The following is a 69,176-nucleotide window of genomic DNA, read 5'->3' on the forward strand; positions in this document are numbered from 1 at the left end:
CTAGCCAAACTTTGAGCAGAGTGCAGGGAATCTTATGAAAGAAGAGGGAGATAGAAAGACCTGGTGGGGACAGGAGCTCCACAAGACCAACAGAGCCAAAAAATAATCTGGGTTTAGGGGTCCTGCAGAGACTGATGCTCCAACCAAGGACCACACATGGAAAGGACCTGAACCCCTGTTCAAAGAAAGCCCATAGACTGCTCTGTCTCCAAGTAGGTTCCCTAGTAAGGGCAGCAGGGGCTGTCTCTGACATGCCTGCTCTTTGATCACTTCCCCCTGGTGATGCTGCATTGCCAGGCCACAGAGAGGATCCAGATAGTCAGAAGAGACCTGATAGGCTAGGGTCAGAGGGAAGGGGAGGAGGACCTCCCCTATCAGTGGACTAGGGTAGGGATGAAGTGGGGGGAGGTGCGGGGGGCAAGGGATTGTGAGAAGATGAGGGAAGGGGATACAAAGTGATTAAATTGTAATAAATAATAAAAGTGAAAAATAATAACACAAAAATGTGTAATTTATTTGTCCAGTCTTCACATAAACATTCTTGCTGTAAGTTTTTTCCTATAAATATAATAAATAGTAATGGCAAAACAGTGCTATTTGTTTGTAAATGTATTCTGCTGGGGAGCATGGGCTTGAAGAAAGGATGAAGGTTTTTTACATTTGTAATTGTGTCTATTGCTGAGAACGTATATGCATGTGAACAAGTGCCGTGAGTCTAAAAGAGGGTGTTCTCAACCCTGAAGCTGGAATTACGGGTCGGTACAATCTACTTGAAGTGCCTGCTAGGAACAGATCTCAGCCTCTGCAAGGGCATATTCACTCTTGACCACTGAGCCCTCTCCAGGCCCAAAAGGACAGAAGTTCTAACGTTGGGCTGGAGAGATGGCTCAGAGGTTAAGAGTACTTACTGACTGTTCTTCCAGAGGTCCCTAGTTCAATTCCCACACCCACATGGTGGCTCACAACCTTCTATAGTGAGATCTGGTGCCCTATTCTGACCTGCTAGCATACGTACATGCAGACTACTGTATAAATAATAAATAAATCTTTAAATTTTTTTAAGAGTTTCCTAACAACGGTTCCTAGCTAAAACTCAAAACTCCCTTTTTCTTGTAAATGATAATGGACTGTGTTTAGTAAGGTAAAGTTTTAAAGTAGGCCTAGCAAGATGGCTAAGCAGCTAAAGTGCTTGCCGTTCTTGTTGATGGAGGTCACTCTTCCCTTGTACACACACAAAATAAAATGTAAAATACAGAAGTCTCCCAATTAAGAATCTAGTATTCTCTGGTGAACTTCATTCTACCCTATTAACCATATATGCACAAGATGTTATAAAAGTGTGCTTATGTTTTAAAAAACAACTTAGGAGGGAACTGATGCCATATTCTGGGCTAGTGAGGTACTTAAATATAGGATATTAATTTCATCAGACTTAGAAGAAAACCAGGAAACTGAAATGTTTTTCCACATAAAATTTCAAGACTGCTCAGAAAACTAAGGACAATTCTGTAAGGCGCTGAGGGAACATTCATTTTTTTATCCTCATGTTTCTTAGACATAGTATGCTTAGTACAGAAGGAAATGAGCAGCCTGTACTGTACAGTTTGTACTGTAACGTGAGTAGCATGGTGCATGTAGACGCATGTTAAGATCGAGGAGTGGACCGGTTTCTTCCCTCATTAATGCAGGACTCAGGGAGCGAAGTCTGACCATTAGGCTTGATATTTTCTCATTTTTGTTTAAAATCAGAATATACTACTGAAGAAACAGGAGGAGGTTAATTAGGCTTATGTTAGGTTGTTTTATTAGGACCTACTAACCAAAGCCTATTTATTTGCCCTGTAAAAACATCTTAATGTCTTAGTGGTAAGGTCATGTAAGTTTTAAGGAAGGGGGTTTGAAAATCGTGGAAAGTGAAATCCATCTAGTGGGTTAAAATCTAACTGCAGGAGTTGGAACAATAGCTCAGTGGTTAAAAGCATTTGCTGTTTGATCCTGAAGAGTAGTGTTTGCACCCCAGCACCCGTGCTGGGTGACTCACAAACACTGTAACTGCCAGCTCCGAGGGACCCAACACCTTCTGGCTTGTTAGCACCTGGACACTCAGAGACATGCACATATACACACAAAATTTTTCAAAATCTTAGCATTTTGCATATTTTTTTTTCCTTTTGTTTCTTCTTCAAGGTGGTTCTCTGTGTAGCTCTGGCTGTTCTGGCCCTCCCTCTGTAGACCAGGCAGGCCACAAAGAGATCCACATGTTGTCTGTCTCCCGAGGGCTGGGATTAAAGCCATGTGCTACCACTGCCCAGGCCACACAATTTCTTAAAGCCTGTTCAGCACAAATACAGTTGAAATGCAAAAAAATTACTTCTCAGACCATGTTTTAACCAAAGAATCTTAGTGCTACCATTCAAAAGCCTTTTTAATGAGATAGATAGAAAAATGTTTTTAAAATGTCATCTCTGCAAATTTGTGGTTTGCCAAAATAGTCTGTCATGTTGTATTCACCCTTACCTCATCATGTAGTCTAATTAAATAGGGATATTGTGCTTCTTGCTGCCCATTGATCCATCTTTAAAATTTGGGAAGGTTTCTCTTCAAATACTGTTAGGGGTCTTCTGTTGTAGGTCTTTGTTATTTCAATCAACCTTAGTAGGAAATTTTATTTTAACCCAATACTGATGGTACTTGGTTAGCCATGGGTCATGTAGGCAGAGGCACCTTTCTACTTAAATCATCTCAGAAATAACTGCTAGGAAATCTCTACCAGACTTGAATGGAGATACTTGATTTTATTTTTAAAAGTCACAGTATATAGTTGTATCCATAAGCCACCATAGGACTTACAACTTGATTAATTTAGGTATCAAGATTAGAGGACTCATTGAATATGAAAGTGCAAATTGCTAAAAACTCCTTTAATGTGGCTACAAAAGTCCTCCAGGCAACAGCAGACAACAGAAATGTTTGTTTGTTCAGTGACCATTGCATTCTGGAAAGCTGCTTATCTTTACAATTTCTGGGATTAGAGTTGCAGGAGGTCAATCATTTCTCCCATTTTAAGGGAAGAAAGGTTAAGTGCAGGCAAATCTTAACCCTCTCGATTCAGTGCCTGTGGACTTGTCGTAGCTACTGATTCCTGCACCTTTGCGAGAAGCTCGTTCCAGTATTTACTGGGGGAGCTGTATCACAAGGATTGGCATTGCCCGAGGCGCTATTGTTTACTCTTGTCTACACATAACTCCCCGAGCATTGGAGTCCTTCACATTTCTGGCCTAGATCACTATGCTGAACTCTGCCAGGCCCTACTTGCACCCATGTAGAAATGTCACATTGGTCTCAACCTTGCTAACCTTCCCCTGAGTGTGTCACTTTTTAAAAAGTTTATCACTTTCACTCCTCCCATAACCGTTTGACTTCCACAGCTGAAAAGCACTATATTCTGTTATGTAACTCGGGTCTGAACCAGGAATAATACCCTGCACTGCAGGGAAAGTTGTGATCCACCATGCCTGGCTTGTGTAAAGGATGTTAAAATAGTTAAGTGGAATCGTGCTGAACTGTTTAATGAAACTGAATTGAAAATACAGAGAAAGAATGTGTTCTGTTCCTGTAAAACTGCTACCTAGATGACTGCTGTCTGCGGTGGGTGAGAAGGTGGGAGCTGCTGTGCTTCCCTAGCTGGATCGTATTTACACAGCAGCATGCACAATCTACACGATTCTCAAAGCACGTGATCGTAGAGAAACCAAGAACTAGAGGAAAATGACAACTCTGTCTGGTTTAATTACAAACAAGAAAAGGATCACCAAGTGGCTACATCTTTTCAAGAATCTCGCCAACTCCCAGGTCCTCTCGACCCTTATTAAGTATGAATACCCATAGTTGTTAGGTCAAAACCTGACCTTCATTTGGTCAAAACACCCTTTAAAGATGTTGATAATAATTCAAAGAGATACAAAACTTAGCACCTCTGTAATATGAAAATAAAAACAAAGGACAACCAAACAAGAACTTGATTTTGAAAAATCCAAAATATTCACAGCTGCCTGAGAGGAGATCTTGAGCATTCCACTTAAACAGATGCTCTCATATTCACAGGACGCCATTTGGACTAACGTCAAAATGAATCCATTACTCATTTCCTCTCCGGCTCTTCTTGTGGCTTTTCTTAGACCTGAAATGGAATACATATAACTCATGAAGACAGTGACACTATGTTGACGCTGATGAGGACAGAACATTAGGTGCACTGTGTGTGTGTGTGTGTTGCATGGCTGCATACTTGTGCAAATGCACTTGAGTGCATATGCATGTAAAGGCCGGAAGCTGTGACACTCCTGTCTTCATTTATTGAGGCAGGATGTACTTGCTGGTCAGCGTTTATTGTCAGGTTGACAAAACGGAGTCACTTGGGGAAAAGGAATCTCAGTTGAGGGTTTGTCTACAGCAGAGTAGCCTCTGGCCATGTCTGAGAGACTGTCTTGACTGATGTGGGATAGTCTAGCCCGTGGGGGCAGCACCATCCTGAGGTAGTTGGTTCTAGGCTGTGTGAAAAAGCTAGCCAGTGAGCACTTAGGGAGGGGGAGGCAGGTGGATAGCTCTGAGTTCACGGCCAGCCTGCTCTACCAAGCAAGTCCAGGATAGCCAGGGCTACACAAAAAAAAACTGTCTCAAAAACAAAATAAAACAAAACAAAAAAAAACTTAAAAAATAAAAAAATTGGGCCTTAAAGCCTAGAAGAGTATAGATCTTTCCCTGTCCAAGGCTTTAATTCTCTAAAGAAAACAATGTACAAAAGAAACTGAATTCTGGGATTTATGGAAAAAAAAAAAAAAGGCCTATTTGTCTTTTATCAAGGAACTACAAATACATCAAACCAAATTCCCCATCTTAACTGAAACTTTAACTATTGAATGAAGACTAAGTGTGCGTGCATGACTACGCGTGTGCATGCGTGAGTACGGGTGTGTGTGTACACACCCCTGCATATGCGTGCACACATGTGGAACAGACGTAAACACGGAAGTGTCTTCCTAAATCACTTGACGTTTTGAGACACGGTCTCTTACTGATTGGCTGGTCTGGCTGGCCAGCAAGTCAAGAGGTGTTCCTCGCCAGCACTAAGGTTTCCGGCGCGCCTGGCTGCTAACACAGCTGCTGTGGACTGAGTTCCAGTCCCCATGCTTCCACAAACACAGTGTTCAATTTGTACAGCAGAGCTTTAACCCTTACCTTTCTGGAGACTTTGAGTGGCTCCTATGTCTGTGACTACGGTGGTGCCCTGGAAGAAAAGGCCACTGGGTGAGTTTCTGCTCTCCCACTCTCAGGCCAGCATTGTCACCTCCCCCAGTACCTCTCAGTCTCCTATTACTGTTTTAGCCTGTTCTGGGGACACCACTCAGTACGACACCTCTCTAACCTGGTCGATAGTTGCAGGGAATGCAGAAACAATATCATATATCCAGAGTGTTATGGCTTATGTCACAAAACATTAGCTTAGGCTTTAACATTTATTATACTGGGCCTTACTTCTGTAATTTTGGATTAAAAAAAAAGAAATCCCATTGCCATAGAAAAGTCCTAATAGAAGCTCAGAAAATCCTAATGTAACCCCTACTTTTTAATTTGAGGTCCACCTTTTTCTGCTAGGTAGGCCACCTTGCCATTTCATGCTGCTGGAGTAAGAAGGAAAAGGCCCAAATACTACACCTGGGGACTTAGAGCGCGATCTGTGTCGTCTGTCTCTGGACCTGCTCCGATGGCGCCGTGGACTCTTGCTCCTGTGCCTTTCTCGGCGGGGAGAAGGGCTATAGAAAAGGAACAGCTCAGACATGCTTCGCAATAAACATTTACTTGCCCTCTCAAACCCTTGTCAGAACTGTCTAAGGACCCACCTTCTTCTTTTAGGGGATCTACTCCGCCTATGGAGAGAAGAGATGATTAGTGCGCTGAACATTACACTGCAAAGAGTAAACCCCCCCACACCCCCACTTTTTGTAAGAGAGAGGAATGCTGGGCACCAAACACTTCTGATTCTTAGTAGCTCATTTCTAACACTCTGACCTTGGAACTTTTTTTGACCCATAGGAATAATAGTAAATACAACAAATAGACAATGAAAAAAACACTTGAATGAAAGGACCTGTTTGGCTCTTAAATTATGCCACTATCTTCAGAACTTAACCAGTTTAACCTGCTCAAGGATGGGAGGTACAGAGAAGCTGCCCCAGTCATCCTAATTAATACTACTCTATACCACGGGAAATACATTATCACAACAGGCGAGCAGACATAACTGTATATCCAAGCCCTGCTTGACTCACTGACCACAAACGAAATGAACTGAGAATCTGCCTGCCTCTGTCTCCTGAGTGCTGGGATTAAAGGCATGCTACCAACCCCAGCACAAATGAGGTTTTTAAGGGTGATGGTTCAATAGTAACAGGCAAACAGATACCCTGGCAAACATTCTCTGTAGGCTAATAATTTTCCTTCCATGAAAGTCAAAGTTCCCGGCTGACATGCTGCAGCCCTACCTTCTGGGAGAGCGACTCCGGCTCCTCCTATACCGCAGTGCAGGCGAGCGCCTCGGCTTGTCCAAATCTCGGTAGCTTCTCCGTCGGTGGTCAGGTGAGGGCACTCGTTCCAGCTTGAAAAGAGATACTGGCTTTTAAAGGCCGGCACGCGGAGCAGTTACAGGCCCCCCCCCATTCTGCCCACTGTCCTCTACCAAGTGACTCCACAACAGTGACTTTACTACCTAGTGACGGAAAAGGGGAAGAATACACAGTTCTCAGGAACCTTTTCACTTTTATCAGCTGCCTCCAACTGTGAGTACAATAAGAATAATGTTTATTTCCTTAAGAATGCGAGAGGAAGAGTTAGAAGTAGGTCAGTAATGTTAAATGCAAAGTCAGTGGAATTTAATCTAGCTCTACAAAAAGTGTATGTAACAGCAGGAGTCGGGCACAGTGGCACACGCCTTTAATCCTAGCTCTGGGATGGCTGAGGCAGGTGGATCTCCGTGAGTTCCAGGCCATTCTGATATATACAGTTCCAGGACAGCCAGAGCCACATACGCTGTTTAAAAAAAAAAAAAAAACAACAACAAAAAGAGAAAGCGTAGCAATACCCAGATGGTTATCTACATATAACCTGCTGTTACTAGAAATAAGGACTTCTTGGACAAATGTCTACTTTCATGTTTGCAGCAGAAGTAGACAAGAGGAGTCTAGAACACACCACCATCATATTGCTTAAACTATGACAACAAAGCATCACCTTGGGCGGACACTAAAGAACCAACATGACTTTGTGTCTGTCTTACTGCATGAGAAATTCCAGGCAGACAGTGTCCTGGACTGTAGCCTTTTCATTATGAAAACATAAATGCTGATATAGAAAATTTCCCCCTTACTAAAATTCCAGGTAAAGGAAACGAAGATATAAAAGTTATAAGTAAGATATATCACCAGTATATAACCCACCTAAGCACTGACCTTCAGTGGACCCAAATATTACAGGGAGACAGGGCCAGGGGGATGGCTCAGTGCTCACACCACGAGAAAAAAGAGAACATGAGCATGAGAGAATGAGACTATGCCAGCCAAACATGGCGGCTCACACCTAGCACTTAGGAAGATGGAAGCAGGAAGAGCAGGAGACTGAGGTCACCTTAGGCTATGCAGCGTGTTCACGGTCTGCCTGGGTTACTCAAGACCCTATCTAAAAAGAGAAACAACTATAAAAAGCCTGTATTTGTTCATTTCCCAGAGAAGAGCACACCAATCCTGCACGACTTCTGGCCACAGAGGCTAGCCTCTCCTCTTGTATTCACTCTAAAGGGAACTGAGACACCTCATTTGCACTGTCCGGGACCCATGGCAACATCTGTACTTCCTCTCTTGCTTTTTAAGTGTTTTATACTTAAAGCATTCTTTTTTTAATAATTTAATTAATTTTATTTTACGTGCATTAGTGTGAAGGTGTCAGATCCGTTAGAATTGGTATTACAGACAGTTGTGAGCTGCCATGTGGTTGCTGGGAATTGAACCCAGGTCCTTTGGAAGAGCACACAGTGCTCTTAATCACTGAGCCATCTCTCCAGCCCCTGAAGCATTCTTATTCTGTGTATATGTGTTTTGCTCTGCATGTGTGTCTTGTACACTGTATATGTACAGTGCTTACAGAGGCCAGAAGACGAACTGGAGTTAGAAAAGATGCCATGTGGGCGCTGGGAATTAAACCTCTGTCCTCTGGAGGTGCAGCCAATGCTTTTAACTGCTGAGCCATCTCTCCAGCCTGTGTATATTTTTAATTCTCTGAGGCCACAACAGCAAAGTGCCTGTCCGAAATGTTTACCTTCCAAGACCAATTACCGATTTTGGTACCAATTTGCATAGACTGAAATGCACTGTTCTTTTTCTTCAAACCGTATTAACTTTAGGTTGCTGTTATAGGACACAAAGATTTCCCTACACAACACGTATGGCTATGAACACAGGTTTACTGCAGTAGCTCTTACCTATAAGCCTCTTGGTGTTTTTTTCCTGGAAACATATTTTAGATTTTTCCAGAGAGGACAGATACACTACTTAATCTGAGAAAGGGTTTACTATGCTCTCCACATACTAAATTACTATATGTTTTGGGATTTTGTTGTTTTAGTTTTCTGAGGCACGGTCTTGCTAAATATAGCATCAGGTGGTCTGCAGCCTGTGTAGCCCAGGCTAGACTTCAGACTCCTAATTTGTGTTTATCTCCTAGGTGCTGGGATTTCAGACAACCACACCCACTAGATTTAGGAAACTGTTTTCAGAAACTGTTATTGTAGTATGATTTGACTGCCCTTATTTTCTAAACAACATGAAAGCCATGATTTTTCTTTACTATTGTGTATGTGTACTAGAAATTGAACCTAGGGCCTGAAGCATGTTAGGTAAGTATGCTACTACTGAGCTGGAGCTTAGCTTCATAATACAATTTTTTTTTAAAGATTTATTTATTGTTTATACCGTTTTCTGCCTGCATGGCAGAAGAGGGTGTCAGATCTCATTATAGATGGTTGTAAGCCATCATGTGGTTCTGGGAATTGAACTTGGGACCTTTGGAAGAACAGTCAGGGCTCTTAATCACTGAGCCATCTCTCCAGCCCCCATAATACAATTTTTAACAATTTACTTCCCAAACTTTTCCATGATAGTGTTTAATTGGTTTGTTACATTCTGTAGCACATTCCTCTACAAGTAATTTATCATTTCCTTTACAATGTTTCTATTTTCATGATTTCTCTTAATTTTGTTTCATCTTAATGGTATTCAAAACCTGTGACATTACTCTGGATTAAAGGTGTATGTGGGGGACTAGGCCTGGAACAAATATTTCTAAAAAGTTTTTTATGCTTGGTGTACTAGACACAGGCCTTTAATCCCAGTACCCAAGTGGATTTCTGAGTTTGAGGCTAGCCTGCTCTACATCGTGAAACCCTGTCTCTTAAGAAACAAAACAAACAAACAAAAAAACAAACAAAAAAACAAAACACCCCATAAAACCATGTCTTTTATGTTAGCAACAAAAAACCAAAAGGGATTTAGGAATAACGTAACAGGAAGTCTAGAAGAACTGAGTGTAGGGAGCCCGCACAAGTCTGAGGTAAACCTCTAATAACCCGTTAAAGCCTTAGCCCATGTTTGTGGATGTTGATGCCATTGCCATCTCTGTTCCCAGGGATTCAGTTACAAACTAAACGGAATTTTTCTTCTTAAAAAAAGATAATAATTCCTGCTGAATGTGTGTATTTGTGAGAGTGCACAGACACACTTGCACGTAAGGGTCGGTGCCCTTAGGGGCTAGAGGGTGTTACACTCTCCTGGAGCTACAGTTGGAGGCTTGGTGAGCCATCTCACAGGGGTGCTGTGCAGACTCCACTGCTTTCGTGACTGAGCGGCTACTGCTCTTAGATGAGCTGGATCTCCAGCCCCTCGGCAATTGTACCCATAATCCCAATAGAGTTCATCGTTTGCATCAGAACAGTGGATCTCAGGCTACAGAGACAGCTTAGTGGTTAGAGCACTTGGCTCCCAGTAACCTGTAACTTCAGCTCTAGGGTCTCCACGCGCACCTGCACTCGTGCACATACCCACACACAGACAAACACAGAGACAACAGACGATGGAGCAAAAGAGCAAAGCTCCTACTGAAGAAGAGTAAAAGCAGCACGTGGTGTCCTACGTGTCAAGACTTACTATGCAGCTGCACAGTTGGGCAGGGTCCTACTTGCACACATTGGCCAGCAGAAGAAACTGATCACAGACAGAACATTTTCAACTGAGAATTTTTGTAAAGATGGCAAAGCAGAGAAGAGGAGGAAAAGAAAGAAGAAAAAAGGAAGACCACAGGGACAGGGATTCCATGTTGAAGAAAAATAATTAGATTACCTTTTCACCAACACAAAAACCTAACTTGAGGTTAGCTTTTTAGTTCTGGGGACAGGACCTCACTGTGCAACACTGGCTGGCTTTGCCTCGGGAGGGCTCCAAGTAAAGGTGTGTGCCACTCTGGCCATTTCTTTCTCATTTCTTGCATTTCCTTCTGGCCCTTTATTTAATCACAAATACTGTAGAAATACTTCATTATAAGCACTTCTACATCATCACTTTTACTATGAGCAGTTCCACGTTATCATTATTTTAATGACTGCTTAATAACCATGTTAATAATCACGGACTCCTCAGTTCTTGACAGCTAGGGAGCTTAGTTATCTTCAACTTTTCAGCATAATTATTAATTCTAACGAAACATGACCATGCAGCACGAAACTTCGCTCCTTAGAGTATGTTAAAGCATGACAAGAGTCTTATCCAAGGTTTTTATTACCTTTGCTTCACAGACAAGGTAAGTGAGTACTGCAGCACAGCAGGGTCTGGGTACTTCAGGGGCAGAACATGCATTTAGCACAGGCAAGACTGTGGATTCAACCCCAGCACAAAGGGAGAGAAATCAGGACTGTTAAGGTCACAGCACTGCTGTACTGACCTTATATAATGTTGACGTTTTCAAGCCAAGAGGGATTTGACTCTAATGCTCATCATTTTAGCAAGAATACAGTTCTTCATTTTTTAGGCATGGGCCTTTGATCCTAGCATTCCTTAGGCAGATATGAAATCTAGCCAGATCCACACAATATGGCCTTCAAAAAAAAAGGACCTCCAAAATCATTAATTAATTAATTCATTCATTCACAAAAAATGTAAAAAGAAAAGGTTATCATTAACTTAAAAACTAAAGCATTGGGTGGAAAGGCAGCCTTACCAGGCCACAGAGGAGGACAAAGCAGACAGTCCTGATGAGACCTGATAGGCTAGGGTCAGATGGAAGGGGAGGAGGTCCTCCCCTATCAGTGGGTTAGGGGAGGGGCATAGGGAGAGATGAGGGAGGGAGGGGAGGAGACAAGGGAGGGAGCTACAGCTGGGATACAAAGTGAATAAATTGTAATAAATAAAATAATTAAAACAGAACAAAAACAAACTAAAGCTTGAAAAATAAGGGCTACTTCCTTTCTTGCTAACCCTTACAGCTTTCATACATGCCTTACCTTCTCATCTTCCTCTTCCTCCTCTTCACTAGACTCCACGTCATCCATGTCCTCTTCCAGAGCACTAACTCGAGGCTCTAGTTGCTCGGCTTCCTCTAGCACATAACGTTTCTAAAGAAGACACAGTGAAAGTTAAAAGACACTGCCATTTCTTCCATGTTTGGATCCTAACACTGAGCTTCTGGGGTTGACAGAAAAGCCATGGAAGCACAGCTTGGATATGATATTACTTTCCTAAGTAGTCAATATACCTGGAATCCACGTGCTTTTTAAGTTCCCCTACAAGTAGAAACAGAATGCTTAAGAGAACAAGTTCATTTTCAATTGCTTCTATTTCCTGTGTTCTTATACTATAAGGTCAATGCATTGTCAATCAGTTTGTGTGTAGTCAAAAATGTTAACTTCAGGGCTGGAGAGATGATTCAGCAATTAAGAACACTTGTTGCACTTGAAGAGGATCTGAGTTCAGTCCCCAGGACCCACATGGTAACGCACCAGTTCCAAGGGAACCCAGGTCCTCTTCTGGCACTCTCTGGTGGAAGCTGAGAACTGATTCTCAAAGGTTGTCCTCTGGCCCTACACACAGCACGTGCGTACACGCACACATGTATGCACACACGCACACATGTATGCACACACACCAATGATTAATAAAAATAAAATCTAAAAAGCAAATGTTTTAATTTAATTAATTACACAGCATTCTGCCTGCACACCAGAAGAGGACACCAGATCTCATTATAGATGGCTGTGAGCTACCATGTGGTTGCTGGGAGCTGAACTCAGGACCTTTGGAAGAGCAGCCAGTGCTCTTAACCTCTGGGCGTCTCTCCAGCCCCCAAATGTTTTAATCTCTTAAAGACACATTTGTTAATTTGCGTGTGACACATGTACACGAGTGTGCAAATATATATGCCCATGCTTGCCCATGGAGGCCAGAGCAGGACCTTGGGTGTGCTTGGTCTCTACCTTACCATACTAAGGCGAGTCTTTGCCTAAACTGGAAGTATATCATCTTGGCTATGCTAAGGAAGTTTGGAGGATTTGTCTATCTCTGCCTGCCAAGCTGGGGTTACTCGCACTTAGAGCCATGCTTTGTAGATGGGTGCTGGGGACTTGAACTCAGGTCCTCATGTTTACAGAACAAACACTAACCCACTGAGCAATTTCCTCAGCACTGGGTGTCTTGTTTTTTGTTGTTGTTTATTTTGAGGGAGTTGGTAGGTTGTTTTTGAGACAGTGTCTCACTATGAAGGCTTGGTTGTCCTACAACTAAACCAAGGTCTTTCAAATTCAGAGACCACTTTCTAAGTGCTAGGATTAAACCCTTGCACCACAATGCCTGGCACAATAACCTTTCAGTAAGGGTGTTTAGTTTTTTCACATATGCCATGGAACTCATGTGGAGGTCAGAGCACAATCTTAGTGTCATTTCCTGCCTCCACTTTGAGGCAAGGTCTCTTGCTCACTGCTGTGTAGGCCAGGTTAGCTGAACTGCAAGCTCCTGGCAATTATCCTGTCTCTGTCTTCCATCTCCCAGAAGTGTACTCTGTGTAGGTTCTGAGGCTCTGAACTCAGGTGTCAGGCTCGTGCAGCAATAAGCCATTTGCTCTGCCCTAAGGATTCTTCCTTTTTTTTGTAAATAAGACCTCCTATGTAGCTACTGGCTGTCCTGAAATTAACATCTCCTTGCGTCAGCCTCTGGAGTACGAGGGATTAAAGATGCACCATCCCATTCAAGTTGCCTTTTTTGACACAACAAACATGGTATATTTAAAGTAGAAAACTTACATTTTAATATATAAGTACATGCTTGAAATTGTCATTACAATCAAGATAGTAAATTTCTTCCTCTCATTCCTTTAAACTGTCCTGAAGGTCTACTTTAGAGATGGAAGGAGAGGAAAAAGTGGCTAACAGTCACAGGTATCACAACCCGGCTGACTTCTTTCCCTACAGTTACACATTAGGCAGAACAATTTCTTGATTCCTTCATTCCTTCCTTTCTTGTCTCAGTATGGAACCCTGGCTGGCTTGGAACTTCCTAGGTAGACCAGGCTAGCCTTAAACTCAAACAGAAATGCCTGCCTCAGCCTCCTAAATGCTGGGACTGAAAGCATGCACTACTACACCTGGCATAATTTCCTTTGAGTCCAGCCCTCCCCAATCCCGAATCTGACCTCTTTTCTTCTCAGTAAGAATTTCTCATTTTATACATAGGCTCTACAATAACACAGGGACTTGGGCTACCTGCTCATTCAGTCAGCTCTCCCCTACAGCACACTCCATTTCACTTCAGGTTATCCACCATATCTTTTTTCTCGTGATAGGCTGCAAAGTAGTTTTAAAACTGAAAATCATATCTTAGGCAGGCATGGTGGTGAAAGCCTATAATCCCAGTTTGTGGAAGACACAGAGGAGGTGAGAGGGCAGCCTGGTTTATATGGTCATTTCCAGGCCAGTTATTGTTATATGGCCAAGACCACATCCAAAAACAACAAAACACCACCAAGCACTGCACAAACTCGGGAGGACTGAGGTGCTTCATGGATAATCATCACTTGGGATATGAGCCAAGATGATAAACAAGAAGTTTAAGGGATTGAATGCCTACCTTCTCATTCCAAATTACCTTTTTCTGTTTCATAGCCTAACTTACAAATTTGAAAAGACAATACTCCAGCTACAACATCTGTGATAATACATCCTGAAAAAACCTTTTTTCTATTCATTTTCAAACCCAGCAGGAAACATTACCTGTTTCTATCCATTCCCATCCTCTATAAATTTTGCTGTAAGCACTTATTAAGACATCCTTAAGGCTTCTGTGTTTCAGTAAGCGTTTGTGTGGAGGTAAGAGGTGACTAATGATAGACCATTGTCTCTTACCTGCAGCCGTGGCAAAATGATATCACAGACTCTCTCACTGTGCAGTAGGTCATCAATGAACTCATCCACATGCATCAGTTCAAACTCTGGAAGAGAAAACAATCAGTTCAAGCACCCTGGACATGACTCTGTTAACTAAAAAGTAGCAAGATCATGAAATTTTAATATGAAGTGCCCTATAGGCCATGTCTATTTATTATTTATTGACTTTGGAGATGAGAACTGAACCTAGGGCCTTGTGCTTGCCTAGCTACTGCTCAGCCAGAGCTCATCCCCAGCTGTAGCACTGTGCTCCTGGGCTAAGTCTCCAACCCCCTTTAAAAACTTTTAATTACATTTATTATTTATTGCATGCGTGCACACACAAGCATGTACGTGTGCACATGCTTTGGCCACAGTATGTGTGCAAGGGTCAGGGAAAAGCCTCCCAAAAGCCTTCCTCTCCTCCCACCTTGTGGGACCCAGGCTTACGTCAGCCTTACAGAAGGGATCAGCCCAACCAAGACTAAGAGATGAACAAGTCTGTTCCATGTAACAGAAGGGCGGTCAGTATAGTTCAATGGTAGGGTGCTTGCCTTGTATGAGCTTATAAAGTCAATTCCTACCAACACCACCAGAATAACAAAACCAAAAACAGGAGACACAAACATAAAAGTTAACCCACAGTTTTGAATTACGTAGGATAATCTTGAATAGATGGGTAACTCAAGATTATATAACTCCAGTTAATTTTAATAGGTCACCTAATTGTAATTTCTCTCATTAACTCATAATGTCCCTGAATATACAGCATTTCTATTATAGGGCCTGTGGTCAGCGCAACAGGTAAAACCACTTGCTACACAAGCCTGATGGTCTGAGCTGGATCCTGGAACCCACAGCGGAAGAAGTGGACCAACTCTCAGATTCTTTTGTCTTCTGCCCTTGCACCACAGCACACATGTGCTTACAACCACACACGCAGACAAATCAGTAAAACAAAGAGCTATTTTTATAGTTTAAAAGCAGTAGTCTTTAGAATGTCCGTACTAACATTATCTTAGTTTTACGATTCTCAGTTACAAGTGCCTCTGCATGCCTCTGTCACCCTATTTAAAAAGCATCTACTATGTTCATCAGGGAGTCGACGGGGCGCACTTAACATACCCTCATGTACAGAACTACCACAGAACAAAAACTTACCTGGCCTAAAGAGTCAACACTGTGAGAAACACCATCTTACTTAACCTTGTTCCAGAATGACCACAGTAATGCCCACCTGTTCAGCATGCTGCATCCAGTCCATGACAATAACATCTGGACCATCACCAACTCTCGATATATACTGTTTCCATGAAGATATGCTTTGTTCTGTTTTTTGTTCTTCTTGTGTACTAGCCCTGGCTGTCCTGGACTTGCTTTGTAGACTAGTCTTGAATGAAGATCTGCCTGCCTGTGCCACCCAAGTGCTGGAATTAAGTGCATGGGCCACCACAGCCGGCAAAGATATGTTTGAGAATTCTGAGATTGAGAATTTCTGAGACAAAAATCTTAAATCTGAAACAATCTCAAATCTGAAACTTTGGAACATGGCCATCATGCTCATTATGCTTTGGATTTTGGAGTATTTGAGGTTTCTGGATAGAGATGCTATACAACGGTCCCAAAACCTGACATGCCCTGAAACCTGCAGCAATCTGGCCATTTTGAGTAAGGGATATTTATCTTATACTAAATTGCTACTTTTTTATATCCCAAAGAAGGTGTGTCTCTGAGAGGTTCTGATTATATCACCACAAACCCTTCCTCAGCACAGGTGTGTCTCCGAGGGCAAGGTCTGTAGCTCAGTGGCAGAACACTCACCTCACATGCACAATTCTCCAATACTCCCTCCCTAGGCTCAGTTCTCCAATACTCTCCCTCCCAAGATGACAGGCATGTCAACGCACACCTGTAATTCCCATATTTGGGAGGCAGAGACCAGAGAACCAGAAGTTTGAGGTCATCCTCAGCAACAGTGTTGAAGGTCAGCCTGGGTTATGTGCTCTCAAAACAAGACAAAAGAAAACAAAGGTATGTCTATAAAATGCCTAGAGATGTCTCCTTGCATATGCTTAGCATTTTTCAGTGGAGTCCCTACATGAATAACACAAGTTTGCTTAGGCCAAAAAGTACAGCACAGCATGGAATACAGTCCTAGAGAAGAACCCTGCAGGGGAGAAAAACGTGAAACTGTAGTACTTGGAAACTGATCTTGGGCAGGCTAAAACAGTTTTTATAAAGAATCCATCTACATCTACATCTTGTGGATGAAGCACGTGAGGAAGCTCTATCTGATGTACGTCAGTGTTTAACCAAAAATGGAGCAGAAAAGAGAGGCAGCCGTGTTCAAAAAGCTCATGTTTCCAATGAGGGAGACGGAAAATTCGATTGAAGACAGCAACAATACAGATGAAGAGAAACATTTAGTGTATGTGGAAATGAGTAGAGAAGCGAGTAAAATATAAATGGCTGAGGAATAACAGCCTAGAGACTTGGCATCATACTCACCTCCATTTCGGTTCTGGCTCTTGATTTTTCGGTAATCATTGTACAAAGGCTCCAAGTACTTGTAGCAATCAATTGCAGTTCCTGTCAGCCTCATGTAAAGTGCCCCCAACATCCGGACATACCTAACAGAGATGATTGTGAAAACAATAGGCCATCCTACAAGTTCCAGAGTTTTATAACTGGCTTTTCTCATGACAATGTTGAATAAAAGTGTTCTGCTTTGTTTATTTCTTATCAGATAAAGTCATAATTCTAAAGGTTGTATAGAACAGATGATGACTAAATTATGGAGGTGTAATCAACTTTCTAATCTTACAATTACTAGCTGTTCAGGGTTGGTACATGCTGCTTAACTTTAAGATAGATCACCTGTAAAACCTCACAGAATTAGCCTCAGATTTCAAAAAGTCAGGAAGTTTAACACACTAGGCATAATGTTTTATAACAATACCAGAGCACATATACATAGGCACAAATGTAGGTTCTGGAAAAAGGTGAAAGCCATATACGTTAAAATCCTTTGCAATGCCAGGTACATGCCTGTAATCCCAGCACTCAGGGAGCCAGAGGCAGGTAGATCTATCTCTGTGAGTTTGAGACCAGCCTGGTCTTACAAATTGAGTCCAGTACACCCAAGACTACACAGAGAAACCCTGTCTTGAAAATAAATAAATAGATAAAAATTAAAAACCTACTTCGTAAGTTACCAACTTTGATAACAGACATTTACCTTGTTTTCTCAAGCTCTAAAATGGAGAAGCCGCTACCTAACTCACAGCCTTGGTGCGACCAAATAAATGCAAGGAAAACTGTAGTGTTACAAAGAACATGGGCATGTGTTAAGTCTTTATAAAGTTAGCTGGGTTTTTTTTTTTTTTTTTTTTTATAATTTTAAATTTTTTGGTAATATCTTTTTCTTTATCTCATGTTTCTAATTCCTTACTCAAATCTCCATTTGAAATCCAAGCTAAATCGTATGAGAAGAACAGTATAGCAAAGAATAAGCATTCTGACAGGAATGATATAGCTGAGGTCTCACACTCAAGAGGCAGAGGATGGAGAATTGCCATAAATACAAAGCCAGCCAGGGCTACATTGTAAGGCAGATCTCAATTAAAAAACAAAACTCACAAAAGGAAAATGAACTCTGAAGCCAGCTCTGCCTCCCCAGTTCACAGCCCTGCATTTGTTCTACCAGTGTTTACCTCTGCCACAGATCTGACACTTACTAGTTGTCTGACCTTAAGCAAATCACTTACAATCCCTGTGTCTCAGTTTCTGCCCATGTATGATAAGCATAATATTTTTAAAGCAGTGGTGTGAAAACTGGATGAATTACTATATATAAAGCCCTTAAAACACACCATGATTCACAGTCAGCATAGCCACCTCCTACACTGCCTCTGAATTCCTTGAGAATGGCTAACAGGGAACAGCTGATGATTTTACCATGCCCTGGATAAGATACAGCGCTAACCTGTGAACTAACACCCTGGGTTATAGGACTCCCACCTCTGGTGCCTACCAGCATATCATTCGGATGAGACAGTTTGTGTTTGTGTGTGTGTGTATGTATACATACAAATATTATATGTGCATATTTATTTAATCTGTGAAACCCTTTTGGGGGAGGAGGAAGTTACCAAGATAAAATAGAAAGTCTACATAACCACACAGACAAAATCCAAGTTCAAGGGCCTGTGGAAATGAGACACATAACATTCAGTCCTACTAACAAAGCCAGTTCTGAACCACTAAAATTTTTGTACTAGTTAAGATTGTACTCAGTTGGGGGCTGGAGAGATGGCTCAGAGGTTAAGAGCACTGGCTGTTCTTCCTAAGGTCCTGAGTTCAACTACCAGCAACCATATGGTGGCTCACAACCATCTATAATGAGATTTGGGGTCCTGACAGGTATACAAGCAGACAGAACACTGTATACATAATAAATAAATCATAAAAAAAAAAGATTGTACTCACTTGAAATCTTCATTTTTTATGAACTCAACAATGATATCCTTCTCAGGCTGAATTTGAAGCATCTTCAAAGTTAAACACAGAAAAGGAGTTGGCTTTATGTTTCCTCCATACACACCGCCCACGAACCTCAATTCCATGGCTTTGTCGACTACAAGTTCAGCTAAAACAACCAAAAACAAACAGTTGACATCTCAGACATATTAAAGGCCTTCGCATTCTTGTTTAGAAGGTTAAATAGCCAACAAGAATTTAATATTAGAACAAGAGCTTATTAATAATAGTAGTAAAAATGACAGCCTGAAAAACAAACCGAGCATGGTGGCACATGTTTTCAATCCCAGCACTCAGGAGGCAGAGGCAGGCAGATCTCTGAGTTCGAGGCCAGCCTGGTCTACAGAGAGAGTTCCAGGACAGCTAGGGCTACACAAGCCTGGAACTACCCCATTGAAGGAAGAAACACCCCTTATCCCAGCGCCCACTAATTGTTTAGTTCATCAAAGAAGGATAGGACTCAAGAGTCCTTATACAACAATTCCTGGAGAAAAAAAGTCCTGTCACTACCACCAGATGCCAGCGGGTAATGGCACGCGCCTTTAATTCAGCACTTGAGAGGCAGAGGCAGGAGGATCTCTGTAAGTTTTATACCAGCCTGTTCTACAGATTGAATTCCAGGATAACCAGGGCTCCACAGAGAAACCCTTTCTCAAAAATAAAATAAAATAAAATAAAAATAAAAACCAACCATCCAACCAACCAAACATTTCCTATCAATTGTCCTGATTTCCAGCGGGGGGAAAAAAAAAAAAAAAAAAAGTTAAGTGATTTATATGCTCAGATCCACAGCTAGATTCCCAGCACATGAATTTGAACAAAGGTAGGAAAACTGCTAAGACATACTCTCAAGCACTTATATAACCCAGCACACAGGAGCCAGCAGCACATCACTGCTGAGTTCTGAGGCCAGCTTGGTCTACAAAGACAGCTTCAGGATAGCCAGCACTTCAGAGAAACCCTGTCTTAAAACACACACACACACACACACACACACACACACACACGAAAAAAAGGAGGAGGAGGACAAGGTAGAGGTGGTACATAAGGCAAAGGCAAATGGATCTTTGTATGTTCAAGGCCAGTCTGGTCTACACAATGAGACCCTGTCTCAAAAAAAAAAAAAAAATTCCAAAAGAAAAAGTAGAACTTGTATTGGAACAGAGAATATACCTCAGTGGTACAGCGCTTCCCCGGCAAGTGCTAACTCCTGCGTTCAAGTCCCTAGTACCCCAGTAAGAAAATAAATTAACTTGCATTAGTAATCAAGAATGAAAATACTACGCCATTTAAGAATTTGGTTACAGGCATGGTGACGCTCCTTTAGCATCGTCAGAAACTGAATACAGTTCTAGGAGCTGTATTCAGCCCCTGAGGTCAATAGTTTGGGAGACAGCAGGCTATCAAACAACGGAGCGGCTCAAAGAACCTAAAGAAATCCTTCAGCATCAAGACCGACCCCGTCAGCCAGACGGATCACTGTGAGTTCGAAGCCAGTCTGGTCTACAGCGTGAGTTTCAGGACAGCCAGGGCCACACAGAGAAACCCCGTCTCGAAAATACAAAAACAGACAACAACAACAACAAACAAAACAAACAAACAAAAGAAACAAAAAGAAGAAAGAATGAAGAAGAAAAGAAAGAGCGTGTCAAATCCGTTTGTGTCCTCACTCACTGTGTAGTGCAAGTGTGGGTACGAAGCAGTTTGCGTGAATGGGTGACACTCTTCTCCAGTGCCGCCCCCGGGGGAGGGTTCTACCCTTCCTCAGCCAGAAGAAAGCAGCGCCCGCCGCCACTCACCCGTGAGTCCGAAACATTCTTCCTTCCAGTACTTGGACTCGTAGATTCGTGTCCGGATGATCTTCTCCACCAGATACTGAGGGTTGGTGCCGTGGATGCTGTGAGCATCCTTCACCGTCCGGTTCGCCATTTCAGAACGCCTTCAGTTATACTTCCGTCGGCTTTCTCAATACGTCACAGCCAAGTTAAAAAAAAAAAAAAAAAAAGTCGACGGGGGCTGGGAGAAGAGCGAAGAGCGACCGGCGGAGTAAGCGGAAGCCGCGACGCGGAAGCCCCCTTGCCCGGATCTACGCACTGGCCTTGTGAGCTACGGCTGCAGCAGCTTGGCGGAAGTGCGTCATGCGTCGGCGGGCGGGGCGAGGGGGTTGGGTAAGACCAATCAGAATCGGCCTGTGGGCGGGGTTACGGCTCGTGGCGCGAAAAGTTTGCTCCGCGGACTTCCCTTCCCGCTGGGCTACGCGGTGCGGAGCGCGGTTCCCTGAGGAGACCGGGCGGCGCGAGCGGGCGTTGAGCTGCTCCCCCGGGGCCTGGACTGGACGCGGCGGGGAGCGCGGGCGGCGGGCAGCTCGGGCAAGCTTCGCCGTGGTGAGTGCGGCTCGGTTGCCACAGACCCCACACACGCGGCCCGTTCAGTGCCCGGCACCGCCCTCGGCGTGCGCGCTGACCCCTGGCCGGCCTGAGGGGCTTCGGGCCTCGGCTTCCCACGAGCGCGTCGTCTGGAAAAGACTCGCACCCTTTTCCCCCGATGCTGGTAACCCTGGCGATGGCGCCCAGGAGAGACTCTCTCTGAGCCGCGTCTTGTGGCTTTGGGGTCCCCGACACCTCACTCGGGTCCCCTCTCTAAGTCGGTTGCCCTCGGGTGGACGTTAATCCCGGGTCGCGGACGAGAACGTCCTTCTGCTTCCGCGGGTCTGGCCTTCTCGTAACAGTAGGAGAAAGTGGGAGCCCTAGGGCTTGCGCTGCGAGAGTCCCGTGATAAGGACATTTTAGTTTCCCATAAGAGGTGGATAATCGTAATTTCCTCGCGAATGTATTGTTTCTTAGAGACGGGATTTCTCTGTGTAGCCCTGGCTGTCCTGACACTCACTTCGGACCAGGCTGGCTTCGAACTGGAGACTGCGTCTGCCTCTCAGGCGCTGGGATTAAAGGCGTTCTTCACCACACCCCGCTTTTTCAGAATTAGATTATTTACTTACTTGTTTTTCGGTTTCTTTGTGTAGGCTTGGCTGTCCTGGAACTCACAGAGATCCGATGTATAATTTTTAAAAAGCTGTATGAGAGGGCAATATTTGGATGCTAGGAGGTTTCTGAATTCCGTGGAGCCGAGGGCAGTCTTTTGCATTGAATTGTGAATTGCAGACCATCGACGTATGCTTAGGATATAAGTAAAATGCTGACCTCTACATTTGAATGCAAGAAAGTAGCATTATCAGACTTAGAATCACTTGGCCCTAACAAGCCAAGTTCTGGCACTTGTCCTCAACATTCCAATTAAAAGAGTCAAGTTAGGATCTGCATTATGATCCAACCAATATGGGCCCTTGACACCCAGCTGGAAGGGAAGAACCTGCTTCCTCAAATTGTCCTCTGCCTCCACATGTGTGCTGTGGCACCCGGCGCACATACACACAGGGACAAAATTAGTGTTTTTTAAGGGCCATGTTAATGAGAAGCAGAAAGAAATGTTTCTTCAATATTGCCATCTGGAGATGAGAGAGCTCCAGTGTCGCCAGCCCTCCCTCATCCCATATTCCTTCACCCACATATAGTCCTGATGTGAGGGTAAGGTTTAAATGAAGGGCAGTGATGGGCCTTAACTACGACCATGGGCTCAGCTTCCTCTCCTTGGGGGCCTTCTGACCTGTTGTTGCTAACCCTTCCTGGAGACAAGCCCCTCTGGCTTCTCCTGGCTTCAGCCTTCTTCAGGATGAAATTCCTGGAACAACTAAAATTTCTTGGGGTCCATTATTTCAAAAGTTGGTAACAGTAGGATGGGCATGGGTTTCTTGTACTGTATTTTCTCGGCTTCTTACTGATTGTCTTAGAACAGTGCTGAGCACATAGGCCTGAAGTACTATTGGTTGAATAAAAAAGATACTGCTGTCTCCATCTTGTGGATTAGGGAATTTAGGTCTGGTGGACCTGTCATTTTGTGGTTGGGAAGCCTAACTTACTGTGATAAACTGGCAGAAGGACATGCTCGCAGACATAATGTTGTCCAGTTTCACACTTATTACTATCTATAAGGTAGTTTAAGAGCAGTCATTGGCTGTTCAGAGTTAGGGCTGTGTTCTGAAAAACTGGGCCTGTTGCCAAGGTAACTTTTACCTTTCATGAGCAAATACTTATCATCTACTGTGGATTTCAGCACATTGTTCTGGGATTATTTGAAAGAATTAAGTGAGATACATATGTCAGCAGTATCTCACTTAATTCTTTGGCTCTCGGCTTGCAGGAACAACAGAGGAAGCTGGCAGAACACTGGCAAAGCAGTTTTCTAGGAGAGGGAGCTAAGGAGCTCTCATGTCTGTTCTCCCCTGCGGTAGGGTCACAAAAGCATTCCACCATGCCTAGTTGTTTCCTGTAGTTTCTGAGAAGTTAACTTAGGTTCTCATGCTTATATGACAAACACCTTACCAAATGAGCTAGGTCTTTATCCCATAATTTTTTTTTAATGTAAGTAGAACGAGACACTTGATAAAATTCATCACCACTCCCTCAAATGCTTCATTACACATTCATGCCTCTATTTATTTGTTTGTTTGTTTGTTTGTTTATTCATTTATTTATTCTGTTTCTTTGTTTGAGACAGGGTTTCTCTTTGCAGCTCTGGCTGTCCTGGAACTCTGTAGACTAGGCTGGCCTTGAACTTACAGAGATCCACCTGCCTCTGCTTCCCCAGTGTTGGAATTAAAGGCGTACACCACCGCCACCTGGCTTGTAAGCATTTATAATTTATTTTCTTACATATTGGGCCTCCAGTTTCCTTGGATTTAATTTCCAACAAGATTGACTGTTTCCCCAAAAGAAAAGTTACTGAGTGAGGCATGGTGGCACATGCCTTTAATCCCAGCTCTCAAGGGGATCTCTTATAAGTTTGAGGCCAGCCTGTTCTACATAGTGATTCCAGGACAGCTAGGGCTGTGTAAAGAGACCATGTCTTGAGAAGGGAAAAAGAGAGACAGATAAAAAAGAAAGTTATCAGTTTAAAATGTGTGGGAGTGGGGTTGATTAAAAAAGGCTGAACTAAGTCAAGGCAGAGACTGACTATATCTTACAGCCTGTCAGAGCCATGCCATCCTATCTCACGAGGCAGAAGACGAGACAAACTTTCTCATGGGTTGGCAGGCCATTGCCAGATCGAAAACAGCACTGCCAAATCTACAGGTAAGTAATGAAGCTCTTTGATTGGACTGCAAAGTGTAGCTTCTCAAACCATACTGTTAATAGTTTATATTTAAACTCTTCTACTCACTGCAGATTGAGGTTTAAGGGACAACAGAAGAAGTCTTTGTGTGATACAGAAAGATGGCCGTTAGTGAAATTTGATGTGTACCATAATGCCATCTACGTAGGGTGAATTCTTTGATATTTTAAAAAGATGTTGGTACTGTGTCCTTTCCAACTTGCTTGAGCACACTCGTGTGGGTGTGGTGTGTGTCTGCATTTGTGCGGGAGCAGGTGTGTGTTGCACTACTTTTATTCTTTGAGAATTTCATACTATGTATTTTGATGTTCATCCTCCGCCCACTCCTCCCATCACCACTCTCCTATCTCATCTCTCTCTACCCACTTTGAGATTTCTTCTTTGTCTTCTTTCTCCTTTACCAGACAAGTTAAATTTGTGTTGTGCAACTAGTCATGAGAGTTGCTATGGGGATCACATTATTAAAGAAGACCAACTCTCTCTCTTCCAGCAGCTGTCAGGTGCTAATAGCTACTTAGCTACCTTCCCTCTCTATGCTAGGGTTTTGTCTGTCTAGAGTTTGTGAAAGTCTTGTGCATGCTGTCACAATCACTGTGAGTTCTTATGTGCCCCTGCCCTATTATATCTGGAAAATACTTTTTCCTTGATGTTATTATCAACCACCTCTGGCTCCTGAATCTTTCCGTTTTTCATGAAGATGCTTGAACCTTGTAGAGACCCTATGCTTTATTGCTGCAGTTCCTTTTGCTGAACCCAGAACTGGCCACTTGCAGCTAATCTAGCTAACGAGCTTGCAGTGGGGATTCCTGGATTCTACTTCCCAAATGCTGGATTCTCGGTGGTTGCCACACTTACCTGGCTTTTTCCACGAGTGCTAGTCTGTGTGCTTGCTTGCTTGCTCAGCAAGCACTTCATCCACTGAGCCATCTCGCCACTGCTTAGCAGTTTAGATGTTAGTATTATTATCGGGCAACTTTCCAGCCTCCTGAGGCCTTCATTACTCTGTGTCAATAACCGAGGTAGTTAAAAAACTACAGTGATTTATGCTAAAATAATTTATTGAACCAATTTTGTACTTTCACTGGATGCATTGTTTTCTCTGTAAGATAATTGGGGAGTTTAGAGAAACCAGTTAGAGGATTTTCCAGTTTAAGAATTATCTTTTAGCTTGAGAAATGGCTCAGTGGTTATGAGCACTGGCTAGTCTTTCAGAAGACTCAGGTTTGATTCTTGCACATACATGATGACTCCCAGTGTCTGTGAACTTCAGTCTCAGGGTGATCCAGTGCCCTTCATGAGCACTGCACATACATGTGGTATGCAGGCAAACATTCAGGCAATGAATGAATCAAGAAGTTTAAGAGGAAGCTAGACAGCCATGTCCTTTAAAAGAATATTGTCTCCAGTGCCAAATTCTAAAAATCTTTTCCCACTTTGATGATCATGTTTCTTTGTCACTTTCTAGAGAAATGTGTATGAAAGTCAACGATTGTTCCACTGAGATTCACATCAAGGTTGGACAGTTTGTCTTGATTAAAGGGGATAATAATGAAAAACCCTATGTTGCTAAACTGATTGAATTATTTGAAGATGGTGAGTTTGGGCCTAAAATGGGAGCCTTATTTTATGGGGCATGGTTGCAAACTATGCAAGAGGGGGTCTGCTGAGTTCTCTTTGTACAGGTTCTGGCAGAACACTGTAGACTATGAGGCAGATCGTGTAAGGAGTGCACTTTAGATGTTTAAGTCATAGGGAGGTTTGTATAGAATTTGGCAAGGTGGGGAAAAGGTATGCTTCTTTCCCTTGCCTATAATCCTAGCACTTAGAGTGCTGGGGTAGGTGGATCCCTATTTAGGAGCTGCCTACTGAGGGAGGCTTTCTAAAATACCAGCCCCTACTCACAGCTTCTTTCTGCTGTCTGGGAAGGTAGGAACTCTAGAGGGAGGATCAAGAAGCAAGAGGGCTACACAGAGAAACCTGTCTCAAAAACAGAGAAGAGCGCAATTTGAAACTGTATAAAACCATCTCTCCCTAGGGATACAGTTGAGGGAGTCCTATAGAGGTTTATATGCCTAAAAGGGACTATGAAGAACAATAATGACGTTTTTGCTCAACGCAGATGGGAGGAGGAATGTTTGACAAGCATGCAGAAAAACTTCAGGCTACAGTTTACTAGAGAGGAAGCATGTCAGCAGGCGTGTGAGCTTGAGGTGTGAAGACTTGAGAGGCCTTATGTGGAACTTCAATTGCTTACTTACTGTCTCTGCAGAGTATAGAGGACTGTAATGATACTCTTGAAAGTCCTTTTGTTTTGTAGTGTTCAGGATGGTAAATTATGTTTACCTGGAATGTTCAGGATGGTAAGAGTAAAGCCAAAGCTTAAAAGCCTTGTGAGAACTCACACCTTTTGTTTGTTTTGTTTTTACATTTATTTATCTCCTTTATTTACTGTATGCATGTGTGTACAAGTTCATTATAGTCTGCATGAGAGAAATCAGCTTGTGAGAGGTGGTTCTCTCCTTCCACTGTGTGGGTTCCAGGGCTCAGACCAAGTACCTTTACTTTCTGCGTCTGTGTACTAGCCCAGCATTTTTTGTGTTGGTTTAGGCTTTGAGACAGTTGTGTATCCCAGCCTTTAACTTGTGATCCTCCTGCCCTTGCCTCCCAAGTGCTGGAGTTAGATATGAGCCACCACACCTAATTGGTGGCCTTCTTAATAAACATTAATTTGTTAAACAAAAAACAGTCTTTGATAAATTAAGTGGCTATAGTAACTCTGTTTTCCATCCCTGGAGTGCTGGTAGACACTATAAAGGAGAGCACTGGGCTGGAAAGATGGCTCAGGCTTAAAATCACTTACCACTCCTTCAGAGGATCCAGGGTCTATAACTCCAGTGATGCCCTTTTCCAGCCTCCGTGGATATGGCATACAAGTGGTGCACATACATATGCAGACAAAACACTCGTACACATTCAAAAAAAATAAAAAAAATCTTTTTTATAAAATGTGACACTCACTTTTAATCCCAGCACTCGAGAGGCAGAGGCAGGTGGATCTCTGAGTTCAAGGCTGAGTTCCAGGACCGCCAGGACTACACAGAGAAACCCTGTCTTGAAAAACCGAAAAAGAAAAAAAAGTTGAGTGATGTAAAAAGTGTGTTTGTTGAGTCACTTTGCTGCTGATTGGTCCTTTGATCACTGACAAATTATATTCGGTCCTTGAAGCTTGGTTTCTTAGCCTGAAAAGGGTATAGGTATAGCACTTGCTGTATAGAATTACAGGGAATAAATATATATATTGCATAGTGTTTGGCACATGGGTAGTATTCAATGACCACTTGTATTGTTTACCTTCCTATTTAATCTCCCCTTTCCACTTGATCATTCTAGGATCTGAAGTTCCTCCCAAGAAATGTGCCCAAGTACAGTGGTTTGTCCGATTCTCTGAGATTCCTGTGTTTAAAAGGCATTTGTTAGGCCGGAGGCCTGATGCACAGGAGATCTTCTGGTATGACTGTTCTGACTGTGATAACAACATTTTTGTGGAAACCATCATTGGCCCTGTTCAGGTAGGTGGTGCCTTAAGTCCTGGATTCTATCTGAAGTTCCTACACTGTCCTCAGAAATATTACTAGTTCTAAATGTAAAATTTTTCTTATCCTCTCTGTTTAGCTGCTTGCCCCATCACTGACAGCACACAAAGCATATGTTCTGGACCTTCCAGAGAAAGTGACATTTGAGTTATGACAAGAAGAAAGAGCAGGAATTAGAAAATGTGCCTCAGTGAAAACTGATAGGTAGCTATAATTCTGGTGAGCACAAAACATTTGTAAGGCTGACTGTAAAAAGAGGACTCACCTTGAATAACACAGTACAAAGAGTGCTGTAGCAAACTTTGCTACTGTATTTTTGTATTCAGGAGCTGAGCTGCTGAATTTTATTTCTAGAGCTGATTTCACGTTACAGAGTAGAAGATTGTACTCTCCTGTGAAGTTTGGCTTTTGGTTGGGGAATTGGCTTAACAGGTGGCCAGAGAGACTTGTCGGACCTGGCTGTAGTAATCTATTTCGAGGTTAAATGAGTGGAGGCAGGGAAGGTAGATGTTGAAGTTGAAGCAGCAGGGCAGGTAGGTGTGGAAAGTGTACTGGTCCACTTCTGTCGCCTTGACATAGTGACAGTTGTTTAGAAATACCTCAGACTGGCCTGTAGGCCTGTGAAACTTTTTTTTTTTTTTTTTTATGAATGATTTATATGAGAGGGTCCAGAGCACTGTGTGTGGAGCACTCTCCTGGGTGGTAAAAACCTTAAACAGCATTCATTCTTCCATGGCCCCTGCTTCAGTTCCTGTCTTCAGTTCCCCCAGTGATGGACTGTGCTCATGACTGCAAGCTTTAAGGTGGATTAAACCCTTTCCTCCTTGAGTTAGTTTTGGTCAGTGTTTTATCATAGTGACAGATAGAAGCAAGAAAAGAAAGGCAGAAAAGAAGAGAACATGTGTTCAGGGAACATGCATTGTTGCGAGTTAAGCAGGACTCTTATTAAAGCCAGGTTCTGCTTTAGTGATATAAGGTCTTTTCAGGAACACCAAGCACTCTGAAAGTGAGGTGGGGCCTGATCTTAGAAGACAAGGAAAAACACTTTAAGGGCCCGGTGGTGGTACCACATGTCTTTAATCCCGGCACTTGGGAGGTGTTAGCAGGTGGATTTCAGAGTTCAAGCCAACCTGTTATACAGAGTGAGTCCAGGATATCCAGGGCTACACAGAGAAACCATGTCTCAAAATCAAAAAAGAAAGAATAGAAAAGGTTTCAGTCAGCTGAGCAGTGGTAGCACATGCCTTTAATCCCAGTACTTGGGAGTCAGAGGCCAGCCTGGTATATAGAGTGAATTCCAGGACAGCCAAAGCTATACATAGAAAACCTGTCTTGAAAAAAAGAAAAAGGAAACTTTAAATCAGCTAATCTTGTGAAATCACTGTTAATGGTTTGACATGTTTTGGGAGTCAGGCCTAGGTAAATAGATTGGGGATGGCGATCAAGCAAGGAATGGACTAATGTTTGCTTGAACTGAGATAACAGCAGGCATGAGGAGGAGAAGCCAGGCTCGGGGTATAGTTCAGTTAGTAGAGCACCTGCCTAGCATGCATGAAGGAAGCCCTGGGTTCAGTCACCAGCACTGCACAACCCCACTATGATGGTACAATCCTGGAATCCCAATACTCGGGAAGTAGAGTTAGGAGGATCAGAAGTTACAGGAGACCCTGTCCAAAAGAAGTAAAGCCAGTGAGAGAAGGGAAAGAATAATTTGCTAGGTGTGGAGATACACAAGGGCTGGTAGATCTCTAGTTTGAGGAAGGCCAGGGCTACATACTGTCTCAAAAAAAAAAAAAAAAAAAACAAAGCCAAAAACACCATAACAATAGCAAAAAGAAAAAAGAATAATTTAAATTCCATCAAAATCCTCGAACTATTCATGGCTTTGTAAATGCTCAGCTTATCAATGTGCTATATAGTATCTCTCTCTCTTTAGATATAAAGGTGGCATTTCAGATTAAGATGTGAGCCTAAATAGATTTCACTGCAGCCATGATGGTTCTCCTTGGCTGTGTAGTCTTACTTTTTTCTTGTTCAACTCACTTCCACAATTCAGGTAGTGGCGTTAGCCCCAGAAGAAGTAATCCCTATGGACCAGAAAAACGAGGGGACACTGTTCGTGAAGCTGTCCTGGAATAAAAAGAGATTCACGCCGCTGGCACCTGAAGTACTTGCAGCCCTGGGAAAGCTAGAAAATAGCCCTGATTGCAAGAAACCTTTGGAAGCCAAAATTAAGAATTTAAAAAGGCGTCCTTGGACCACAACAAAACAAGTGCTCAAAAGGATTAAATCAAGTCACTCCACCTCCAAATCTCATGAAACTCCTGTTCATCCTGTCGCTCCCAATTCAAGCAAACCAGTGAAACTTCGTGGTGAGTGTGGTTGTAAATAGCTTTACCTCAGTGTGCTTATACCCTTTTGTAATAAATCAGTCTTCTTCCCCGATCCCCTGCTGCCCAGTGATGTGTTTGCTGCCTCTCTAGTTGGCTTTTTCTGGATGTCATATTGTTGGAACCACAGTCTGGCCTTTTGTCTGGTTCTCCTCTCTTAGATTTCTCCATTTGGGAGTCATCCCTATTATTGCCCTGTTGTTGATTTGTTCTTTTTTATGGAAGCTCCATTGTATCCATGAGCACAGCTTATTTCTCTTAATAGAAGACATCTGAGCGGTCTTGGTGGTAGATACCAAACTCAGATATCTGCCTACCTTGGCTGAGAGCTAAGATTAAAGGCCTGTGCCACTCCCCCCCAGCAAGCTCCTCATCATGACTGTAGCCATTCCTGCCTGCCATCTCCTTAGTTAGAGCATTACGTCCTATGGAAAGTGTCACGGTTTAATATTATTCACCTTTTGTTTCTTGCTAGGACCTAACATACCTTGCCTTTTTTAATAGTTCAGCTATATCTATGAAGGGCTGTGATTTCTGTTCTCATAATCCTGGCAGGAGTAGAGCAGATCTGCTGGGAGGCACACACTTTTAACCCCAAACCCCCGGGGAGGCAGAGGCAGAGGCAGGTGAATCTCTTGAGTTCGAGGCCAGCTTGCTCTACAAAGCGAGGCCAAGACAGGCAGGGCTGCTACACACAGAAACCCTATCTTAAAAAAACACCTACCCCCCCCCCCCCCAAAAAAAAAATGAAGCAGATCTGTATGTAATGATTGCTTTCGGGAATCCATCCTTTATCTTGGCAAATACAATGTGGGTTTAAAAAGAAAGGGAAAAACTTGGGGTTGCGTGCTCTTGCAGTGTTTCCTTGGGAGGAAAGCTTGAGTATCTGTAAAAGCTGACCTAGAAGTCAAATTCTAGATCCTGCAGATGCAGCTCAGTGGTGGTCCTGGGTTCAATTCCCAGTACAGAAATATGGAAACAATATATAAAAGTTCATGTATATTTCTAAATAGGAAAAGCCTATGTGAAGTTTAGGAAAGAGGCCTCTTGTCCTAGAAGAGAACACTATGGGCTGATTCAAAGTGTGAATAATTTCTTTTATGATGCTTCAGTTTCATCATGAGATTGGGGCTTATGTATTGCCAGGTATAACATTCCACATTGTCTCTAGGTTTTCCCAGGAAGCCTAACACGAGGCTATCTCGGAAGATCTTATGTGACTCCTTGGATTCTCAAAAAACATCTAAACGAAAAGCACCCTTCTCTGAGACAACCTCACCACCTAAAAGGTCTCGGCCTGGTGAAAAGAAGACCTCTTCAGTTTTGAAAACTCTAGGAAAAAATGGACAGGCTCAACTCTTTTGTGCCAAAGGCAGGATGACTCAGGGAGCCCAAGGTCAAGCTATGATTACCAAAGAATTCAGGATGGAAGGGCTGCTCAGCCCTGTCAGGAGCAAGCAGAGGTCCTCAGTGGTGCCTTCTGTGGTTCTGACGCCAGAGTACATTGGGAGGTAAGCAGGACCATTGCACTGACAGAGAGCAGCCTGAGATACTTTTATGTGATGAGAAGTGAGTGTTGTGGGAAACTTCTTAGTCTAACCAGACTAAGAGAATCTCAGGGTCTTTCAGAACCTGGATCTTCATGTCTTGGAGCCAGGAATCTGTATTTTGGGATGCTCTTTGAAGGTGGGTGTGGTGACTTATTCCTGTAATCAGGAGGCTGAGGCAGGACTGGTGTGAGTTCAAGGTTAGCCTGAGCTACATAGTGACACTATCTCCAGAAAGAAAGAAGTGCTTTTCTCTTCAGGTGTCATTTGGGAATATTGATAATTATTTCTGAAACTGCTGCTTCACAGTCCTGGATTTCATTTGTTGGCTGTGGCTTTTTGCCACAACTTAATGAATTTTTTTTTCCAATTAGGTTGGTTCTTTTATTTTTGGTTTTTTAATGGACTCTCCCTTAAGTATAGTAAACGACAGTAGCTTGAACACACTTTGTAATCTGCTACTTTTGAGAGTTGTACAATAAAATTGTGACAGACTAGAAATAACATGATTTTCAATGTTTCTTAAATAGAAATCCCTAGCACCGTGCATATAATAGGTTGCTCAATAAATATTTTACGCTGAGTGTGTTTCTACTAGCTTTGAGACTTTGTAAAAGATGACAGAAAAAAAAACAGACAAAATATATTGGAGAGATTAATCCATTTTGATCTACAATAGCAGTGTGATAAGTCTGATTTAAATGATGTGTTAAAAAGCTTTGAGCTTTTTAGCAAAGTTTGATGTAACTGGGTCCAAGGTTGCTATAAAAAGAATAGGAGCCAGAGAGACCTGACTATCAGCAGTACCAGCAGTACCTTCTATGATCCTTGGAGTTGCAAATGCCTTCTTTATCCCCATGTGATCACCTTGCAGGGAGGTAAAAGAACAAGAAGCTCACCAAGAATCCACCCTTACCTCTCACCGTGTCCATCGACGGAATTCTGCCTTGACTCTGAAGCGGATTAGGCAGCAGCTTTGGTAAGACTGCCCCTGACAAGCAGAGCAACTCCGCTTCCATTTGTGGCCACATCTTGTCCCTTAATGTTTCTTCTACTTGAATGGGACTTGCTTTTTCACCTAGCATTGTTTTACAGGTAGCCTAGTTTGAAAAGGACAAGAAAAGCTAGCCTAGTCTTGTGGCCCATCACTGTTGTTCCCACTAAGTCTGGGAGTGTGGAATGCCAAAAGCATTAAGTTTAAACTTGATAGACCTTTGTTTAAATGTGGGCTTCTGAAACTGACACTTGGGGAAGATTAACATTTCTAATCCTTATTTCCTTATGAATAAAGTAGGGAAGATACATAAGCCTTAAATTTGTTGAGGGATTTAGTGGAATGTGATGCTTTTAGCAGAAGTGAAGCAAACCCTATCGTGCTGACGGTGAAAGAGATTGTAATACCTCTATGCACACTTTTATACAGTACTTATTAAGGCTTGAACATCAAAGAATAGGAAATAATTAGTCTCCACCACTCAGGCTTCTAGATGGTAAGAAAAGTGACCACGAAGAAGAAGAGCACATGTCCTCAGCTGAGGTGTCAGACTCCATGAGTGAGGAGGAGGAGGAGGAAGATTTCATTTTCTCCCTTCCAAAGAGAGGTCCCCAGCAGCAGTCCAGGAACCGAAGAATGGCCTGTAGGCCATCACTGCAGAGCCCCTCCACGACACCACAAAAAAGTGTAAGCTTCTTGTGGGTTTGTTTTCCAGTGATGTCTCCCTCTTATAACTGGGTTCGTAGCACAGTTAAAGCAGTCCATCACCAGACAGCGGGCATAAATGGACTTGAGCAGTGAAGATTCTTTCCTTGTGTTATTTTGTTTTACTTTTTTAGCCCAGGCTGGCCCCAGACTCCAAGATGGGCAAACTGCATGTGCCTTGCTCAGGGTGATTTGGTTCAAGTTCCTCTTAAGAGCCAGAGTCCGATGGCCAAGAGCCTAGCCTCCTGAGGGAAGTACAGACACTAACCAGTCTGGTATTTGCATTTCCCTTGGCACACAAAGGGAATTGAATCCCAGGCTGTGCTTGATGCAGCTGAGAAACCAGGAGAGCTGCCTAAGTGTGGTAGTGAATGTGCAAGAGCAAAATGGAAGGAAGTGCCTGTGGAACTCTAACAGCATTAAAGATGTTGGTGTTCTCATGCAGAGGTGGTGTGAGAAACACTAGGGTTACACCACTGTAGAACTCTAGTATACAGTTAGGAAATGCTTGCTTAGAGACTGTTCTCCATTTTTCCAGATCGAGATGGAACTGAGGCTGAAATCTGAGAACAGGCTCTAGGGAGGAGAGTCTGCTAGATCCCATTTGAATACAGGTGCAGAAGGCTCCCTGTTCTGATTGTTCACATTTCCAAAAGTCTTCTAGACTTCTGGTAATCTTCCTGTGTGTAGGCCCTATGTTTTCTCCCCAGTTAATAGATGAAAGACCTTTTTAAGCAGTAGAAGTCTGTGCACAGAAAATGATTGCTGGTATGGACATCCTTTCAAACCAGGAAGAAAAGTGAGACAGCATTGGTCTGTTCCATAAAGTAGCCATCAGGAGTGAGCCTGTGGGGCTGGAGAGGTGGTTCAGAATGTGAGAGCAGTTGTTTGTCCAGAGGACATGAATATGATCCCAGCTCTCAGTGGCAGCTCACAACTGGCTCTAATTCTATTGGTGGCAAACTCGGTGCCCTCTTCTAGCCTCTTTGACCACCAGGCATGCACATAGTGGACAGACATACATGTGATAAAACACCTTGCATGTAAAATAAAGGTTTTTGTTTTGTTTTGTTTTTAAAGAATAGGCCTGTGAGTGGGAACAGTGACCAAAGGATTTGTAGTAAAAAGATCTAGTGATATTTTTTTTTTCTTCCAAGTACTGGTTGTAGATTGAGGAGTTGCTGAGTCAAAGCTTGACCATATTTTCAAATAAACAAAAAGATCTCCGGAATCACACATGACCTATGGCTCCTCTTCTTGAGCAGAGTAGCTTGAGTTTCCTAATAATTTTTAGCTTTGAAATATTAGTGAAAGGCCAGGGATAAAGCTCAGTGGCAAGACACCTGTATAACATCTATGAAGCTCTTGGGGTTTTGTTTTGTTTTTGAGACCATGTCTAACTGTGTAGGTTTGGCCTTTGTCTGCTTCCCAGGTGCTGGGATTGGCGTGCACTGCCAGTCCTGGCTGAATTATATGAGATATATATTCATATGTGTTATTCTTTCTTCAAATTAACTATATTCAAATCCCAATTCCATATAAATATTAGAAAATACGGGTCATGTTTGGGCCATGAAAAAGATGTTTAATGTGAGAGAGTGGGATACAGAGTAAATAATTTTTCTAGAATGAATATTGAAAATAATATTTGTCCGTTTACCAGTTCAACTTGTTGTATCCTGGGTGGTTTGTTTATTACAATTTTGTAGTTATTAACTGATGAAAACACCAATAAGGCCTCAGGATCCAAAGATGGCTAGTTCAGAGAGGCAGAGAAAACACCCAGCTGACCTTCATTCTCAGCTCCGGCCCATATAGAAAAAACCCAAAGGCTCACTGGTACAACTGACAGCCTAGGAGGAAAAGACCAAAAAAACCCAATGTCCACAGCTTGCTAGTTCAAAGCCCAAAAAGCCAGGGAGCTGAGGAGCTAAAGCCTAAAATACAGAGTTTGAACTAAAAGCTCTTCTTCTCCGTGCTGTCTTAAATACCCCTCAACTCAAAGTCCCTCCTGCTCTTTAATCGCTGTCACCTGGTTTCTTGCTCAGCCTCTTGATGTAGGGTTAACTTTATTAGATCCAGTGTACAGAGTGCTCTTAGATTACAAGCATGTGCAAGGGCTGCTGAACCATAATCACCTGGTTGCAATAAACAGGAAGTTCTTGGATTAAAGGTGTGTGTTAGGGCTCGACCACACCTAACAATAAAGAGGGTTTTACAGTTCACAATTTTTGGGTTCACAATGGGATCAAATATCCTGCAACACAATTTATATTTTTAACTACAGCGTAATCCTAGAACACCTCATCATGCCATTCCTCAGATCCGAGACAGAAACCTTGCTGTCCAGGAGCCAACTAGTGTGCTTGAAGAGGCCCGGCTCAGGTAACTGGGGTCCTACTTGGACAGATAGGGGTGATGGGGCTTCCTCTCTTGGGCTAGTAATATTAAACATGCTGATGGAAGGCACTAAGACCAAACTCAGAAAAACCTCATAAACGGCTTCTGGCTGAGCTAGTGCAGACAAAAGGAAGCACCTCCAGGGCTGCGGCCATCCTCTCTGGGGTGGGATGTGTTTCTATGGCTGGTGTCGCTTAACTCCAGCACCCTGAGCAGGAGTTCTTCTAAGATGCAAGATCCTAGATCCTGTCAGAGATGAAGGTTTTTGGAAACTAGTAGATTTAGGTCTACCCAAGTGGTTTTATTGTCAAAAATGGAGGTTGGGTGAGGCACTTAGGAGAGAAGTCAGAGGTGAGGCATTTCCTTTCATTCATATAGATTCCATAGAAGAGTCCTTCCCATTCAGTTGGGTAGATGGTGAAAGACTTTTAAAGCCTTCCTTTTCTTCTATCTACCAACTGTAGGCTGCATGTTTCTGCTGTGCCTGACTCTCTTCCCTGCCGAGAGCAGGAATTCCAAGACATCTACAACTTTGTGGAAAGTAAACTTCTTGATGGGACTGGAGGGTGAGTAATGCTGAGTAGCCAGGCTCCCCCAGGGTCACCAGGGTGAGCCTAGAAGACTGGAATTCTGCCTTTCAAAACTAGTGAGGTCCCTGATGCTGCAAGGCACTGGGTTTGATCCCCAGCACTACATAAACTGGACCATGGTGGGGAGGCAGAGAGAGGCAGGAAGTTCAGGAGTTCAAGGTCATCCTTGGCTACATAGTGGGCTTGAGACTAGCTTGGGCTTTTTGGGATATTTCAATTTAAGTAGGAGTGGCTTTTGGGTAGTCAGTTTCTCATATAGTCTTGACTGTAGAACGAATGAGTGTCTAAACAGCTCCAACTGTGATCGTTTTCCTAGACTAGTCTTTCACTATCTTTTCTCTCAGGGTTCTTGCTCCTTAACATGCTGTGGATGGCATGGACCTGGCCTGTGTGCATTGTTTTCTTGCTCTAGGTGTATGTACATTTCTGGGGTCCCTGGAACAGGGAAGACAGCCACTGTGCATGAGGTCATACGCTGTCTGCAGCAGGCAGCCCAAACAAATGATGTTCCTCCCTTTCAATATATTGAGGTCAATGGCATGAAGCTGACAGAGCCCCACCAAGTCTATGTGCAGATTTTACAGGTAGGCAAAGTTATTTGGGGTTTGGGGAAAGAGTTTCGTACAAACACATGGAATAGGAAAGGCTTACTTATTTTTACGTGCTCTTCATACATTTATACATAGGCGGCAAGGGTGAGCCAGGCAGAATTTTTAAGACCTTGGTCTAGCAGGCTAGATATTTATTGATATGTTACATGCCAGCCAGGAAGCAACTTCTGGCTCAAATGACATGCGTAGTGTCCTGGCATTGAGTGAAAACCTTGTTCTTTCATTAGCTGTCACCTTGGAACAGGTAATATCCCTCCAGGAAAAGGGACTAGAGTAAGAGGCAGAGTATATGAAGTGAGTAGCTTCCTTTTATAGACTGTATTTTAAGATCAGGGGAATGGAATCATTACCATTTACTACAACAATTGCTTTTCCCCTATGCAGAAGCTGACGGGCCAGAAGGCAACAGCTAATCATGCGGCAGAACTGCTGGCAAAGCGATTCTGCAGTCGAGGGTCTCCACAGGAAACCACTGTGCTGCTTGTGGATGAGGTGAGGTACCCCCAGGATGACAAGAGAAGGAATGGCTGCGCAGCTTCGCTGTCCCAGGAGCAGGTGGCGCATAGGCAGAAGTGCTGGCTCCCGCGTCCACTCAAGTCTGTCCATTGATCTCCTTCCTGATTTTAAAGTGGGTGGGGGCAACACATGGGCTAACTCAGTGGAGCCGGCTGTCACTTACATGTCCTGGCTCACTCTGCCACCGTATGTATGTCCTCTTCTTTGGCAGCTTGACCTTCTGTGGACTCACAAACAAGATGTAATGTATAACCTTTTTGATTGGCCTACTCACAAGGGAGCCCAGTTGGTAGTCCTGACCATTGCTAATACCATGGACCTGCCAGAGAGGATCATGATGAACCGTGTGTCCAGCCGGCTGGTAAGCCCAGGGTATTCTGCAAAAATAATAATATAGAAGACCAGGAAATATGACTTCTGCCATAATTATATTTTTTATGTTGGAATAAAAAAATACATTGCCATTTTCTACAAGTACCATACCACACCTGCACAGAGAAACCCTGTCTTGAAAAAAACAAAAAAGATAGAACTGAGTAATTTTGAGAGCTACTTTGTCCTGCAAGATACTCAAGTCACTTAGGCAGCAACTGAAAGGAGAAATGGGAAGAAACTAATAGATTATTATGTGGGACTTGAGAATTCAGCTTTGGGACCTGAAGGTGATCTTCTTCCTCCCCACTCTCCCCGCTCCAAATCTGGACAATAAAACTTATTAAAACTTGTTCCTCTGTCATCTTGGCTCTTCAGGGCCTCACCAGGATGTCTTTCCAGCCCTATTCTCACAGTCAGCTGAAGCAGATCTTAGTGTCCCGACTCAAACATTTAAAGGCCTTTGAGGATGATGCCATCCAGTTGGTAGCCAGAAAGGTAAGTCACCTTCAGGGAGCTCCTTACACCTCTAAGCCCCTCAACAAGTCCTTACTGAGCACCTGTTGTGTCCTGTGCTGAATGAGGAAAACTTTAGGAAGTGCTATAAAATAAATACCAAAGGGCCAATGGTGGGGCAATTCCAGGACTTGGAGGACAGAGGCAGACAGATCCCTGAGTTCTTGTCTGTTCTGGTCTACATAGGAAGTTCTAGATCAGCCAGGTCTAAATAGTCAGTGACTGTCTCGGTGGATGGAGTGATGGAGTCAATAAAGAAACAATTATGAAAAACTCCTTAACCTTATTTTTGTTATATGATTCTTTAGAAGGCCACAATGGATTCTGGGATCATGTACAAACTAACTAACCTTAATACAAGGTACAAGCTGTTTTGTATAATTAAAAGGATCATTTAGTTCCATGACAGCCATCTAGGAAGGACCAAAACCCTGAAATAATGCGGTTGAGATAGTATAAGTTCAATTCTTAGAAAGAACCTGGTCAGTGTTAGGCCTGTTTATATGGAATGACCTAGTCTAAAATGCAAGGCTGTATGCACGCACTCACTCACTCTTGTAGTCGGTCCTCAAATCTAGGGCTCAGGGTGGAACTGCTTTAGGTGTTTTCTTGTTGTCAGTGTTGTCTTTAGGCCTCAGCCTAAGCTCTTGAATTCATACTGTTCACCATTAGGGTGCTGTTTTACATACAGGGTGAGGATGGTGATAGTAGGCAGGAAGTATTTACAAGAAACCTTTATCTGTAGAATGTAGTAAGCTAGAGAACGGGAAGACCATGACACTTATGTCTCTGTTATTAGAAGAATGGCTTTGGTATACTCAAAACATTAAAAATAGCTTATCATTCCACTTTACAGAAATAAGTGCTTGCTTTGTTTTTTGAGACAGGATCTCACTTTGTAACACTGGCTAGCTTGGACGCTGTACAGATGATACATCTGTCAAACTCACAGAAATCTGCCTGTCTGCTAGGATTAAAGGCATGTACCACCATGCTTGGCTGAGATGACTATTTGTAATATTTTTGTGTATTACATATATAGTTTTCTTGGTTTATGTGCCACAGTTTTGTAGGAATGGATCCTTTTAGAGGTAATTTGGTGCAGTCCGATGACAGGTAAATTTCAGGTTGCTAATGAGTACTAAGAATATAAGAACTGAGAAAGAAGTCTTTATAGGCTTCAGTGATTCTGAGAGGCTCAAGTGATCTGGGTAGGTATGGCAGTATACTCCTATAAGCACTTGGGAAGGTGAGGCAGAAGGATTGCGAAGTCAAGGCCAGCTTGAGCTACACTGGGATATCCTATCAAAACTAACAAGCAAGTAACAATGAAACATCCAGTGTTATTCTAAGTCAGTATTGGAAAGAGTGGAGGGTTCCTTGAGAGAAAGGCTTGGAATCCATGGACTTCTAAGTAAATGAAAAGGGACAACAATGGCATGTTTTGTTGGCATTATGCACTGGTCTCATTCACCTGTTCCCACAATTTTGATTTCTTCCTTCCCTCCCCCATTGTAATTCTCTTGGGCATTGGTCAAGCTGTTCTCCCAAATTTACTACATACTGCAGGAGGTCTTATCTCCAAATATGTCCTCCCTCTCATCTTAGATAACTGCTTCTGAGGGCACACAGAATGAGATGACTTGGGTTCTGGTTTTTTGTTTGTCTTTGATACTGGGTCTCTCTGTGTGGCCCTTGCTGCCCTGGAACTGTGTAGACCAGATTGGCCTTGAACTCATTGATCTACCTACCTCTGTATCACCTCTCCCAGCTGCCACAGAAGTCAGAAAAGGGCTTTAGGTTCCCTAGAAACTGGTGTTACAGGTGTTTATGACCACTCTGTAGACGCTGAGAAAAGAACAAGTACTCTTAATAAGCATCTCCTCCTTAAAAACAAACAACAAACCCCACTTATTTCCTGAATACGAACACTGGGTATTTCTGCCCTTTCCACTGGCGTTATCTCTAAAATCATGGGATATCAGTTTGGATGGAGTACTAGTGTTCCAGACATGGTACAGTGATGTATTCCAGCTTCCACAGGTTCCCAGGCTGCCCTTAACTTTGTTCTAAGGCCATTCTCAGCACTACCTTATCTTTTTAGTTATGCATAGAGCCAGTGGTTGTTGACCTAAGTTGAAATGGCAAAGGACATTAGAAATAAAATGTTCCCTCTTATAGGTAGCAGCTCTCTCTGGAGATGCCCGGCGCTGCCTGGACATCTGCAGGCGTGCCACAGAGATCTGCGAGCTTTCCCATCAGCATGGTGACTCCTTGGGCCTGGTGACTGTGGCCCACTTAATGGAAGCTATAGATGAAATGTTCTCCTCGTCCTACATTGTGGCTATCAAGTAAGACATCTGCCTGCTGCCTGCACTTCTGAGAGGGTCTGAGGAGAGCTCACAGCCTTGGAGCTTTGGAAATATGCTTGTTTCTCATATTTAAATCATTCTATCCACCATGAGCTCACCATGAGCTCGAGAACATCTTTAGAGCTTTTAGGAAGGCAAAACACCATCCTTGAGTAACAGCTGAATGCTTATTAACTTTTATTTAAACATCTGTTGAGTACAAACCCTACAGGAAAGTCATGTCTATAGTCCTGGCACTTGGAAGGCTAAAGCAGGAAAACTGTCACAAGTTTAAGGGCAGGCTAGGTTAAATAGTGAGTCCCTTTTGGGAGGTGGGTGTTTTTTGGTTGGTTGCTTTTTCGAGACAGGGTTTCTCTGTGTAGCTCTGACTGTCCTGGAACTCATCAGGATCTGCCAGCCTGTGCCTCCTGGTGCTAGGATCACAGGCATGCACCACCCACCCAGCTACACAGTGGGACTCTCAGGGAAGAAAGACAAGAGTGACAGCAGTAGGGGGAGAGGTGGGTTAAAAGCACTTGCTACTCTTGCAGAAGACTGATTCAATTCCCAATATTCACATGTCAGGTCAAAACTGTCTGCAACTTCAGTTCTAGGGATCCGACACCCTTTTCTAACCTGCATGCACACGTGCACACACACAAAATCTTTTTTTAAAGGCTACATGGATAGGGAGCATGCCTTAATGAGGCATGCTCCACTCTCAAAATGTGTAAATGCATTTTGTTTCTATTTATTTTTACCCATTCCTTTATTTTGAGCTGCAGGTATAATTCTAGTAGTTCCTGTCTTCCATTTCCAAAAGAACATTTTCTGTGTCAGCCTGGGACTTTGGGAAAGCTGAGGAACTTTGTCACGTGGTGCAGAAAATGTTTCCCAGTATTTTCTTTCCTTGAAACCAGTGGTACATGCAGCCTGTAGAATTCATATCTCTTGGTTCCCTTTAAGAAACTGTTCCGTCCTGGAACAGGGCTTCCTGAGAGCCATTATTGCGGAATTCCGCCGGACAGGACTAGAGGAAGCGACGTTTCAACAGGTAATTGGTTGAATGCCATTTTTTCTGAAGCTTCAGATATGGGTCCAGAGTTCTTAGAGTAGGTGGGAATTTAACGGGCTGAGGTTATATATGCTTCAGTAAGTAGAATGTTCACTGGACTGAACTGGGTTCAGTTCCCCAGTTCCACATAAACCAGCTGTGGTGAGGCATACCCCTGGTACAGGGCTTTGAGGCAGAGGCATAGGTCTCTACATTTAGTCATCCTAGGCTACATATCCAGTTTGAGACCAGCCTGGAATGTGCAAGGCCTTGTCTTTTAAACAAAGCAAACAAGCTGCAACAAAACCCAAGAGTTACTGTTAGCAGTTCTATATTCCAGATGCTGTTCTGGCTTTTTTAACCCTTGAACTCTCACTGCCTGGAGACCACGTGGCTCTGACAGTTGAGAGTCACTTCATACTGATGAACTGGTGAGGTTGTGCAGTACATTTAAAATGTTAAGCAGGCACATGGTGGTTCACACCTATAATCTTAGAAGATGTGGCCGGGGGGGGGGGGGGGTACCAGAAGTTTGAGGCCTGACTGGACTACATAGTTCCCATCCAGCTTGACCTTGAAAAGACTAGAAAAGAGTGACGTAGCTTGCCATGTCACGTAGACAAATGAAAGAACAGCAGGGTTCGGAGCAGCCCTGTCCTGCTGCTTGTCTGCCATCACTTGCATTTGTGCAAGGCCATCTACTGATAAAGCATTTGGTATCTAAAGCACCAAGTGCCTGACTGGACAGACTTACTGACTTGGGGCTGTGTCTTACTGTAACCTTGGTTGCCTTGGAACTTACAAAGATCTGCTAGCTTCTGCCTCTAGGTGCACAATTTTTGCAAAAGATGATCAGATACAAACTTGGGGTGTTTTTCCTAACCTTTGCTTTACTTTTGCTGTCTAGATATACAGTCAGCATGTGGCTCTGTGCAGGATGGAGGGACTGCCTTACCCTACCATGTCAGAGACCATGGCTGTGTGCTCACATCTGGGTTCTAGCCGCCTCCTTCTAGTGGAGCCCAGCAGGAATGACCTACTCCTTCGAGTGAGACTCAATGTCAGCCAGGATGACGTTCTCTATGCTCTAAAAGAAGAGTGAAGGGCTTCTCGGATTTCTGCTATTTCTCAAAGAGCCTTATTTATTTATTTCTTCAGAGTGTTTGAGAACTTTATGATTACATATATATATATAAAGATATATGTATTGCATATTTGTATCTATGTAAAATAGTTCTGGTAGATTTTTTTATGAACTTGGGTACGCTGGCTGCCTGTGGGAAATACCTGGCAGTTGGTCAGGGGTGAGAGGAAGACTTCACTGTATGCCATGATGTACTAGATTTTAAATGACAAAGTAAAACTGATTTTACAGAAAACAACTGGTGGGGTTGGATGTGCGTCACAGTGACAGCTCCCCTTGCATGCAGGAGGCACTGGGCTCATCTCCCAATGTTAAATGCAAGCCAGATGCCTTTAGCCCTTCTGTGGCGGCATACACCTGTAACCTCGAAATTTGGGAGGCTGAAGCAGGAGGATTGCTGTTGGCTTGATTCTAGCCTGGGCTACCAATAAAATACTATGTCAAAGAAGCAAATAAAGAAATATTATAGAAATGATAGGTAATATATAAAGATATAAAAGTTACCACTCATAGCCACACACATGTCTAAGTGGTTAAGGAGACTTGCTCTTGTAGAGAATCTGGGCTCAGTTCCCAGCACCCATTAGCAGCTCAAAACCATCTTTAACACCAGTTCCAGGTTATCTGACACCTTCCTCTTGTCCTCCAAGGGCACCAAACATGTACATGGTACATATGTATGCAAGCATACATACATACATAAAGGCAAACACTCAGATGTTTTTGTTTGTTTTGGTTTTTTTGTTTGGAGACTGTTTCTCAGTGTAACAGATCCCTTGCTGTCCTGAACTCATTTGTAAACCACTCTGGCCTTGAATTCAGAGATCTACCTCTGCCTCCCAAGTGCTGTGATTAAAGGCATGCAATACTCAGATTTTTAAAGCAAACTTAGCACTTATCAATTCCTACTGACAATAGAAAATAGAAGCTACTTGTGCATGGTGGCACACGCCTATGATCCTAGCACCTGGGAGGCAGAGGCAAGGAGGATCTCTGTGAGTTCAAGGCTAGCCCAGTCTACAAAGTGAATCTTGGACAGCCAAGGCTACACAGAGAAACCCTGTCTTGAAAAAAACAAAAGGAAGCTACTTAATATATCCAATAGATATGCTTGGAGGCTGGGGAGATTGCTTTCTGGCAAATGTTGAAGCCCTGTTCATCCCCACACTACTATAAACTAAACAGGTGGTCATGCGCACCTGCAATCCCAGAGCTTGAGGTAGACACAGAAAGACTTATTAAGGTTATCTTCAGCAAAGCAAGTATATATAGTCACCTCTCTTAGCTTGCTTTCTATTGCTGCAACTAAGACACTATGACCAAAAGCAACTTCAGGGGAGAAGGGTTAATTTGGCCTACATATCCTACTCACAGTCTTACTGAGGGCATGTCCTGTTGTGCAGAGAGCCAGAATTGAGTTCCTTGCGCCTACAGATATCTGGTGGCTCACTACTGCTGGTAAGTCCAGCACCAGGGTATCCACACCATCTTCTGGACTCTGAGGGCACTTGCACTTGTGTGCATGCACACGTACACATAGATCCACTCATAGTACAATCAAAAATGTTGTTTAAAAGTCTGAAACTTGACTGGGGAGGTAGCTCAGCAGAAACTGTTCACCGCACTGCATGAGAGCCTGAGTTTGGATGTAGGCGCAACTTTTTCTGGGACCCTCCATTGACAGTTTCTAAATTATAATAGAACTGTCACATGATCCAACAATAGTGCTCCTGGGTATACACCCAAATAATTACCCCACCATAGAAATGTTTATACATTACTCATGTCGGGCTGTTCTGTTCAGAGTGGTAAATAAATGTAATTGGCTTAGATGTCACCAACTGATGCAAGGTGGTGCAGATACACAAAGGAATTTTACTCATCTTTAAAGTGAAACGAGATCTACAGGAAATGGATAGAGCTACAAAATGTATTAGGTAAGGTAATCTGCACGTTGTCTCACAAAGCCAGCGGTGGTGGTGCACGCCTTTAATCCTGGTCCTAGTGCTCTGGGCACAGAGGCAGGTGGATCTTTGTGGTCTACAGAATGAGTTCCAGGACAACCAAGGCTACACAGAGAAGCCCTGAATTGAAAAACCAGAAAATAAATAAATGGAGGAATCTGATACCTTCTGTGGGCATGCAGGTGTACATGCAGACAACATACCTTTAGGTAGACAGAAGCTGGGCATGATTCCATGAGTCTAATCCCGGCATTGGAATGACTAGGGAATTCCAGGAGCTCACCAATCAGCAAGTCTAGCTGAAACAACTTGCAGTTCTGTGAGTGACCTTGTCTAAGAAAATAGGGTGGAGACTGGAAAGCTATGGAAAAGGACAAGAGGTCCTACATGAGCATGTATACTGTACCTGTCAGCATTGTACACACAACTCCAAACTCACCTTTCTCAACAGGACAGCAGCCCTCAGGGAAACTGTAGAGACCTACAAAAACTGTGGAGCTTATCTTAAAAACAGTCACAAAGGTGCTTGTCAGTATCCACTTACTTTTGGAGAATTTTCCTTGAGACAGGGTTTCTCTGTGTAGCCTTGGCTGTTCTGGAACTTGCTTGTGTAGACCAGGCTGGCCTCCAACTCACAAAACCCATCTGCCTGTACCTCCTGAGTACTGGGATTATATGTGTGGGCTGCGACACAGGGCTTGGCTGGCTCTCCTACACTTGTCCCTCTGCCATTATCCTTCTTTGCTCTGTTATACACTATCTTCTATGTTATACTGTGTCTCATTTGAGTTAGTTACATGGAAAACGTGTGGTAGCCATTGTGAGATTCCCATAAGAGGACAGATACTGAACAGGAACTGTTGCAGAATGGGAGATGTAGTCAGTGGTCACAGCTTGTGTTCATTTACATACACAGGTACTACTAGAGCTGGGTGGTAGCTGAGTTAGAGTGCTTCTAGCACTAACTCATATTTGGATTCTATCCCTAGCACCTCACAAGTCCCACAGGTATATTGCCTGCACTGGGGGAATGCAGACAGGAAGACAAGTTCCATGTCATCCTTAATTACAAAGCAAAGTCAAGGCCAGGCGGGATTACATGATACTGTTTCAGAACGGAGGGGTGGTGGTGGTGCACACCTTTGACCTCAGCGCTGGGGAGGCAGACGCAGGTGGATTCCTGTGAGTCTACAAGGGGAGTTCCAGGACAGCCAGGCTGTTACCCAGAGAAAACATGCAAATAACCAACCCTGTAGGAATGAATGAATGCTGTGTATTTATTATTTGTGTGTGATGATGTGAATGTCGGGGTACAGTTGGGACTGCAACTGTGTATAGGAGCGGAGGACAACTTTTGGGAGCTGCCTTACTGGGCTTTTTATATACTTAAAATTATTTTATGTGGATGAGCGTTCTGACTGCATGTACACCTGCACACCAGAAAAGGGCATCGGACCTCAGGACAGACGATTGTGAGCTACCATGTGGTTGCTGTGAACTGAACCCAGGACCTCTGAGAGCAGCCAGTGCGCTAAACCACTCGCTTAATTTTGAGACCCGGTTCTCACCATGCAGCCCTGCCCGGCCTAGAACTAGACCAGACTGGCGGCAGACGAGAGGATCCGACTGCCTCCACCTCCGCAGCGCTGAGATCAAGGCGTGCGCCACCACGCGGGCTGCAGACCTGAGGCCTCGGTCTCTGCACCAGGTGGGAGTGCGCCCGCGGTGTCAGGAATCTTAGGGTTCAGTCCATCTGCAGGTCCCCTCCATCCACCCCGAAGGAGAGGGCTGTCACGCAGACTGCAGCGATCCACCGGCCTCAGTGTACTGAGGGCTTTGGTGCCTCTCAACTGAAGTTTCGTCCGATGCTGGGCTGCGAGGAAGCCCCGTTCTCCCGGAGCCAACCTAGGGACGCGGCCGGCAAAACAGCGAGGAGGGAGGAGAGAGCGAGCTCGCCAGGAAGAGCGCCGGGCGCGAGGGTAGAGCGCCGAACGCCAAAACCCACGGAGGCCCGCGGGCCAGTCTCGCGGGACCTGCTCCTCGCCGGGCTACGGCCGGCCAGTCTCGCGGGACCCGCCCCGGACGCTCCCCAGCGCACATGCGCACTGCGAGGCGTCGGCCGTGCGGTCACGTGCGGACGCGAGCCGCCTCCTCGTGGGCGGGCACTTCCTGTGGCCGTGTCCGCTGCCGCCCGGGGCCCGCGGGGAGCCGGGCGGTTCCCGGCCGGAGAGGGCCGAGTTTCGGTACGGATCCGCCGCGAGGTATGCAGCGTGCCTTCCTCCCGGCGTGTGGAGTCTGGGGGCGGCCGGGCCTGTCAGCGGGAGGACGCGCGGGTTTGGGGAGCCCGGCGTCGCCCTTCGACGCGGACGCGCCTGTCCTGAGCCCCGCCCGGCCCCGGAGCGCCTCCTTCCCCGGAACTCCTTCACTTCCCGAACCCCACCCCGCCTGGCGCCTCGCTGTGGAGCGGAGTCGAAATCTGACACTTGGAGTGCCGGGCGTACGGGCGCTAACACCAGGGGCCCTCGCAGCCCTGTCGAGTCCAGCTCCGAATCCCCACGCCACCCCGCCTCCTTCACAGATTTGCAAGAGGTTTCCCGCCCTGTGTGACCTCCCACTCCCGGTGCACCTTCTACACCCCGCGACACGTCCCACTGCTGTCAGGATAACGCCCGAGCACCCTTCGCCCCTGGCTCCTGTGTCCATTTCTAGGCTCATGGTTTGGTTTATGCCTCCGTGGTGCCAGGTCTTTCTTTTCCTTCTGTAGGCCAAGCCGTTTCTCACCTCAGAACTGATATCAATGTTTGTTTGATTGCTTGGAATCCTGGTCATTCCCCCTCGTCCCCCTGCCCCCCCCCCCCCCCGTGTGCAAACCTTGTGACCCAGCACAGACACCATCCTTTGTAAGATGCCTTTTTTTGTATCCTGGGTAAGGGCCCACCTCTTGACACCCATGGCTCCTGCAGCTGCCCTGTGCTATTTGTCTGCCCGTGGGTCTGGTTCCTTGTAGCCTGAGGTGGGCGCAGATGAGTTTCTGTACTTCCGTTAGTGGGCAGGTTGTGTTGCAGTACCAGTGATCACTTGTGACATCTTTCAGAGCATCTGAATGCTGAGTGTGGCCCAGAGTGTCCAAGGAGACTGATGATGAAAGCCATTTGTGTCTCTGCTGCCTAGTGGTACCATTAGCCATGTGCAGCTGCTGAGCACTTGAAATTTTGTCTCATATGACTGAGGAACTTTTAAACGTAAACACACAATTTCCAGAACGGGCATCCCTGTTTCTAGAAGCCTTTTGAAACCCTTGTACAGCTTTGTTCCTAGCATAGCTTCCGTGAATCTGCCTTCCAGGGTCATTGGTCAGTTCAGTAACTGTCATGTACACCTGCCCCACATTCCTTTGTTGACTGTGGTCCCCAGCTTTCCATCCACTGCCTCCCTCTCCTTCCCTCTGTGCTTCAATTACAAAGTGGCATTTTACCCCTTGGGAATTCCCTCCTTAACCCTTGGTACCCTGTTGCAGTCATGACTCATCATCTCTAGTCTGAGTCTCTTCAACTTTATAACTGATAGGTATCTAGCCTGCCAAGATGCCAGGGCCAAGACCTCGGAAGGGACCTAAGACCAGTGGCCAGGGTGCCGCAACTGCCAAGCAGGTATGGACGTGGCCTCCTTTGCCTGTGGGTCACCTTGGTGTGGGGATCTCTAGACACTTGTGGCAAATTGGGTCTCCAGTGTGGTTTTCTCTGCAATGCTCTTAGGTGGTGGAGCTCTCAGCATTTTGTGACTAGAGCCTGACCTCTCTGGGATTTCAGCTCTGCCATCATGCTGTGGCCATACTACACGACAACCCAAGTGTTCAGGAGCTACCAAGGTTTTGATTGTTCTGAGGCCTAATTGTGCTCACAGGTTTCCTGTTTAGGGTGACAACTTTGCTGGCTAATTCTAGGATGCCAGGACTTAGGGCTGCAGCCAATGGCGGCCAACTGATGCCATGGACAGACTCTAATGAGGGAGCCTAAAGACTCCCATGTTTTCTCTTTTTATTTCTTCTGGGTCTTAGTCTAGTCTTGGTTTTTTGAAAGCAGGTAAGCTGGGATTGGTGGCCCACATCTAAAAACCAGGTGGTCTGGATGCAGAAATAGAAAGAGAATGAATTTAGTGCCAGTGTGGGCTGCACAGCAATCAGATTTCAGGTCAGCCTGGACTGCATAGCCAGGAGGATTCAAACAACAGAACAGATGGTGGCTAAGGAAATGGCTCAGTGGCCATTGCTGCTTTTTCAGAAGAAAGAGATTGAGTTCTCTACACCTTCCTTATGGATTACAATCACATGTTATTTCAGATCTAGGGTATCAGACAGTCTCTTTTGGCCTTCAGGGCACTGTAGCCACATGGTACACATACATACATGTGGGCAAAATAGTCATATACATAAAAAAAACTTAAAAAATAAACCAGAACATACAAAAAATCAGGTAAGAGATGGGTTGGGGTAAAGGGCATAGCTATCATCAGAACCTTACTTTAAATTATTCTAGTTTGTCATTCAGGGGGTTGCAGCCATTACTGAACATTGTGGGAAACTAGTGCCTGTGTCTGCCCAGACATTCAAAATAACAGACACAGAAAGCAAGATGGGAAAAAGGGAAGATAGGCTAGTGTTTAATAGGTACAAAGTCAGTTTTGCACATAAATTCTGTGCGTGGAGAGTAGTGATGGTTGCATAACAATGGGAATGTTAGGTTTACTACAATTAAAAAATAAATGTGGTGCACGTATGTGTAATCCCAACACTTACAAGGCTGAAGCAGGAAGATTGTGAGTTCAAGGCCAGCCTAGGTTACACACTGAAAGTTATCTCAAATTACTCCTTGGCTCCACCCTCCCCCTCACCCCCAAAAAAGGTTAGGGTTATTGTGTGTGTGGTTGAATTTCTCTAGATGATGAGAATAATATAACTATTAATACTGCAAAGCTGTTGTTCTTATTGTTATAACAATGGCACTGTAGTCTTACTGGCTTCTTTAAAAAAGAAAAATGTCTATGTTTACACCACCAGGCATGTTGTTGCATGCCTGTAATCCCAGGAGGCAGAGGCAGGCAAATCTCTGAGTTGGAGGCCAGCCTGGTTTACAAAGAGTCCGGGACAGGGAGACCCTGTCTCAAAAATAACTATTAAAAAAATTCTCCATATTTTAGATTTGTTTCCTTCTCTGTACATCGGGCCTCGGGGTGAGTAGGGATAGAGCTCAGGGTCTTGGGTGAGCTCGGCAGGTGTTCTTCTCCTGAGTTGTACGCCCAGCCCTCTTTCTGCTTTTTATTCTGTCATAAGCTCTCTCTCAAGTTGCCTGGGCTGGCCTTGGATTTACTAGGTATCCCAGGCAGGTTTTAAACCTGGAATCTTCCTGCCTTGTCTCCCTCAGTGCTGGGATCATAAGCATGTGCCACAATACATTATTTCATTATGTGGTCTTATGTATATGATCATCCCGCCTTCACCTCCCACATGATGGAATTGTATGCGCGTGCCACATTACCAAGTTTCATTATGTGATTCTCTTTTTGTTGTTTATTTTGTGAGATGGTCTAAAATCCTAGCTTGGAATTCAATATGTAGACCAGATTGGCCTTAAACTTAGAATTGTTCTCCTGCCTTAACCTCTTAGGTTTTGGTTCATTATGTAATTTTAAAAACAATTCTCTAGGGGCTGGAGAGATGGCCCAGAGGTTAAGAGCACTGGCTGCTCTTGCAGAGGTCCTGAGTTCAATTCCCAGCATCTATGCTGGGATCTGGTGCCCTCTTCTGGCGAGCAGGTGTACACGCAGGCAGAGCACTGCACACTTACTAACCCTTAAGGACTGACTGAGACATGAATGAATGCCTTTTCGTAGCCGGTGTGAACGTGTGTGGTTGCCCATAGGCCAGAGAGAGCATCAGACCCCCTGGAGCTGGGCTTCCAGGCGATTGTGAAGCACCCAATGTGCTAGGCACGGAATGTGGTCTTCTGGAAGAGGGGGAAGCACTCAAATACTGAGCCATCTCTTCAGTTCCTATGAAGTGGTTCTGGAGCATCCTCTGGGGGCTGTAGAGGCAGCTCTTTGTTGAGAGCACTTGAGTGTGGTTCCCACGTGGTAGCTTAAAAACAATATGTCACTTTAATTTCAGGGGATCTGCCTTCTCACCTCCAAGGGCCGCTGCCACACGTAGTACCTATCCATACATGCAGATGAAACATTATTACACATAAAAATAACAAGTTCTTTAAAAACCATCCTCTTCCTGTGCTCTTAGCTGGGGCTTTTTGTGGAGTTCAACCCTGAGGACATGCTCCTGGGGATGGATGAGACTGAAGATGATGGAGACCTGGAGGCTGAGCTGTTGTCTCTCACTGGGGAAGCAGGAAGCACAAGCAAGAAGCCAGCACCCAAGGGGCAGGGTGAGTTTTCACTACTGGGCTAGTGCAGGCCCCTGAGGGAGAGGGCCCTGGCCTTACAGCCTGGAGGAGTCAGTCAGCCAGCTCCCCTAGTTCTTTTGGTATTGTACCCTTCTGCGGGTCAGCCACATAGATGTCAGTTGCTTGCCTGTATTTGGAGCTCCATCCCATTTGAGGACAGGTCTGATTCTTAGCCTAATTCAGATCGCTAGCCTTAGTCCTACATAGATAGGGCCTCGTACTGTCCAGTAGGGGCCCAATTAGCACTGACAAAATTGTGAACACAGTAAATAGAAATTATGTCCAATGAGTAAATGAGATCTCCTTCATAGCCTGGAAAAGGACAGAGATTTAGGTATCACAGTAAGGACTCTGAGTCTTAGCAGGAACCCTTAGAGGTAGCCTGGGTGTCCTTTAGCTGAAGTCAGTGACATGGCTTGGAAGGGGCTTACTACTCTAGCCCTGCTTTGGAATTAGATAAGCCTGGGTTTAAATATTGCCATGTACTAGGATTGTGAATTTTGGGAAATGGATGTTGGTGTGTCTTAGTTTTATTCAGTCATGAAAATGCAGATGTTGTCCAATTTTTCAGAATTGTGACAGTTGAGTAGATGTTAGAACCACTTACAAATGTGAAAGGCATAGTGCGGCCATGTTCAGGTACATTTAGCTACAAGCAGAAATGCAGAAAAGGAGCAGCTTGCTACTTGTGGGAGAGCCTGGGCAAGCATTCATAGCAAGGGTCTTTTGAGCCGGGTCCTGAAAGGAAAGTACCCTTCTGAGTGGGCCATGGCTGTGAAAGGAAGGTAAATCTCTGCCTGAGTTAGCTACCAGTACAGTGACGTAAAGATCCTAGTTTTACTGTCCAGCACCTTACCTTACCAGACCCTCTGTGATTCTTTCCTCAGCTCCTCTGCCCATGGCCCACATTGAGAAGTTGGCAGCAGCCTGTATGCGAGATGAGGAGGAGGAGGAAGGAGAGGAAGAAGAAGGGCTGGAGGAGGATGCTGACCTGCTGGTGTGTTTTCTAGGCTGGGGTCAAGGACCAAGCTAGGAGAGGAGAGGGCTATGGAAGGACAGGGGTTTGTGCCTCTCTGCCCCACTGAGTGAGCACCCTGCCCTTTCCAGGCCTGTCCTCATGGCTTTACAGTGAGAGATTTGTCTCCTTTGACTTCTGGTCTGAGCTCTGCAACTTGGAATTCTCAGATATGAAGTCTCTTCCGTGATTCAATTAAAGAACTGTTGCTAACGAGGACTAAGCTCAGGATTTGACATTGAGAAATACTGCCAGGGAAAGGGGGCCTTTAACTTTTGTTCAGTCATGATGTGGCCATGAGGCACCCAGAGTTCTTGGACTGTGTTTCCCCAGACAGAGCTGCAGGAGGTCCTGGGTGTGGATGAAGGAGCTGGGCCACAAGATGGCAGTGAGGCAACAAGCCCAGACTTGTGTGAGGAGAAGGCGGGGGATAGCACTGAGCAACCTGGAGTACAGACAGCCCTGCAACAGGCCTTGCCTACAGCAGCTCAGGTAGGGTTTTCAGGAGGCCCTGATGGACCTTTGATGCCCCTATGTGTCCATGTATAGTACGCATGTAGCATGGCTTACACAGCAAGGCTGCCAAACAACTCTAGCAACTGCCCTCACCCCGTAGAAAGCGAGCATGACAGACTTCCATAGCTGGTTGCCTCCAAAGCCTTTCTGTTCCAGGCCGCTCCTGGACACCACTCTCTGGCCTCTACTGATTGGGGTTCTCTGCTTGCCTGACATGATGTCTGGCCTCTTGTGGGTCTTTGACTCATACTCTGGGGTCTTAGGCACTTGTTTCTCCTGGAGTCCCAGAGATCCATCTTCTGGGGTAGCTTCCTCACAGGGAGAGAATGGCAAGGGCCTAGCTGGCTGTGGAGCGGCCCAGCCCTGAGCTGAAGTATCTGCAGGCTGGAGGGCCTCGGGGGCTGCAGGCTTTGCTGGAGGAACGGATCCATAACTACTGGGAGGCCGCAGCCAGTGCCAAGGAGGCTGGTGAAGCTGCCAAAGCCCGGCGCTGTGAGCGAGGCCTGAAGGTGAGTTAGGCTGTCTGTGAGGCAGCTTGGAGAACAGGGCTTGGGTCAGATGACAGTAAAGGGAGGCCGCACACAGCCACGATAAACGGGTGCATAGCTGGCCTGTCTTCTGGCAAGCTCCAGGACCAGCTGGCTTCCTAGGTTACTAGTCTAACTATTTCCCTTAGACTCTGGAGTCACAACTTGCCACTGTGAGGAAAGGCGGAAAGATCAATGAGGATGAGATTCCACCTCCAGTGGCCTTGGGCAAAAGGCCCCCACCCCACCAGGAAACAGCCAACAAGAACTCTGAGAGAGACTCTGCAGCATCCTGTACTATGGAGTCAGGTATCTGAAGCATCCTGTTCTGGTTCCCACAGCCTGTCTACTCCATCTGCCTGCCTGCCATTGCTCCAAGAATCCCCAGAAAGACTGGGGCACCTCAGACTTCCTCCTTTGACCCTCTAGCTGAGTTCTCTGGGGTCTTTTGTTTCGTGTAGGCAATCTTCCCCAACCTGAGTCCAGCCTCCCTGGCAGCTCTGCCATTGCTCCCTTGCCTGATTCAGACCCAGATGTAAAGGCCCTGCTGTTAGCCCGACAGAGCGAGTACAAAGTGGCTGCTCTCAATGCTAAGCGGACTGGAGATGTAGATCGTGCCCGGGAGTTGATGAGGATTGGGAAGGTATGACGCCCTGTGTTTCTTTAAGAGATGGGGAAGCAGAGGCTAGAGAGGGAACCAAGATAGCACCTGGGTGAGCGTGGCCTGGTGGGGTGGTTTCAGGGCACACTCTTGGGGCCCATTGGCTCATGCCTGTGACTGTTTTTCTTCTATAGAGATTTGGTGCTGTCCTGGAAGCCCTGGAGAAGGGGCAGCCTGTGGATCTGAGTGCCATGCCCCCGGCTCCTGAGGGTCAGTCAGATAATGGGGACGTCTGCCTAGGCTGGGATCAGGGAGGACTGTGAGATATGGGGCTGGCCAGGCACTCTGCCTACCCTGCTCTTTGGGTCCCCAGATCTGAAGGCCCTCCCACAGGCTTCTAAGGCTCCCACAGCAACCCAAGTCCTGTCCCCAGTACTGGAGCAAGTGCAGCCGGTGATGGCCTCTGACCTCCCAGCTGTCCCAGGTAGGACTTCACAGTAGGACAGTGGAATTGGGGCCTGGAAAGGGGCATGATGAGCTGATAGTCTCTGTTTACCACCCAGTGCCCCCTACAGAGCCAAAAACGGTGCTGGATGCTTTACAGCAAAGGCTGAACAGGTACCGTGAGGCAGCCATCCAGGCCCGGGCCAATGGGGATGAGCGCAAGGCCAGGATGCATGATCGCATTGCCAAGGTGAGCCCAGTCTGTGTTAGCCTGTTCTCACTTGTCCTGCCTGCATGCTTTCCCTACGAGCCCTGGTATTCTCTGAGGCCTTGTGTGTTTATGGAGCTCTTGCTCCCTTGGGACCTGTTTTCTTCTGGGGCTGCAGCTCTTCCCTTCCTTCCTGTAGCAATATCAGCATGCTGTTCAAGCACATCAAGCAGGACGGAAGGTTGACTTTGCTGACCTACCTGTTCCTCCAGGTGAGGGATGCTTGGCCTGTGGACCTTACGAGGTTCTGAGCAAGAATGGAGGGAGAGACAAGGTTCTTGTGTGTGCCTCCACCTTCCTAGATCCAGGCAGGACCCATAGCAGCCTCATGTGTCTCCCCTTTCCATTCTGTCTCTCCTCAGGATTTCCTCCCATCCCTGGTCTGGAGCCCAGCAAAGGTATTGAGGAGGATTCCGTGGTAGCTGCTTTGGCAGCTGCCCAAAAACTGGCCTCAGAAGACACAGCCCTGGTAGATGAAGATGAGGAGGTTTGGTGATGGGCCCAGGACTTCAGGGCTTCGGGTGGGTGGGGCCACAAGGAACATGACAAGGACCAATGATGATAGACAGCCAACAAAGAGTAAACCCAGACCCTGCTGTAGTGTATTAACCCCAGAAAATAGAGATCCTTCCCTCTATTTTGAGGGAAAACTTTGCCAGAGGCAGAACTAGAAATCAAACCTGTGTATTTCTGGCCCCAGAACTCAAGTCTGGGGCAACAAAGATGTTACTGTTCTTTGATGCTGGAGTTGGGGAAGTTAGGCTAGAAAGTTTTTGAGGTTTCTGTCTTTCAGTCGTCTGGCTCTGGAAGTGAAGCCACTCCAGTGAGGTCACACAGGGAATGGGTGCAGCATTAAGGTCAGGCCAGGGTGGGGAATGGAAACTGTTTGATAGTCTCTTAACTGGGTGCCACCTGCAGAGTGAGACTCCGGCACAGGCCCCACTGGCCAAGAAGCCAGCGCAGCCTCTGGTCCCTTCATCCGCTCTTCTGATTGACCCCAAGGCCTCAAGTTCTAAGGAGTCACTAAGTCCATCTGGTAATTTGGGGACAAATAAGGCAGAGGAGTGGAGTCCTGTGAGATGGCCTGGCCCCAACCACTGGCCCTGTCCTTTTAGCTCGGGAGCAGCTCGCGCTGCTGGAGGCTCGGAAACTGCAGTACCAACAAGCAGCCTTGCAGGCCAAGCGCAGGCAGGACCTGGAACAGGCCAAATCTCATTTACGAGTGGCCAAAGGGCTCGAGGCTCAGATCGCCCAGGCCAGAGCGGGTCAGCCCATTGACCTCTCCAAGGTGAGCCCCCCTAGTACAGCCTGAGGCGCAGAGGTGGGGCTGGCTGGTGGCTGTGACCTGGAGTGGCTGCTGGGTGGAGGTAGGACTTACATAGAATGGTGACAGCAGGGAAAGAGCCTTTTGCTTTTCTCCCTCTTGTCGGCCTGAGATAGACCCTTGGGGAGATAGAAGGGGAAAGGAATGTCAGTTCCCTATGGCCACAAGTAGCGTCGCAGGGCGGGTCTGGTGGAAGCAGTGCTGCAGCAGGGACAGAGTGGGAGGCTGTGAGTGCCACTGGAGGTAGTGGCTATTGAAAAATGGATTCCTGTGTTGGTTGGGCTTGGCAGAGGTGTAACCTGACTCTGGTGGCCCGAGGGGCCTTGTAATCTGGGCAGGTGCCTTCCCCCTTGACGGATGAAGAGGGTGACTTCATCCTCATTCACCATGAGGATCTGCGGCTCTCCCAGAAGGCTGAAGAGGTGTATGCCCAGCTTCAGAAAATGCTCCTGGAGCAGCACGAGGTCAGTAGACTGTATCTTTGCCTTCTGTGTCCTGGCCTGGGTTCAGAGTATAACTCTTCTCACTGGCCTAAGTATGACCCTGCACAAGCTATTTTACTCATTTGCAAAATGGTGCTACTCCCCTCCCCTTTTTTTAAAACATGTTTTGTATACATGTATGTGTGAAAAAAATCACATGTACCTTGTGCCCATGCAGGTCAGAAGAAGAAATAAGATTCCTTGAAACTGAAATTATAGGTGGTTGTGAGCCACCATGCAGGTGCTGGGAACCAAATCCAGGTCCTCTGCAAGAGCAGCCAGTGCTCTTAACCAGTGAGCCATCTCTCCAGCCCCCTTTTTCATGTGGTTATGAAACTTAGGGGATTAATCTGTTGGGATGCTTCTTTGAGGTGTATGCTTGAATTTGTTTCTTGATTGCATTGATCTTTGAGACAGAGTTGCTGTATACCATGCTGTTCTGGAACTCATCATGGATCTCAGGGTGGCTTCCCAAGAGCTGGAGTTACAGACAGTATATCTCCATACCCAGATGAGTTCAGTTTTTAAGGAAGGAGTTTGCTAAGTGAAATTTTGGGAAATGGCTGTCCTCAAAGGAAGCAGCAAAGTGTAGGTAGAGTCATGTGTGGTGGGTGATACGTACCTGCAGTACCAGAACTTGGGAGGGTGAGACAGCAGAGTTACCATGAATTCCAGTTCAGCCTTGGCCATGCAGCTGAGACCCTGTCCCAAACTGACAAACACACATAAGCAGGAAGGAGTGTTGGGCCTTAGGAAGTGTGCTCTAGGAATGTTTTCAAGGAGGAGAGGTGAGGCTAAGGAGGAACTGTGTGGAGCTTTGAGGGGTCAGCCCTTGAATGCTAGCCTTGGCTATGGTGTCACTCTGGGCTCCTGTTTCTAGAAGTGCCTGCTGTTCTCCAAGCAGTTCATGCACCAGGGCAATGTGGCCGAGACTACCCGGTAAGTGCCAGGACTGTGCTGGGCTTGTTGGATAGGGATCAGATAACATCCTAGCTTGCTGATGTGGTTCCTCATCCCTGGCAGGTTTGAGAATCTTGCTCAGGACCGAAAGAAACAGCTTGAGATCCTGCAGCTAGCCCAGGCCCAGGGCCTTGACCCTCCCAGCCACCACTTTGAGTTGAAGACATTCCAGACTGTGAGGTGCCAAAGCCTAAGGGAAACTGGCTCTGTGCAGGGATAGGGCAAAGGTTTGGAGCAGAGCCTGGAGACACTTCATCTTTAGTGAGCCTTCCCAGATTCGTGAGTTTGGAGTGCTGGAGTTGGGGAGGTGGGTGTGCTTCAGAGAGGAGCTCAGAGCTGTAGGAGTCAGAGGGCGAGGCCTGGCAGTACTTTGCCAGCCCTTGTGCTGTGTCTTTACTCTGCCCTGTCTTCATTCTCTGTAGGATCTTCTCAGAGCTCAACAGCACAGAAATGCATCTGATCATTGTGCGGGGAATGAACCTCCCAGCCCCACCAGGTAACCATAGCCAACCCCTTTGCTGAAGGATGTTCTTGCCCACATGCTGTAACTGCTGCCTGGGCACCAGGCTCTGGCTCTTGTTTTCCAACCTGACTTCCCTTTTCCTTACAGGAGTAACTCCTGATGACTTGGATGCTTTTGTTCGGTTTGAGTTTCATTACCCTAACTCGGTGAGGTTCTGGTAGGGTTAGGGTCCTCCAAACCACAGTACTGCTTCATTTCTCTCCACCTCTGAGTGGCATGGCCATAGGGAGCGATTTCGAGCCTCTGGCCCGTTTCCTGCATGCTGCTGACTCAGCCAAAAGGTTGTGCCAGCACACTAGGGTTTTTTTATTTGTTTCTTTGTCTGTTTTGAACTATCTTAACTTCTCTCATCTCTGCTATAGGATCAGGCTCAAAAGAGCAAAACAGCCGTGGTGAAGAATACAAACTCCCCAGGTGAGTGACACATAAGACCCATTTCTGCTCTCCTTTCCTGTGTGGACAGCTCAGTTTCCAGTATTTACAATACACTGTCTTACTTGGTCACCAAACAAATATAAAGGCAGGTTGTTAGGGTAGCTCACTTACACAGCTGTGAAAACAGGCCTGGGGCTGGGGAGCTCACTGGTTAGGGGACTGCTCTTGCAGAGGACCTGCTTCTGCTCATCAGCATCCTCATCAGCGGGCACACATCTGCCTGAAACACTGCCTCCTCCTCCAGAGGGCAACATTCCTCTGGCTTTTGTGGCCACCTGCACCCATGTGTGCATAGATACACAGAGTTAAAAATAGGAAGGTCTTTTAAAAGAATTTTTTTTTTTTTTTTTTGGATACAGCACCTCAGTATATAGCTTGTAGCTCTGCCTGACATAGAACTCAGAGAAATCTACTTGGGTTTCTTGAGTGCTAGGATTAAAGTGTGTGCCACCATACCTGAAAAAAAAAATACTGAAAATCTTAAGAAAAAGCAATACAAAACCAAAGGCTTGAGGTTATTTGATTAAAGAGATTTGTCTGGGGGTTCACAGCAAGGAAGTGTTAAACATGGACTTGAAATCTGGTTGTGTTGTAACCCCAGCATTTGGGAGGTCTAGGTAAGAGGATCACAGCGAGGTTACTGCCACTGTGGTCATTACAGTGAGTTCCAGGCCAGCCAGGGCCAGCCAGTGAGAACCTGTCTTAAATGGATATGTGTATGTGTATAGCTATGTATCTAGGAGTTCTCACTCCACATTCCAAGTCCTTTTCAATATATAATTTGTGTCTCAGGGCACCAAACTATTTACAGGGCCGGAGCTCACATGATCTGCATCTCTCTGGTGGCTGACAGACTGAATTGTGGACACTGAGCTCCAGAGAGAAAGCCTGCTCTAGGCTTCCATTTCCATTTCCCCAAGAATTCCAGCCCTCTCTCCCTGCCTTCTCCCCTCCTTGCAGAATTTGAACAAGTTTTCAAACTAAACATCAATCGAAATCACCGAGGCTTTAGGAGGGTGATCCAGAGCAAAGGAATCAAATTTGAGATCTTCCACAAAGGGTAAGAGTTCCAGCAGTCGCTGGCAAGGTGGGAGGGGAAGAATAGCAGAGCAGTTCCTACTGTTCTTCCTCCATATCACTGCTTGCACTGAGCTCAGCTCGTTCATAACTGCCTGTCTGCCCAGTCTAATCCTCTTCTGCTTCTTGCCTTCCCAGATCCTTCTTTAGAAGCGACAAGTTGGTTGGCACAGCACACCTGAAATTGGAAAGGCTGGAGAGAGAGTGTGAGATCAGAGAGATCATGGAGGTAGGGCCCAGGATGAGCTGGTAACTCTTGGAACTCTGTTGAGGGTTCTGTTCCCATTTAAAGTCTGTTTAGTGTGCTTTGGAATGGCTGGTGTCTTGTCATAGATGGCAGAAGTAAAAGTCTGAGCAACTTTTGAAATCAGCCAGGTGGGAAGCAGGAATGACAGTTGGGAGAAGACTCTTGAAGATTCTGACCAGTGCTCAGTACAGTGCAGATTTCTGTTGAGAGGCTGTGTTGTGCTTGGGTCAGTGGACAGAGAACAAACTGCAAACATGAAATGGATATACTATTTCTAGATCAGTAACATAGGTAAATTGTGACTGAAAATTTGGGGAACCAGCCAGAGAAGGGACTTGTTCATAGTTGTCCGTGGCAGACCAGGTCCAGACAGACCTTTACTGATGTCTTTGGAGGCTAGAGCTTGCCTCTTCCCTCCTGGAGGCCTACAGTGGGGCCTGTTCTGAACTGCCTTGAGAGTGGTCAGAATGTCAGGCGTGTTGCAGTACTCTGTTCAATCTTCCCTTAATCTGCCATGGAGGACGGCATGGCCTGGGTTGTACTTGTGATTGCTACCCATCCATCCACTCTCCATGGGCTGTGTGTGAGGGTGTGGGCTTGGAGTGTCAGGCTGCTGCATGATCCCAGGGTTCATTTTACAAGTTACCACGAAGACCAAGAGAAAAACTATAGGTTTCTCGTCACCAGCCAGAGCACTAATACTTGTCTAGACTTCTAGGTAACGTATCTGTAAGACACTGAGAGTAAGCAGTCCACCCCTTCCCATTCTGTAGAAGGAAGACAGGGCTATCCTGAAGCTAACACCCAGGGTGCCTCAGCTGCTCTGGGAACCTACCTGCCCTAGCCTGTCCCCTCAGTTACTGTCTATTTCTTTGTGGTTGTCACAGGTTATGGATGGAAGAAAGCCCACTGGGGGGAAACTGGAGGTGAAGGTGAGGCTTCGGGAGCCTTTGAGCAGCCAGGACGTGCAGACAGTCACTGAGAACTGGCTGGTCCTGGAGCCTAGGGGCCAGTGAGGAAGGTGGGTAACTCTGTGTCACTGGCTCTGTCTGTCTCCCTACTAAAACTTCTTTCTCGGCCATTTCTGGGGAGAAAGACTTTGATTTTCTTCTCTGGAGACTAAAGGCAACACCGTTGGGAAGCACCTGCGGGTTGCTTCTGAAGTTGCTCAGTGACTTGGGCAGGAAGGGAGCTTTTCATGGTTAACTGTCTTAAGAAACCTTGTAAAAATCTGATCATTTTCTTTGTGCTTTTGCTTTGAGGTGGTCGGCACCGTACCAGCTCACTGACCCGCTCTGCTGGCTGCAAGAGCCATGTACGTGAGATGCTGCTACACAAGCACCAAAGACCTGTTGACCTAACCGTGGCTTGGGCTTCCCATGTGCTGCCTCTCCTGGGCCTCCGTGGAAGCAGGCCAGAACCTAAGCTTCTCATGCAGCCTCCTTCCCCCAGAATGTGGGCGAAGACTAGGAGACCCCATTGCTCTGTGCTGTAGAGCTCTCTTGCCCTTTAACCTCTGCAAAGTAATTACGTACAGCTAAACCTAACCCTCAGCTGCACCATTTCTGGATGTGCCTTTCAAAGATGTAACTGTAAGGGATGGGAGAACGTGAGGGTGATCGGAGCCTTCCCTGAGTAGGTGGGGGACAGGAATCCGTGACTCCAGCTGGTCAGCGGCAGCTGTTATCCCCTCTGCCTGTGCCTTTGTTCCTGACAGCTGCTGCATTAGCCTTTCTACTTTCCAGAGGACTTGGGAACAGGAAAGTTACTTTGGTACTATTGCTGGGAAGTAAAGGGAAGCTTTACTTGGGTTTGGTCCATGTACCTGAGATGAAAGACTGTTAACTGGGAAGGGGAAAAAAGGAAAAAAAAAGAAAAAGAAAAAAAATTATCAGTTTTATGTAGCCATTTTTATTTTAAAACTAGGTCTGATTCACTGTAGGGACTTTATACTCTAAACAGCGTTAATTAGCTTTCAAAGTCTTCAAATACCCTTTTCTGTTCCCTGTCACTTCATTATTTTTGGCTTTTTGAGACAAGGCTTCTCTGTCTGGTGTCCTGGAACACTTTGTAGACTAGGTTGGCCTCAAACTCGGAGAGATCCGTCTGCGTCTGCCTCCGAAGGGCTGGGGTCACAGACCACCTCACCCAGCTTCCCTGCAACTGCCAAAGCAGTGAGAGCATGTGTCCCCTGCACCTGTGCACCTTCTTTTGACCCTTTCTTGAGCGGACCACCTGGCTAATCCCTGCTTCTCCAGGTTCTACTGCTTTTGTGGTAAACAAAGGGACAGGTAGGTGCAGCCTAGTTAACATTCACAAATGGCATTATTTTAGATTTCGTAGAACTCTATCACACTCTTTCCCACTTTTAAAGCATTAACCTCAACAAAGTATTCCTCCAGACTGATTTATTGTGTTTTTGGTAGTGGGAGGCAGGGTCTCCCTGTAAGTCCAGGCTGATCTTGAACTCCTAGTATTTCCGCCTGCCTCGGCCTCCCTAGCACTGAGATTGCAGGCATGAGCTAGCATGCCTAACTTCCTCAGGATGATTTGTGACGGCTCTACAGGGAGCTAACACATTCAGCTGCTGGTCCCTACAGTGGTACATAAGCACAGCTCCGAAGTGAGTGTGTGTAGATGACAGGGCCGGACCACGCTTCTCTGCCCTTAAAGAGCTTAGCGACATTGTTGGTGTGTAGCAAGGCAGGAACTGCAGAGAGGCGATTCCCAGAGCATGGCCAGTCTTAACCTAGGGGGGTGCAAGTTCCCAGTCCTTCGTATGTAAGAGATTTAACAACTCCAGTCGTGTCCAGCAGGAATTCGGAATGAAAGGGTCTGTGCCTTCATTAAGGGACCTAGAGCCGAGAGAGGAGGCCTGAAGAGTTCTTAGTCCACGGTGAGAAGGAAGATGCTGTGGGGTTATTCTCAAATATCCCATTAGCCCTGGGCATTGCTCACTTCCATCCTCTGCTGGAGTGGTCTCATTTCTGCAACTTAAAAGGTTTCCCTGTACAACTTACTTTCGGTCGGTGTTATTCTGCTTACTGAAAAACCACCTCACAGCTGCGGGAGGTCTGACAAAGCACCCACTGGACTTGGCAAGACTGAGGTTCTTAAAAGGCCTTTGTTGTAGCCAAGGAATGCACGGGGAGAGGGAGGGCCCGCATAAAGCCTGTCTTGGAAGACTTGATCAAGCACAGTAACCGAACTTTATTCACTTATAGCTGAGAGCCAGCCACAACTGAAATTTCTTTTTTAATTGCACTGTATGTCCCTTTGAATTACGAACTGAGTGAAATAGGAAATTTATTTTAGAGTCAGGGAATTTTGCCCGTGAAAGGCAAAGATGATCTGTGCCATTTCAGTTACATAATGCCACTCTAAAACCTGTGTGGTTGGTCTCTTAGTTCTTAAGGCTTTTTCCACCCAAGTGTTTGTGGCATTTCCTAAAAGATGGTGGTACAGAGCGAGGTCAGCAGTTTTGAGCATGAAACACCCTGTTGGGGTTGAGGCCGGCAGACCCAGGAAGCACGTGCCTGCTCCAGTGCAATCAATTAAGGATCAGGTGGACTCTTGCCTGGGCCTCAGCAGTCCTGCTGTATTCCTTAGTCTTACGTGTGTGACTTAAAAATCCCGTCACCACTGTTTCATTTTAGTGTTAGTAAACTAGAAGCCACTGTCACAAACGTAATTCTAGACTTACTATTGAGCGGATTGCTTGTTAGAAATCCAGTAAGTGCATAATTATCTTTCAGATGACCATAGTGAAGTCTCATTGGAATTTGGAACCCACTAGTAAGACCCAATGTAGACAGAGAAGATGGAAGGGAACTTAAAGAGACAGCCCCATCATTCCACCACCTTTAGTGTGGGAGGGCTTGAGAAAGAGTTGATTAAAAAAAAAAAAAAAGTGCCTGGTATAGTGGCATGCTCCTATAATCCCAGCCCTTGGGAAGCAGAGGTAGGCCCATCAGGAAGGAAAGGTCTTTGACGAGGCTGTGGGATTGAGGCCACACGAGGCTTACGCGAGAGCCAGTCTCAAAAAGCTAGGAGATGCATTATCCAATCTATGCTTACAAGTAAACTTGGTAAGCATGCAATGATTTGAAAGAGAACAAGTTACCAGGATGCAGTTCTACTCTTCTGTATAGAAGCTCTGTATTTATCTTCTGGGTTTAAATCTAGAAAACCTGCCTACTCAGGAATGTGACGCTTAAGCATTTTACTTTATAAATTTCAGTACACATTATATAAAACCAAAGCTAAAAAGGAGAAAAAAATTGAGTATCCTTGGTGGCTTAAGCCCAGTTTGCCAAGATTTTACTACACATAAAGGATCTTTTGTGAATTAAGAATGGACCTGTCCCTATGGCTCCAGCCTGTCCTTTGTGGGAAGGCTAAAAAACCCTTGTGTGTTCTAGCAGATCCATGTCCAGTGGCAAGGTGCAGTTAGCTGGGCAGGAGGGCCAGGCAGCTGCTGTACCAGTGTATCTTTTGAGGTATATTCAGACTAAGCTCAATATTAACACCAAATATGCCTCTCTGTTAGGGGCTTCCTGTTGTGGGTTGAAGGACATCCTACTGCGGTTCCATGGCTCTCTATTCTTGTTAGTGCTGTGCAGGCTGACAGGGCACTTCTGAGGCTTTGTACCTAAGTCTAAGAAAAATCCTGATCCTAGTTCTCTGTGTAATTTTCATCAGCAAAACCTTTGAAGAGGTGGGTGTAGAGTGTACTCCTCACCCCATACAAAGATGGACAGTTGAGACACACTGTCCAGGCCTTTGGGCCTTTAGAAACAGTTACTTCCAAGGGCAGGCTCAGCCTCCCGGGTCTCGGGCCTGCATCTGCATCCAGGGACTGGGGTTCTACATCCTGGGTGCGCCACACCTTGGGCTCCTGTACCACTCCAGTTGAAGGGCTGCTTGCAGTTAAAGCGATTCCGAGCATGAGGCAGGGTTAAGTGCAGGATTAGCCTGGCAGGCTGGACAGGAAGGGTTAACTGTAAGCGCATCAGGAAAGGATGCAGGAGCCAGCCTAAACGTGCTCAACTTGAAAGATGGCATCCCCTGAGTCACCTGAGTACCAGACTGAGAGAGTGGAGCTCCACAGACCAGAGTGACCTGAACAGCAGGATGGAGGAAGGCTCCTTTGTTTCTGGATTATCAAGTCCAGCTGGTACAGAAAGGGCATGCTGGAACTAGAAAGTCATTTTTTAAGCTGTCATAGTAAAATATCAGTGCAGGCAAGAAACATCAGTGGTGCTCAGTCTAAGAGAAATTTTGAGGAACAAGATGTCTGCATAAGTCTAAGAAGTGCCTCTACATACATGGATTATTACTAAATGGGGAAATAAATGCATAGCAGAGAAGCCAGCCATGAGCAGGTGGTGCTGAGATTTGTCTGAGAGGCAAGATATTCTGGCAGAGAATGCGAACTCAAATGAGGTATTTTGTGCTAAAACCAAACAAAACTCCAGGATGTAAGGGCCTAAATTCATTAAAATAATAGTACCCATGCCACAAAGCCTCAAGCTATGTGCAGTGTGTGACCCTAGGCTTGGGAAGTCCCCACTGAGGACAGGACATCAGTGGGCGGCTGAGAGGTTAGAGCTTCCACACACTGACCTTGGCTGAAGTCCTGGGCAAGGAATCAACATCCACTGTGAGGCGGGCGGCAAGGGGCTGTGGTGCCTGCTTCAGCTGTGGAGCGGAGGGAAAAAGATAAGCACCGACAGATCAAGGGGGTCCAAGTGTTAGTGCGTGTTAGTGCCTGAGCATGCGTAGGTGAGGCTGTATTACAGAGGACGCAGGTTTTCTTTTCAGGTTTACAACTTTCCTGAAAGCTTAAGTGCTTAGAAAAATTTTCCTTTAAAGTATTTCTAGTGTAGTAAATAAAATGGCGTGGGTGTCCTTTGCCAGCTGTCGCTAAAGGGGCCTTTACTACCTGCTGGTCACTTAGGCAGATCTTGAGTGACTGAGCACTCAGCTTCACTGTCCCAAAGGCCCGGTTTATACTGAGCCACCCTCCCGTGGCTAACAGACCAGAAACCCCTTTGGTTTGATTCAGTTAGGAGTCGGAACAAATAAACACAAATCTGAGCATGAGTTCTCCTTGATAAGCGGCTGGGTGTAACTAGGGTGATCACTGTAACATCCTTTTTGTGCCAGTTTTGTACAGGAAGTGCAAAAGTGCCGACTCAGTGTTTATTTCCTTTCTGCCCACCCTGACCTTGGTGATGGTTGTACCCACATGAGCATTCATCTGAGCACATTCCCGGAGTAACTGTAGGAGGAGCAGAGTTCTTGTCTAGACAGTAACAGAAGGGAGTTAGCTGCAGAGAGCGGAACTGTTGTGCAGTAGAAGCTGCCGGGTCTTCTTGGAGAATGCACAGAAGACGGAGAATCATGGAACAGGCGTCCCCAACCACCCTCCCTCCCTTCCCCTAAGTTCTACTCCCACCCCATGCCCTCCCTACTGACAGTGTTAACAAAAGCTTAATCTTCCAGTTTTAAAGTGCAAATGATTTGGATGTGACCGCTGCCGGGACAGGTCTGAACAGAAGAACGAAGTCCTCAGCTATGCGATGTTTTCCAGAATATAAAAGATGAGCTCCATGACCACAGGGCCCTCACTGAGCTGGCAGGCTCCTCCATGGATGACAGGCACCAAGGCACTGTCTAGATCGTTCATGTACTGGGAGGGGAGGGGCTGGCCATTGCTCCCCGCTTGATAGCCGACCTGCCACAGAGAGAACAGGATGACAGGTTACTGACAGAGACCTCTCAGAGGGCAGCCAAAGAAGCCACACGGGGAACAGCGCACCCTTGCCACGAGCTAGACCCACAACGTGCGTCAAGTCCTTCCTCCTCTTTCAACTGGTTAATCATTCTGGCATCTGCCATCCACCCTGGCCGCTAGGGAGGTATGAGACCTTGGGCTGGTCCCTTAATCTGCTAGTGTCTTTCCTGGGAAGAGAAATGGTGAGTCAGATAATACTTCAGTTGTAAAAGTTAAAGTGAGGAATGTAACCTAGCATTAACGCCAGCCCGTGGCAGTCACCAGTACGCCACTGTTGAGCAGCTGTAACAAATGCAAAAACAAAGGGCAGCAGAAGAGTACTTGCTGTCCAGTGGTTCCAGTGAGAGCGCCAGGCAGGGCATCAGTACTATGAAACGTCACTGGCATTACACAGATGCACTTCTGTTTTCTAAACTGCATCTTTCATGTGTGTGCATGCACCGTGGTGCATGTGCCGTGACGTGGAGATCAGAGAACAATTCGCAGGAGTCGGGAAGTATCAACCTGAGGGCCCACACTCATTTCTTCTTTAAAAATAGCCTTTTCAGAGGTTAGGAGCACTGGCTGCTCTTCCAGAGGTCCTGAGTTCAATTCCCAGCAACCACATGGTGGCTCCCAACCACCTATAGTGAGATCTGGTGCCCTCTACTGATGTGCAAATGCAGGCAGAACAGTGTACAAATAATAAATTAAAAAACTGTGTGCGTGACTGCAAGTATGGATGTACAACGTGCTTGCCTGCTACCTAAGGAGGTCAGAAAGTCGTCAGAGCCCCCAGAGCTAGAGGTGAGGGTGGTTGTGAACCACCATGTGGGTGCTAGGAACTGAACCATGGTCCTCCGCAGGAGCAACCCGTGCTGCTAAGCCCTGAGCAGCTCCACAGCCCGCCCCCCCCCCCACTCACTCCTGATGACTCAGTGCCAAGGACTGTGAAGACGACAGCCGGCAAAGTGTACGCATCCGATGCGGGGCTATGGGAACTGCTGTGGACGGCACGGCCACCAGAGAGAGAGACAGGACAAGGAACTGGAACTTCTGAGTGAGGACTGGGTTGTTAATACGAAGAGCATGTAAAAACAGCAAGCCAGGCATGGTGGCCCACATCTCAGCACTCAAGAGGGGGTTCAAGGCCAGGCAGGGCAACAAACATAGTAAGACCATCTCAAAAAGCAAAAGACAAAAACAAGCAAAAAGCTATCAAGTCTAATGACGGGAAAATTCTTGGTGAGACAGCTCAAACCTACTCTCTAACTAATTGAAAATACTAGCATAAAAAGAAAAAAAAAAAAAGATCTCCCTAGGCAGCGGCAAAAGCAGGCGCCAGGCACAGGAGCCTGGTCCAGCGGCAACTGCACGAAGGGTCAAGGGTCTTCGCTCTCGGCTGGGGAGGGAAGCTCAAAGGGGAGCACGCTCGCGGCGGGCAGGTCCTCCCCCTGTGCCCACGCCCACAGCAGGCAGGGCCTGGCGATGCATAGCCAGGAGGAGGCCAGGTCAGGGCGAATGTCTGGAGGTGAAAGCCCCGGGGACTCACGGAAACTCGCAGGTGAACAAATCAAAGCACCCTTCTCACGCCCGCCCGGAAGCTCCGAGCCGCTTACCTGGTCCGAGTCGAGCGTCACGCGCAGGCCCAGCTTAGTCGTCCCGTCCTCCTTCAGCAGCTTCAGGTGGGGGCAGAGGGCGAGGCAGAATGCCTTGGCGACCTGCTCGGTCAGCCTGCTGTGGTCTGCAGGGTCACTCAGGCAGTTACGGTGGTCATCGCTTTCTAGAAAAAACACCTATCCCAAAAGAGAGAGGCTTTTCACTAGGGCCGAGATGAAGCCCTGTCTGAGCCTCCAGTTCCCTAGGATGTACAAGGTGGCCTAAAGGAGGGGCCTCCGGGCCAGGAAAAGTACTATCCCAGGGCTGGGCGCGCTTCAGCAGGCGAAGGCCCACACTGCACGACCCAGCCCCCCGGGGTCTAACCCCTGGGACCGATGTAAAGGTAGAAAGAACCTTTTCCATCAAGTTGACCTCTGACCTTCACACATGTGCCACGACATGCACACATAGACACGATACAATCTTTGAAAAGGAAAGTACAGCAGCAAGGACAGTCCCGGCTTGGCAGTCTGTCCACACGCCGGCAGTGGCAGCGTGCCTGCTCTCTGCTCCTCTGGGCAATGACACTTCTATGCAGAACCTTTTGAAATGGGGCTTTCTGCGGTCCAGGCTTGCGGTGCAGTAAGGCTAACCTGGAGCTCCCCCGTGTCCCAGCTCCCAGTGCTGGGATCGCAGGCCCCTGCCCCGTGCACCACCACGTGCAGATGAACCTCTAAAAGGCAGCGCAGCGCGTGGACAGTTTTCCCGGGAGGTGATACGAGAGTCTAAACAACAGTCGCTGCGGCTGTCGGCTCCTGCTCTACACAGTCTTTCAGCGTGTAAAGACAGAGGGCAGGGGCTGGGGTAGTGGCACTTTAATCCTCACTGGAGAGGCCTCCGGGAGCCC

General features: G+C 45.7%; 5 protein-coding genes across 18 annotated transcripts in view; 3 read left to right on the forward strand and 2 right to left on the reverse strand.

Annotated features, from left to right (window-relative positions):
• Tut4 (terminal uridylyl transferase 4) overlaps window positions 1-596 on the forward strand; it is an 89,747-nt gene extending 89,151 nt beyond the window's left edge. For all 8 annotated transcript variants that reach the window (XM_055628706.1, XM_055628707.1, XM_055628709.1 and 5 more), the window contains one exon: window positions 1-596. This exon is cut by the window's left edge. The gene's annotated coding sequence lies outside the window, so the exon portion shown is untranslated.
• Window positions 597-4,057: 3,461 nt separating this feature from the next.
• Window positions 4,058-21,157, reverse strand: Prpf38a (pre-mRNA processing factor 38A). The gene is made up of 10 exons (XM_055628714.1): window positions 20,848-21,157; window positions 18,998-19,157; window positions 17,018-17,139; window positions 14,489-14,574; window positions 11,600-11,710; window positions 6,543-6,655; window positions 5,901-5,927; window positions 5,716-5,813; window positions 5,239-5,287; window positions 4,058-4,180 (listed from the first exon to the last, which is right to left on the reverse strand). Exons 1-10 carry the CDS (start codon window positions 20,975-20,977, stop codon window positions 4,138-4,140), a joined length of 939 nt encoding a protein of 312 aa, XP_055484689.1. The 5' UTR covers window positions 20,978-21,157; the 3' UTR covers window positions 4,058-4,137.
• Window positions 21,158-21,383: 226 nt separating this feature from the next.
• Orc1 (origin recognition complex subunit 1) lies at window positions 21,384-43,309 on the forward strand. Its single transcript, XM_055629084.1, has 17 exons — window positions 21,384-21,432; window positions 24,128-24,234; window positions 25,740-25,867; window positions 27,665-27,843; window positions 29,924-30,239; window positions 31,429-31,768; window positions 32,679-32,783; window positions 33,284-33,485; window positions 35,791-35,888; window positions 36,368-36,469; window positions 36,906-37,077; window positions 37,489-37,596; window positions 37,832-37,981; window positions 38,371-38,490; window positions 40,690-40,859; window positions 41,826-41,913; window positions 42,821-43,309. The coding sequence occupies exons 2-17, from the start codon at window positions 24,140-24,142 to the stop codon at window positions 43,013-43,015; spliced, it is 2,568 nt and encodes an 855-aa protein (XP_055485059.1). The 5' UTR covers window positions 21,384-21,432; window positions 24,128-24,139; the 3' UTR covers window positions 43,016-43,309.
• Window positions 43,310-47,167: 3,858 nt separating this feature from the next.
• Window positions 47,168-61,814, forward strand: Cc2d1b (coiled-coil and C2 domain containing 1B). 5 transcript variants are annotated; one of them, XM_055628928.1, is made up of 26 exons: window positions 47,168-47,282; window positions 47,600-47,764; window positions 48,589-48,671; window positions 51,311-51,455; window positions 52,361-52,470; window positions 52,822-52,980; window positions 53,388-53,513; window positions 53,681-53,840; window positions 53,993-54,174; window positions 54,327-54,402; window positions 54,506-54,616; window positions 54,696-54,826; window positions 54,984-55,056; window positions 55,207-55,331; window positions 55,763-55,880; window positions 55,960-56,132; window positions 56,507-56,632; window positions 57,531-57,589; window positions 57,674-57,790; window positions 58,033-58,106; window positions 58,221-58,279; window positions 58,496-58,547; window positions 59,529-59,628; window positions 59,784-59,874; window positions 60,780-60,913; window positions 61,155-61,814. In XM_055628928.1, the coding sequence occupies exons 3-25, from the start codon at window positions 48,606-48,608 to the stop codon at window positions 60,906-60,908; spliced, it is 2,562 nt and encodes an 853-aa protein (XP_055484903.1). In that variant the 5' UTR covers window positions 47,168-47,282; window positions 47,600-47,764; window positions 48,589-48,605; the 3' UTR covers window positions 60,909-60,913; window positions 61,155-61,814. The 5 variants fall into 5 exon arrangements, with proteins under 5 accessions (XP_055484903.1, XP_055484902.1, XP_055484904.1 ...); XM_055628927.1 differs by lacking the exon at window positions 47,600-47,764; XM_055628929.1 differs by lacking the exon at window positions 47,600-47,764 and having other exon boundaries at window positions 54,708-54,826.
• A 4,268-nt stretch (window positions 61,815-66,082) lies between these two features.
• Window positions 66,083-69,176, reverse strand: part of Zfyve9 (zinc finger FYVE-type containing 9) — a 128,524-nt gene continuing 125,430 nt past the window's right edge. For all 3 annotated transcript variants that reach the window (XM_055628925.1, XM_055628926.1, XM_055628924.1), the window contains 2 exons: window positions 68,290-68,466; window positions 66,083-66,631 (listed from right to left, as the gene is read on the reverse strand). In XM_055628925.1, the coding sequence (XP_055484900.1) occupies window positions 66,470-66,631; window positions 68,290-68,466 (339 nt within the window). In that variant the 3' untranslated portion in view covers window positions 66,083-66,469. The remainder of the gene's footprint in view (window positions 66,632-68,289; window positions 68,467-69,176) is intronic.

This window comes from Psammomys obesus, unplaced genomic scaffold, assembly GCF_907164565.1.
Source record: "Psammomys obesus unplaced genomic scaffold, mPsaObe1.curated_primary_1811, whole genome shotgun sequence".
Lineage (NCBI taxonomy): Eukaryota > Metazoa > Chordata > Mammalia > Rodentia > Muridae > Psammomys > Psammomys obesus.

Coding starts and splice junctions, on each gene's coding strand:
- Prpf38a (XM_055628714.1), bottom strand. CDS start 20,977: ATGGCGAACCGGACGGTGAAGGATGCTCACAGCATCCACGGCACCAAC. Junction 17,140..18,997: donor ATAAAAAATGAAGATTTCAA/GTGAGTACAATC, acceptor CATCTCTGTTAG/GTATGTCCGGATGTTGGGGG. Junction 14,575..17,017: donor GAGCCAGAACCGAAATGGAG/GTGAGTATGATG, acceptor TTTCTCTTCCAG/AGTTTGAACTGATGCATGTG.
- Orc1 (XM_055629084.1), top strand. CDS start 24,140: ATGCCATCCTATCTCACGAGGCAGAAGACGAGACAAACTTTCTCATGG. Junction 32,784..33,283: donor CGGATTAGGCAGCAGCTTTG/GTAAGACTGCCC, acceptor TCCACCACTCAG/GCTTCTAGATGGTAAGAAAA. Junction 41,914..42,820: donor AGGAAGCGACGTTTCAACAG/GTAATTGGTTGA, acceptor TTTGCTGTCTAG/ATATACAGTCAGCATGTGGC.
- Cc2d1b (XM_055628928.1), top strand. CDS start 48,606: ATGCCAGGGCCAAGACCTCGGAAGGGACCTAAGACCAGTGGCCAGGGT. Junction 48,672..51,310: donor GTGCCGCAACTGCCAAGCAG/GTATGGACGTGG, acceptor CTGTGCTCTTAG/CTGGGGCTTTTTGTGGAGTT. Junction 54,827..54,983: donor TGCATGATCGCATTGCCAAG/GTGAGCCCAGTC, acceptor TCCTTCCTGTAG/CAATATCAGCATGCTGTTCA.